This window comes from Meles meles, chromosome 5 (genome assembly GCF_922984935.1).
Source record: "Meles meles chromosome 5, mMelMel3.1 paternal haplotype, whole genome shotgun sequence".
NCBI lineage: Eukaryota > Metazoa > Chordata > Mammalia > Carnivora > Mustelidae > Meles > Meles meles.
In genome coordinates, this window is record NC_060070.1 from 122,465,693 (window position 1) to 122,537,781 (window position 72,089).

Here is a 72,089-nt window from a genome sequence, read left to right on the forward strand (position 1 = left end):
CAACAAACAAGGAATGACTAAATAAAAGAATCTGGACAGATCAGTAGGACATCATTATTTTTAGACTATTGAAGGGTCTGAAAAATGTGGAAGAATGGTTGTCTTCAGAGAGGTGAATGGTTAGAGTACTGCCAGCTTTATAAATCTTTTGAAGCACAAATTTCTTCACTGATTTCTTTAGGAAACTCCATTGCCTGTAGTAGGACACACATAGTTATTAAAGAGTTAAGATGAATATTTTACTCTTTTTCAGATTCCTTCCTCCTCTTCCTTTATACTTTGACTTTGGAAATGTCTCTAAATTCATATTATTATCTGAATTCATATATTCATCTGACCTCTGCCTAATGAATACAACCTTTCCAACATGAACTGCATCCCCTTCTCTCTAAGTGAGCATGAATGAGCAGACTATGACTTACCTTCTCTTAGAAGTTTTAATACCAATTTTCAGATTAGAGAATCAGAAACAAGCATTTGCCTTCAAGGAATTTTCATCTGATGCAGTTAATTTATTCTAAACCCCAAAAAACCAAACACTGGAAATATTTCTGAAATGAGGTACTGTTTCAGAAAATATGTACCAGAAGGTACCAAGCCTTTCCTAGATCATTGATTTAGTAGTGGTATGTGAAACAATGGTCTTAAGTAGTGGAGATAATTTCCAAGACTGAAATTGTGGTGTAGGAACACCCTGATGGGAATGAATGTGGGACGTTGAAGCTTTGGGATACCAGATGATGCTAATGTCTGATTCTGTCCTAGCAAAGATAAATCAAGAGTCATGACCTTCCTCTCACTTTCATTTAAAGACATCACACATCCTTCTTCCCACTCTGTTTCCTTCCTTTGGGTAATTCCATCCATGTTTTCCTCTGACCACATCAAACCCACCTGCAGTGCCTCACAGAGGCCCTCGGCGTTCGCCAGCATTGGCCTTGCGCATGCCCTTGATGATGAAGATGGTCCCGACAACGATACCCACCAAACCCACAACCAGGCCCAGGGCACACACCACATTCTCGGTTGTCTCTGGGAGAGGAGTTGGTGGTTCAAACTCTGGGGAAAAATAATACAGACTATAGTATGGAAGTAATGACTGTGTGTGGTATGGAGTAGCACTTAGAACCAAACATAGAGTATGTAGTCAAAAGAATAGTCATTAGTCAATTAAATAAGAGGAAGACAGAATGATGCCTTAAGGGAACACAGATTAAAAAGCAGGAGAGCTGAATAATGGGAGAAGACAAGGAATAGAAGTTATAGCAATTGTTATGGACAAGTTAGGGGACTCTGGGTCCTAAAGCATCAGACCCATGCATCACAGGAGGAAATCATAAAAGAAAGGAGAACGAAGAACGGTCCATACCCCAGTGCTTGAGAAGAGGCTCATCCAGACCCCAGTGCTCCACCTTGCAGTCATAGACATCGTTGGCTGAGGGCAGGAAGGGGAGATAGTGGAACTTGCGGAAAAGGTGGTCTTCCCTGGGCAGGAAGACTGTCTCGGACACTCCTGTGGTGACAGGGTTTCCATTTCGAAGCCATGTGACATTGATCACTGGTGGGGAGAACTTGTCGATGAAGCAGATGAGGGTGTTGGGCTCTCCCAGTTCCACAGGGGTGTTTGAGAGCACGGTCACCTCTGGAGGTACTGCGGACATAGGACAGAAATTAGCGTTCCCTGCTTAGGCTAGCCCCTCTCCCTCCCACTGAAGCAGAAAAAGCAGTGGAAACTCTGCCCTGAGAATCTGTGCCATCCATGGTCTCAGAGGCCTATCTCTGATGCTCTCTCGCATGAACTGGAGCCAGTGTTATGGCTTAAGAGATAGAAGGATATTTTAGGTACTGGAGATCATTTCATTCCTGGTTCCCCGGCATGGATTAGGGGCAATGACTCTGTGAGTGACTGTTGGTGGCAGGGACAAGATGTGAGCCCATCAGGAAAGGAACAAACTCATGTAAAGTTCTTGAGTCTGTGACATGACAAGTAGGCACTTGCTTATGGAGCGCCTAGGCCCTGGGGAGGAGTAGTCGGTTATAATAACATAACACAACCAGCTGAAGCATCTATTTCAAAGTTAGGATTCCCCAGTCTAGGAGTGCAGGAGGTACCATTGGTGTTTGGGGTGTGGTTGGAGCGCTTTATCATGATGTCCAGGTTAGCTTTGTCCACAGCTATGTTGGCCAAGGCACCCTGCGCCTCAAAACTGGCAAAGCGTCCAAATTCTTCCAGCCGCCACACTGTCTCCTTCTTTTCCATATCCACGTGGAAAATCTCATCACCATCGAAGTCAAACATAAACTCGCCTGACGGGTCAGGGGTCAGATAGAACTCAGCCTGGATGATCACATGGTCCTCTGAAAAGGCAGGAAAAAGAGTTAGGATGGGAACCAGGAGGGGGTGAGGAAGAAGAATCCAGGATGTGAGACAAACATGTGACTGGGTCTGTTCGGAGTGGAATTGTGATGGAGAGTAGGGAGAAACGGGAAGATGAGGCTCAGGTGCAGGACATCTATACTGAACAGAGCTGGGAGGGAGAAATAAAGGGACAGAGTTAGAGAGGGTGGACTGAAGGAAATGGGGCCTGAAAATCCCAGAGTCTTTTGAAGCTGTTGTTAGGTTCCATGTTACTAGCTGAGAAATGATTCCCTATCGGAATCCAGCAACAGCTCCTAAAAGAGAATTCCTCACTCACGGCATTTTCCCAGGCATTAAATATACTTTTGTCTTAATTTCAGAGGCTCTTTCAGGGTATTGAAGCTCTAAGAAGTGGGAAACACTGTTTCAACTGTGGGTCTGGACTTTGGAATCAAATGAAATCTTAAATTCTCTTCTTTTTCAGTGGAGATAAAAAGGACATACAAGATTGTATTAGTTTTACAAATATAACAGAATTTTGCTATATATACTTAAGTATACAATGCAATTCATATCAGCATAGCTGGCCTTCCCTTTCCTGGTGTAGATTGTTGCTTTGGGGGGACTTTCCTTTCTAGTGATCTTCAGTGTGTTTGTGCTCAAAATATGCTGAAAGGATTCACATGCCAAAAAGTGACTACCATGTATTCAGCTAAGAAAGGAGCAGAGAATGTTGTACTTTTTGTCATTTAATCCCCACAAAATATTTTACGTTTCTGATTACACTAATTTTCCACAACGCCAAATTGAAACCCAGTGGGTAGCTTGATAAAGCTTCTCAGAAACTATTTCCACCTCAAATTTGGCTTATTCAAAGTCAATTGTATCAATGAACTAATTTCTCACTCTTCTAAACTAAACATGACAGAACTCCTCCAGACTGCAATATTATACTTTCAGATTATAGGCCCACAATACCTGTCACACTTTTCTTTTCTCTCAACTCCAAAGATTGTTTTGCAAATGTCTACAGTTCAGCTCTCCAGTGCTCTCAGAACTTATATCCCTAGTTTTTCTTCTCTCAGCACTTACCTTTGATAGCCCAGGATTCTTGAGGACCCATCAGGAAAACCATGATAAAAAATCCTGGCACCAGGACTCCATTTACAGTCATTTTGGCGGGGCTGTGATGGGGGTCAGTAGAGCATAAGACTGGGGTAGAACTGACAAAACTAGGAGAAAAGAGAATAGAATCTGACGTTAGAATTCAAATCAGTTGAGCTCCAGCCAATCATAAAGAACTTTTGAGATGACACATCTGTTACTAAGGAAAGGATTCTTATAAATGGTTCAGGAACCGAACTACTTCAGTCATTAGATAAAGAAGTTAAGTTCTGAAACAATCAAATAAACATGTAACCAAATAAAAACACAGAAAATCATGTTTTTGAGGAGGTTGGGAAGTCACTCACCGACTCTTCCATCCCAGCCCAAGTTCTAGAAAGAAATGTACTTGAAACTTAATAGTGAGACTAGAATGAATAGAAACACTCAAAAGTGAGAGCTAATGACAGGTCATTCCTCTGTGCTATGACAGCTGTGAACTTGAAATAAAAAATAATAAATCACCTAAAGAGAAGATAAATTGTCCTGCTATGGAGAATGCCTGATTCTTGGCAGCAGTGGTTGACAGAGTTTCATGTCAGAAGCTTCTTATTGCTCTAGGTTTGTCCTCCAGTGTCCAAGACTCCCAGATGGCCAACTCGGCCCAAGGGTTGGGCGTTCCTAGCACTGTGCTATATGAGAGAACATCAGAGGAGAAATTCTGAGTGTCAACACTCCCAAAGCTGGAGAAAGATGGTAGATACACCATAGATAATGGTTATTGGAAAGAGTGGACTGTAATCCTTACCATCTTAAGTTTTACCAGAGATTGGAGGAGACTGCTGGGGACATATCTCATGTGAGGACTCAGATCAATGAATAGGGTGGACTAAACTGGGCAGAGCTCACTTTACTGGGAAGGCTAGAGATAATAACCTGCAGGAGGGCTTTATCATAACTTTCCTCATGTCATAACATTATGAAAGTCTCCTCATGTCATAAATGATTGAAGTTCTAATCCTAAGAATTCATTTGGTGTTCATTATTAAGGAAACTGAACGTTAAGATACTAGAACTTCATGTTTCTGAAGGAACAATGCAGTAAAAAGGAAAATTAAACCACACATAGAAAGCACTGGAATCCAAATAATTCCAATACAGAGAGACCTGGCAGCTAGGCAGCTGTTCAAATGGTGAGTTCACTGCTTAATATCAGTCATGACACATATGCTCAGGGTGGATTTTCTACACTGTTGTTTTGAGATTTTATCCTGCCCCACAGCTGCCCTCACAAATCACGAGGGGGAAAAATCTTACACATTATTGATTGATCACCTCCAAGGGCTTTGAAGATTCTCTGACAGTGACTTCTAGGTCACTTGGAAGAGACCCACGGTTTGGCCCAAGATTGTTAAAGAATACACTTCTTGGAGGCAAAGGAATGGGCCAGTTGAGAGCTCTACGATATCAGTCTCTGCTGAGAATCTGGTCCTACGATTCAGGCTTGTTGTTCTTATAAGGCACTCTCAGTAAATATATGGTAAACTTAGAGGTCTTTTAAAGAAAACTTTTCATATGTTGTAATAGCAGCTTCAACCCAAGGTGTTGTTTAACAACTTATGATATGGTTAGTTTTAAAGCAGTTATTGGTTCTCTTCAAAATGACTACATTTGGGAAAATAGAAAATACTTTCATTTCCCTTTCCCTGTGACAGAAAGAAGTTCCTATCCAGATACTACTCATGGTCCCCTGTCCCTATACTCTAGCTTCCTATGTCGGAGGGGATTTTTGAGGGCACCTGAGTGAGGTCTTCTCGGTGACATCAAATGGAGAGAACCCACTGTACTAGTCAGAGTTCAGTCTGAAAATAGAAGATCCTGTAAGACACTCTACATAGAATCATTTGTTATAATTCGTCTGCATTTTGGGGAATTATACCTTTAAATTGTTAAGAAGCCTGGAGGAGCACAGGTCAATGCAGACCCCCAACTCCAAGAGTTCAGGAGTGTGTGGGAAGGCACTGCCAACATCCCATCGCCTCCAGAGCCCCAGAGAAAGGACTGTGTTGGCCACACAAGGCTGCTGCCTAGATTCCTGTTGTGGTGCCCTTGTGTCCACTGCATGAGATGGCTTCAGCCTACCTGTCACTCCAAATCTCATAATACTAACTTTCACTGGCAGTGGGTAGGCCACGTCCCCACCTGGGGCAAGGAGAGCCTGGGAACTGTAATAATCTTATTTCTATTCCCTACGATACAAAGAAGACAGAGAAGCTAATAATTTTATTTACTTATAAATAAAGGAAACAGAGAGAGAGCATGTACATGAAGGGAGGAAGGGGAGTGAGAGTGGGGGAGAATCTCAAGTGGACTCCATACTGAGCGGGGAGCCAGACGTGGGCTCCCAGGGTGCTGATATCATGGCCTGAGCTGACATCAGGAGTTGGGTGCTTCACCAGCTGAGCCACACAGGCTCTTTGTTAATGGGAATTTTTAAAGTTACTAAATGAAAATATATTTATATCTTGATATCTTCTATCTATATCATCTATTTTTGTCCACCATGGTTTGCTCAGGTTCTTTTTGCAGTGGCACACCAAGACCCAGAGAGAGTATTTATTGGGGTATTTGTGAAGGCCTTAGAAATGGATAGTTCTCACATGCACCCAGGACATGTCTGGGACCTCACTTCAGGAACCTCCAGCTCTTTCCTTTTGCTTCTCTTCCCTGCCTTTCCCCCCATAGCCCTCAGAACTTCCTATCAGAGCTGCTAGGAGGTGGAGGTGGGGGAGGGGGTGGGAGGGATACTGATCCAGGTATTTCCTTCCCAAAGCTCTCTAGAAGAAACTTTACCTGTTCTGTTTCATTTCTCCTTCCCATCTTGAGAGCAGACAGAAGCTAGTCTTGTGGAAATAAATTTCTATCAGATGAAACCATCAACTGCTGATATCAAGAAATATGCTAGAGTGGTAAGGGTCATTGGCCTTCCTAACCTGTTGTGTGCAAACGAAGGGACCAGAGTGATTGGGTTCATCTCTGACTTGGAAGAGTGGCAGTTTGTGAATTTGATTTGGTCTCTCTTTACCTGGATCTGAAACCTGACCTTTGAAAGCTCTGAGGGTTTTGTCTTTTGTTTTGTTTTTACAGGCCCTGGAGTTGTGAAATCATCCTTCTCTGCTTGGGTCGTATTTGTAAACAAGAACATGCAGATACATGTGTGTGTGTGCACAAACACATACATTAGCACAACTATTGTCCTTGTTATGTAGGCAGTATAGCATACCACATGATTTATTTATTAAATTTTAATGAACAGACCATTCTAAAACTCCTGTAAGTTGCACAATCATATCTGAATTCAGCAATTAGATTGTTTGGAGCAGTATAGTCATCAATAGTCCCAATCTGATTTAAGATAAATCCTTTCTATCCCCTGCTGGAAATTTTTGCAGGCAGAGGTGAGTTTGCTTCTTCTTACTCACGTTCTAGTTGGGGTGGATTCAGAGAGAGGGAGGAAGAGGAGAAAGCAGGAGATGTCTTAGTGCAGGTAATATCTGTTCTCTGGGACTCAATGATGTTCAAAGCAGAGATTTCCTGTTGTGTGAGGTTTTTCAGGCCCTTCATATTCCCTTGTGGCCTCTGTCTGTGTGTAGGAGACACTGAAAGATCCTTTGTGCCTACACCTTGGGGAGTGCAGACCATTCCCCACATGGCCACCCTTTCCAGGATCTGCCACCAACAAACAGGTCCATCTTCCTTTCCCTCTAGGTTTCCTGCATGGGGTCAGGAACAAATTCCATTGTCCTCAGTCACCCAGCTTCCTGGCAGGTAAAGCAAAGTCTTGGTCCTCCCAGAAAATAATTTCACTACATTCCAGGCAAATAAGTTCTTCCCTTTTCCACATATCTTAGGGAGAGAGGATAGAATTCATAATTAAGCACAGATCTATCCACAGGTATCCTGAATATGCTGTCTCCTCGACTCTCTGATCACCATTTGGTCAGTGGAAAGAGAATAATAATGGAAACATATTTTTCTCACTTTAAAATTCTGCAAAACAGGTAAGGAATCATTTTATAAGTCCATAGATGTCTCTGTATTAAAGTCCCCTTAGGTGAGATTAAGGAAAGAAGATAGACATTAAATAGACATGATATGTGAACATTGTCCTCCATTAGCCACATATACCATAACTTTAATACAGTGAAAGTAATGAACATAGAACTAGCAATGTGAGCTATGTTTCTTCACCCGATTTTTCTGCCAGAGTCATAGAGTAGACTTATAACATGGCTCTTCTTAGAGCAAGCATAATGCAACGGTCTGTCTGTTAAACATGAGTTTCTTTCAAACTTTTAAGTCTCCTGCTTTGTTCCTGAGGAAATTCGGTATTCGAGGGATCCGCCAGGTCTGTGCTCTGTTGTTGTGCTCACAGTATAGTGTCCGTGTACGGCTAAGTTAACCAAGCACATCGATGCCTGGGGCGTGTACCACATAGAACCTGTTAGCACTGAAGGCTGTTCTTCCAGAGGACAGTATCCAGCTTTCTGTGGGGACCCTTCTTCTTGTCAGGAGGGAATTTAGGGTCTGGGTTTCGAGAACTGACTGAGTCCAGACAATAGTGCATTAGTTCCTGCCACCATGACTCTGGGCACGTGCAGCATTCTGTAGAAATGTGGACCCATTGAGCGTGACCTCTGCTCACATGTGCAGAGTGTTAGAATGTCTGCAGAGCACCTGTCTGACATTCACTCTTTCCTAATGGGTGTGAGTCATGGTAAGAAACTGAAACTTGAAGATGATTAATGTATTTGGTTAGCAATCATTAACCAAGGAGCTGGTTTCTAAACATGCAAAACTCTCAGAGAATTTAAGAAGAGACAGGAAGCATGAAGATGGAAATTTCAGAAAGTAAAGAATGAATCACTAGGCCTGCTGTTGGGCTAGGTTTGGGCAAGGTGCTAGAAAATGATGAAGAAAACGTACTGAGTTAAGGTCTCAAGTCTGAATGTCCTAACTGAATGAAGGAAATTTATACATGAAAATAGAAGTTGTGAGGAGGAAGTGAGTATGGCATGGGCCCAGCATGGAGTGTGAGGGGGAAATGTCCGTGAACACAGTCGGACAGGGGGGAACAGGAGTGGATAAATGGCACATCAAGGACAGATGGGATAATAATGAGGAGTCGTCAATACTGTAAAATGCTTTTGAAAAACCAGGAGTGACGATAAAGAATAAACTAACATACCTTGGATTTCTTAAAACTTTAAAAGTTTTAAGGTGGAAAGAAAAGATAGAAATAGGCCAGAAGATTGTTATTGGTTTTACTGAAAAGTTTTTTTGGTATACTCTTTTTCCCTCACCAATTAAAAATACCCACTGATAATGGGTATATTAAATTGTACCATCAATTTCTCTAAATAATAACAGTATTAACATTTTTTTTCTAGGAATCCTGGGTTTTAAAAAAGTCTTTAGGTCAAGGTCCCACGTGGGAGGTGAGTGCAGTGGTATTCTCAAACAAGTCTTGCACCCTGCAGTCAATAATATGTAGGGCCAAGAATAAGTCCATTGAAAACACTAAAATCACTCCAAAAAGAAATGCAGTCTCAGGAGGGAAATTTGTTTTCTCTTTACACTGTGATTATAGGGGGATATTTCAAATGTTCTCAAATGTCTTCCCCCAGCCCCCCCTTTTTTTCTAAAGCACAATGAAAGTGGTACTAGGCTACTCTCTTGTGGTCAATAGTATTTAAGGGAACTTTGACCAAGAAGCTTTAATTAATATTTTCCACATGTACATACTGAAAAATTCCCAGATGTACTTGATGTAATTAGGTTGTTTAAATGGTTTGCAATATAAAACCTTTAAAGTCTTTTTATAGCAAGTATCCCCATGTTTTCTGCTTTTATTTGTTTTTTTGTTTGTTTTTTGGTAAACACACAAAATGGAATGTTCTTTTAGGAAATATTCTGTTTTTTGAGGATTTTAAAATATTTTTTAATTATAAAATATTACTTGAAGTCTAGATGTAATATTATATTAGTCTCAGGTATACAACATAGTGATTTGACAATTATATAAATTAGGAAATGCTCTCTAAGAGAAGTGTAGTAACCACGTGCAACCACACAATGTTATTACAATATTATTGACTGTATTCCCTATGCTGTAATTTTCATCCTTGTGATTTATTTATTTTATAACCAGAATTTGTACCTGTTAATCCCCCTCACTTATTTCACCCACAGGTCCCCATTCCCTTCCTCTGGCAACAACTAGTTTTTCCTCTGTGTTTATGAGTCTGTTTCTCCCTTTTTTGTTACTCCTGTGTGTTCATTTGTTTTAGATTCCATGCATAAACTAAATCCTATAATTTGGGAAAAAAACACTATAAATCATTTTCATTCTTATGAGTGTATGTTTAATACCCTTTTTACTTCTCCAAGACAATTTTTTTTTAAGATTTTATTTATTTATTTGACAGACAGAGATCACAAGTAGGCTGAGAGGCAGGTAGAGAGAGAAAGGCAGAAGCAGGCTCCCCGCTGAGCAGAGAGCCAGATGCTGGGCTCTGTCCCAGGACCCTGGGATCATGACCTGAGCCGAAGGCAGAGGATTTAACCCACTGAGCCACCCAGGCGCCCCTCCAAGACAAATTTAAAGGAGGAATGTCAGGTGGATTTTTAGACAATATTGCCTGTGTTAAAAATGGCCTTTGCTTGGTCAATTGTAACATGCTGGGGAGGAATACCCGATGAACTATAGCAAATGGTGGGAACCCAGTATGGGCATCTCTGTTCCCCTGTAATCAGGTCTGGAATTTATGCCCATGGAGGTATTATCAGAGGGACTTGACTCCAAGAGAGATAAGGGTGTTAGACCAGGGAGACTTCACTCCCATAGGCGTAAATTCATCTCCTTCTACCTAAACTGTCACTTGTGAATGGGTGGGCAGACACTAGCACCTGGACTGCATTATGGACTTTTTCAAGAATATGTCCCACTGAAGAGAAATTCTTCTTCTCTTCACTGATGCCTCCCTCTTGGCATGCTTTGATTCCTGCCTGTCATCCTACTGAGTGAATCTGAGAGCCAGTGTGGCCGGGGTAATCATGTGACTCTGAATGTTCAATGTAAGTACATCCACTCGCTCTTGAACAATTTTCGTTTTATTTTTTTTATTTCTGACACATACGTGTGTACGTGAACGGTATGTGTGTGTCCATTGGGAATGTGTACGTATTACACATATAAATTGCATTATCTTATAAATAAATAAATGTATAATTTCATAAGACACTTTTCAAACAAATTTCATATTTTTACAGCTTTAATATAATCAATCTCATGCCTGCTGTTTTATTTTAGCTTTTTTTTTTTTAATTTAATTCCAGTTGGTTAGCACACAGTGTTACATTAGTTTTAGGTGTACAATGTAGGGATTCGACACTTCCATACATCACCCTGTGTTCATCACAGCATGTGCTCTCTGTAATCCCTACCACCTGTTTAACCCATTCCCAACCCCCATCTGGTAATTGCATGTGTTCTCCAAATTTAAGAGTCTGTTTCTTGGTTTGTCTCCCTTTCTCTTGTTTTCCTCTTAGCTCATCTGTTTTGTTTCTTAAATTCCACATATGAGTGAAATCACGTGCTATTTGTCTCTCTCTGACTTACTTTGCCTAGCATTATATTCTTTAGCTCCATCCATGTTGTAGTAAATGGTAAGATCTCATGCTTTTTAATGGCTGAATAATATTCCATTTTATATATACCACATCTTCTTTATTCATTTATGAGTTGGTAGGCACTTGGGCTGCTTCCATAATTTGGCTATTGTAGGTAATGCTGTATAAACCTTAGGGTGTATGTATCCCTTTGAATTAGTGTTTTTGTATTCTTTGGGTAAATACCCAGTAGTACAATTGTTGTGAGGAACAATTCCTTTGTGAGGAACCCCATACTGTTTCCCACAGTGGCTGCACCAGTTTGCTTTCTCACCAACAGTGCAAGAGGGTTCTCCATTCTCCACATCCTGTCCAACACAAGTTGTTTGTTATGTTGTTTATCTGAACCATTCTGACAGGTGTGAGGTGATATCTCTTTACAGTTTCGATTTGCGTTTCCCTGATTGTGTCCCTTTTCATGTGTCTCTCAGCCATCTGGATGTCTTACTTGGAGAACTGTCTATTCATGCCTCCTGCCCATTTTTTAAATTGGGTTATTTGGTTTTGGGGTATTGAGTTGCATAAGTTCTCTATAAATTGGGGATACTACTCCTTTATCGCATATGTCATTGGCAGATATCTTCTCCCATTCTGTAGGTTTCCTTTTAGTTTTGTTGACTGTTTCCTTCCTTGTGCAGAAGGTTTCATTTGATGTAGTCCTAATAGACTTTTGTTTTGGTTTTCGTTTGCCTTGCCTCAGGAGACGTATCGAGAAAGAAATTGCTATAGCTGATGTCAAAGAGGTTACTGCCTGTGTTTTTTTCTAGGATTTTAATGTTTTGAAGCCTCACATTTAGGTCTTTAATCCATTCTGAAATTATTTTTGAGTATGGTGTAAGAAAGTGTCCAGTTTCACTCTTTCCCATGTTGCAACATACTGTTTGAAGAATGTCTTTTTTCCCATTGGATATTCTTTCCTGCTTTGATGAAGATTAACTGGCCACATAGTTGTGGATTTATTCCTGGGTTTTCTGGGTATTTCTGCGTGTTCTGTTCTATTGATCTGTGTGTCGATGTTTGTGCCAGTGCCACAGTGTTTTGATCGCCGCAAGTTTGTAATATATCCTGCAGTCTGGCATTGCGATGCCCCCCAGCTTCGCTTTCCTCTTTTCAAGTTTGCTTTGGCAGTTTGGGACTTTTAGTGGTTCCATATACATTTAAGGAATTGCTTGCTCTAGTTCTGTGAAAAATGCTTGTAGTATTTTGTTAGGGATCACATAATATGTGTAGATTACTTTGGATAGTGTACACATTTTTAAAAAAAGAATTTATTTATTTGACACAGAGAGGCATAGAGAGAGAGGGAACACAAGGAGGGGAAGTGGGAGAAGCAGGCTTCCTGCTGAGCAGTGAGTCTGATACAGGGATCGATCCCAGGACCCAGGATCATGACCAGAGCCGAAGGCAGGTGCTTAGTAACTGAGTCACACAGGTGACTGGATAGTCTAGACATTTTAACAATATTTATCCTTCCAATTCATGAGCATGGAATGTATTTCCATTTCTTTGAGCTGTCTTTAGTTGTCTTCATCAGTGTTTTAGAGCTTTCAGAATACAGGCCTTTTACTTCTTTGGTTAGGTTTATTTCTAGGTATCTTATTGTTTTCGGTGCAACTGCAAATGGGATTGATTCTTTGATTTTATCCTTCTGCTGCTTCATTATTGGTGTATAGAAATGCAACAGATTTCTATACATTGACTTTGTATCCTGCGACTTTACTAGCAGTTTCTGTGGTGGAGTCTTTTGTTTTTTCTACATGTAGTAATACGTCACCTATAAATAGTGAAAGTTTTACTTCTTCCTTATCCATTTGGATATCTTTATTCCTTTTTGTTGTCTGATTGCTGTGGTTAGGACTTCCAGTGCTTTGTTAAACAAAACTGATGAGAGTGGCCATCCTTGGTTTGTACCTGACCTTAGGGGAAAAGGTAACAGTTTTTTCCCATTAAGGATGATGTTAGCTGTGGATTTTCATAAATGGCCTTTATTATATAGAGGTATATTCCCTCTAGAACTAGTTTGCTGAGGGTTTTTGTCAGGAATGGATATTGTGAAATGCTCTTCCTGCATCTTTTGAGATGGTTCTTATCCTTTCCATTACTGATGTGATGTATCATGTTGTTGGTTTGCAAGTAGTCAACCAACTTTGCAACTCAGAAATAGATCCCGTTTGATTGTGGCGAATAATTTTTTTTTTAAATGTGTTGTTGAATTCAATTTGCTAGTGTTTTGTCGAAAATTTTTGCATCTAAGCTCTTCAGGGATATTGGCCTGTAGTTCTTTTTCAGTGCTGTCTTCATCACTTTTTGGTGTGACAGTGATGCTGGCCTCACAGAATGAATTTGGAAGTTTTCCTGTCTTTTATATTTTGGGGAGTAACTTGTGAAGAACAGGCATTAACTCTTCTTTAGATGTTTTTAAGTGTTTGACTGTGAAGACATCTGGTCCTGAACTTTGTGCATTGCTGGTTCACCCTTCCTTTCTTCCTTCTTTCCTTCCTTTCTCTCTTTCTCTTTCTTTCAATTCAATTTCTTTGTTGGTTATCAGTCTGTTCAAATTTAGTACCTGTTTCTGTTCCAGTTTTGGTAGGTCATGTGTTTCTGTGAATTTATCCATTTCTTCTATATTGTTGAATTTGTTGGCATGTAGCTTTGCATTATATTCTAAGTGTTTGTACTTTTGCAGTGTTGATTGTTTCTTCTCTTTCATTTCTGATTTTATTTGAGTCCTTTCTCTTTTTTTCTTCATAAATCTGGCTAGAGGTTTATTAATTTTATCAACTTTGTTTTTCAAAGAACGAACTCCTGGGTTCATTTACCTGTTCTATTCTTTATTTAGATTCTGCAACACTTATCTCTACTGTAACATTTAATATTTCCTTCCTTCTGCTGGTTTTAGGTTTTCTTTGTTGTTATTGTTCCAGCTTTTTGAGGTGTAAGGTTAGGTTGTTTATTTGACATTTTTATTGCTTCTTGTGGTAGATAGGTATTGCTATAAACTTCCCTCCTAGAAGCACTGAAGTTGCATCCCATAGGATTATTGCCATTGTGATTTCATTTTCATTTGTTTCCATGTGCTTTTTAATTTGTCCTTTGATTACCTGGTTTGCCCATTTATTGTTCAGTAGTATGTTATTTAACGTCAATGTCTTTGTGGTCTTTCCTGAATTTTTTCTCATGGCTGATTTCTGATTTCATAGTGTTGTGGTCAGAAAAGATGCATAGTATTATTTGACCTTCTTGATTTTGTTGAGGCTTGTTTTATGGGCTAATACATGACCTCTTCTGGAGAATACTCCATGGCCCTTGAAAATAATGTGTATTCTGGTGTTAGGAGAGAAAGTTCTGAATAGATCTGGTGAGTCCATCTGGTCCAGTTTGTCAATCAAGGTCATCGCTTCTTTGCTGAACAATTTTCTCATTGATGTTCTGTCCATTAGTGTAAGTAGTTTGTTAAAGTTTCCTACTATATTGTGTTATTATCAGCTATTCCCTTATGTTTCTTATTAACTGTTTCATATTTTTGGGTGCTTCTATGCTGGGTGCACGAATTTTAAGAATTGATATATCTTCTTGTTGGATTGTCCTCTTTATTATTATATAATGTCCATCTTTGTCTCTTGTTAAAATCTTTGTTTTAAACTCTGTTTTGTCCAATGTAAGTATTGATTCTCTAGCTTTCTTCTGACTCTATTTGCAAGGTCGATATTTCTCTATCCTCTCAGTTTCAGTCTACAGATGTCTTTAGGTCTAAAATGCGTTTCTTGTAGGTGGTGTGTAGATGAAACTTTTTTTTTTTTATTATTCATTCTGACACCCTATGTCTTTTGATTGGAACATTTATTGTATTACATTAAAAGTTATTATTGACAAATATGTTTTTATTGTCATTTGGTTATTTGTTTTGTGGTTGTTTCTGAAGTTTTTCTCTGATCCTATCTTTCTTTTTTTCATGGCTTGTTGATTTTCTTTGGTGATATCTTTGGATTTATATCCCAGTCATGCCTACTGACTTTTAAAACTCCAGGCCTCAAGTCCCATTAGTTGTAGGATTTTAGGAGTCCCGGGAGTTCTCCCTTGCCAAGTCAATTGCTATAGGGATTTGTTTTCCTTGTGTGCTCCCCTGAGTGTTAGTCTGTCTTTAAACTGGCTCTGAGACTGGGGCTCTGTCCCCTCCACAGCAGTCGCAGCCTTTTTCTCTCCCAAGACTTGTCCCTCCACTTCCTACTTTCTTTGATGGGACCTCTTCTCTACCTTTAGTTGTGGAGTGTGTTCTGCCTCTCTTCATGCCAATTCCTGGGGTATTTAGGATGACTTGATAGCTATCTAGATTGAGGCAAGCCTAGGGATCCCCTACTCTACTACTATCTGCCCCCCTCTTTTTAGCTTTTTTTGTTACCAAATTTAATTTACATTAAGTAAACCTGTCATAAATACCCCAGGATAGGTGCCTAGTATTTTCAAATATGTCAAAGAGATATTAAAATATTATGGTGAGAGACTTCTGGTTCTAGGGAAAGATGGAGTAGATACAATTCTTTTATTCCTCCAATTGGTACAGCTAAGACAAAGAGAAGAAGACTGAAAAAGGTGGAGAAAAGAAGGCAGATTAGCTACAGACCTTGGCACTGATCAGTAACATAGTGGTGATTTCCGTGTGTGTGTGTGTGTGTGTGTGTTTTAACAAATATATCCAGGAGTGGTCCAGGAAACACCAAGAAGCACAGACTAAAATGCCCTTTAAAAAGCATGCTTTCTTTACCCAAGGAACAGTGAAGGACAGCCCTAGCAAGGCAGAACATGTAGGTATTAATCACACTACACTAGTCAAATGCACAGAGAAATCTGTGCCTACCGATTGACCTAAGCAGGAAATGCTGAGTGAGAAGCATAGACTATCATCCAGCCTGTCTGTAAGGAGGCACCCCAGAAACCCACTGGGAGTGTGTCAGAGGAAACCTACTAGGGATGCAGGTCTTTAACCACTGTCTTTTGAGAGTAGATCACATCCACATTGTGGCACTAGGGAAGTCTCTACAGAAGGCCTGAATTTCTGCCGAACAAGATCGTAATGGCACAGCCCTCTCCTCACTGCCAGGGTTGGTAAGAAGAAGCCTGATTGAAAGCTGAGAATTTCAACCCACCTAGCTATAATGAGGCACTCCTACTATACTAATGCTAGTGAAAGATATGCTTGAACAGTGAAACGGTGGCCCTCATTACCCAGCCATGGTTGTACAAGCAGAGGGCTAGTAGGGAGCCTGAATTTCTGTATCCACCCTGAGGTCCCAAGGCACTCCTCCCACATGAGCACCAATGGAGCCTGGTGGAGAACCTGGAATTTCAAACCTATCTGGCAGTAATGAGGTGGCAACATCCCACTTCCTCTCCTGGACTGGTATCAGGACATCAGGGTAAAACAATATAAATAAGATAGAGAACCCTTTAATATGAAGCTCAAAATGTCCATGTTGTAATAAGAAAATAGATACCATAACACAAACCAGAAAAATCTCAACATTAATAACAAAAGATAATCAACAGACAGCAATGCTGAGATGGCATGTGTGTCAGAATTGTCTTCCAAGGATTTTAAAGCTATCATCAAAAAATATTTGGATGAGCCTCAGCAATCAGACAACAAAAAGAAATAAAAATAATCAACATTTGAATTGGCAAAAAAGAAGTCAAACTCTCACTCTTTGCAAATGATATGGTCCTTTATGTATAATACCCAAAATGTTCCACTCCAAAACTGCTAGAACTCATTCAGGAATTCAGTAAAGTGGCAGGATATAAACACAATGCATAGAAATCAGTTGCATCTCTGTATATCAACAACAAGAAAGAAGAAAGAGAAATTAAGGAGTCGATCCCCTTTACAATAGCACCAAAAACCATAAGATACCTAGGAATAAACCTAACCAAAGAGGCAAAGAATCTATACTCAGAAAACTATAAAGTACTCATGAAAGAAATTGAGGAAGATGCAACGAAACGGAAAAATGTTCTATGCTCATGGATTGGAAGAGGAAATATTGTGAAAATGTCTATGCCACCTAAACCAATCTACATATTTAGTGCAATCCCTATCAAAATCCCATCCGTTTTTTTCAAAGAAATGGAACAAATAATCCTAAAATTTATATGGAACCAGGAAAGACCTCGAATAGCCAGAGGAATGTTAAAAAAGAAACCCAAAGTTGGTGGCACCACCATTCCAGACTTCAAGCTCTATTTCAAAGCTGTCATCATCAAGACAGTAAACTACTGGCACAAAAATAGATACATAGATCAATGGAACAGAATAAGGAGCCCAGAAATGGACCCTCAACTCTATGGTCAACTAATCTTTGACAATGCCAGAAAGAATGTCCAATGGAAAAAAGACAATCTCTTCAACAAATGGTGTTAGACAATTGGACAGCCACATGCAGAAGAATGAAACTGGACCATTTCCTCACACCACACACAAAAATAGACTCAAAATGGGTGAATGACCTCAATGTGAAAGAGGAATCCATCCAAATCCTTGAGAAGAACACAGGCAGCAACCTCCTTGACCTCAGCTGCAGCAACTTCTTCCTGGAAACATCACCAAAGACAAGGGAAGCAAGGGCAAAAATGAACTATTGGGAGTTCATCAAGATCAAAACCTTTTGCACAGCAAAGGAAACTGTCAACAAAACCAAAGGACAACTGACAGAATGGGAGAAGATATTTGCAAATGACATATCAGAAAAAGAGCTAGTATCCAAAATCTATAAAGAACTTACCAAACTCAACACCCAAAGAACAAAGAATCCAATTAAGAAATGGGCAGAAGACATGAACAGACAGTTCTGCAAAGAAGACATCCAGATGGCCAAGAGATACATGAAAAAGTGCTCCACATTACTCAGCATCAGGGAAATACAAATCAAAACCACAGTGAGATACCACCTTACACCAGTCAGAATTGCTAAAATTAACAAGTCAGGGAATGACAGATGTTGGCCAGGATGCAGAGAAAGGGGACCCCTCCTACACTGTTGGTGGGAATGCAAGCTGGTGCAGCCACTCTGGAAAACAGTAAGGAGATTCCTCAAAAAGTTGAAAATAGAACTACACTATGACCCAGCAATCACACTACTGGGTATTTACCCTAAAGATACAAATGTAGAGATCCAAAGGGGCATGTGCACTCGAATGTTTTTAAGTTCTGATTTTGAGCTCCACTGCTCTCCAGCTTGCTGGGAGCTGACCCCTCTCCCTGCGGTCTCTCTTCTCGTATATCACTTCAGATTCACTTTTGCACTTGTCCTACCTTCCAGAGAGTGGTCGATTTTCTGTTCGTAGAATTGCTGCTCTTCTTCTGTTCAATCTCCTGTAGAGTTTATAGTTGTTCAGAATGGTTTGATAACTATCTAGCTGAACTCCTGGAACCTGATGATATTTAGGTCTCCTACTCCTCCACTATCTTGCTCCTCCCTGCCTAGCACTTCTTTCTTAATGAATTTCTCTCTTTTTGACCTAAAAAAAGATTGAATTGATTTTATTCACTATGATAATAAGACTATATAGTTTAATTCTATGGCTGTTAATTTTTAACATTTTAAATATGACACTAACCCTGTTGCTCAACTGAAGGAAAAATACTATCACATACAAAAAATAGATGAGAAGTAAGTTGCTTTGTTTTGCTTTTTTCATCCACTTATAGATATTTCACTGTAATCAAGGTTCACATACTGTATTAATTAGGATGTAATCCACCTAATAAGATAATCACAGACATGGAGCCCAATCACAGTTATGTTTTAAAATTTGTATTTTACTGAAAGGTTTAGTTTTGTATCTCATTAAATTGTATGGCAATACACATGTAACATAATGTTAAAAGTAATAGAATACCTTAATAAATGTCATCCTTATAGAATAAAATTATCTCTTCATCACAGACTTGGGAAAATAGAATATGCTCTCACATATCTTCACTGAATTACATTTTCATGTCATATGCTAATCTTTTGTCATGGGCTAAAAAAGATATGACCATTGTTAAATGTTTCTATCACTTCTACAAAACAGTTGTGGGCCCTTCAATGTTCCATGTTATTCATTGTGACCATAATAAAGACCCATAAAAATTTTAATTGAAAGCAAATAAGGTATCTGTTGGATAACTAATGTGCTTTTCTTGATAAGATACAAGAAATTTCATGATCCATTATACTTTTTTCTTTTAATCAGCCCCCCAAAACTTCAGACCTAAAGGTAAGGTATACACAGTAATTCTATTATCTTTGCCTTTATTGTATTTATCAGTATTTTCTCCCAAACATTTTTTTCTTTCATCTGCTACCTTTAAAAAAAAGATTTTATTTAAATTCCAGTAAGTTAACATAGAGTGTAATATTAGTTTCAGGTGTAGAATTTATTGATTCAACACTTATATACAACAGCCAGTGCTCATCACAAGTGCCCTCCTTAATCGCCATCACCTATTCAGCCCATGCACCCAACCAGGTCCTCTCTGGTAACCATCAGTTTATTCTCTGTAGTTAAGAGTCTGTTCTTTGGTTTGTCCCTCTCTTTTTTCACCTATGATCATTTGCTTAGTTTCTTAAATTCCACATATGAATGAAATCATATGGTATTTGTCTTTCTCTGACTGACTTATTTTACTGAGCATAATATTCTCCAGCTTCATCCATGTTGTTGCAAATGGCCAGAGTTCATTCTTTTTTATGGTTGAGCCTATTCCATTATATGTATGCATGTGTATGTATATATAGTGTGATATATGGAATGTGTGATATATAATGGAATATATGTAATATATATATAGGTATGTGTATATATATGTATATACATACACACACACACACACACACACACACACACACACATATATATACACATACACACCACAAAGTATATACATACCATATCTTTATCCTTCATCAGTCAATGGGTCAATGGACATTTGGGCTCCTTCCATAGTTTAGCTATTGTTGATAATGATTAACATTGGCTTGCATGTATCCCTTTAAATTAGTATTTTCCTATTCTTTGGGTAAATACCCATTAGTGCATTTGCTGGACCATAAGGTACTTCTATTTTTCACTTTTTGAGGAAACCATATTGTTTTCTAATGTGGCTGCACCAATTTTTATTCCCATCAACAGCCTGCCTCCCTGCCAATCCCTCTTGCTTCATGTTGTTAATTTTATCCATTCTGACATGTGTGAGCTGATATCTCATTGTAGTTTTGATCTGTAATTCCCTGATGTTGAGCATCTTTTCATGTGTCCATTGGCCATCTGTATGTCTTCTTTGGAAAAATGTCTATTCATGTCTTCTGCCCATTTCTTTTCTTTTTTTTTTTTTTTTTAACAGGATTATATGTTTTTTGGGTATTGAGTGTGTATGTTCTTATATATTTTGGATACTAATCATTTATTATATATGTCACTTGCAAATATCTTCTCCCATTCCATAGGTTGCCACTGAGTTTTGCTGATTGTTTCCTCTGCTGTGCAGAAACTTTTTTCTGATGGAGTCCCAATATTATGTTTTTGTTTTTGTTTCCCTTGCTTTCAGCGATGTGTGTACTAAGAAGTTGCTACAGCCAATGTCAAACAGGTTATTGACTGTGTTCTTCTACAGGATTTTGATGGTTTCCTGTCTCACATTTAGCCTTACATCCATTTTGAATTAATTTTTGTGTATAGTGTAAGAAAGTGGTCTAGTTTCATCCTTCTGCATGTGGTTATCTAGTTTTCTCAACACCATTTCTGGTTTTGTGAAAGATTAATTGACTGTGAGTTGTGGGCTTATTTCTGCGTATTTTATTCTGTTGTATTGATCTATGTATCTGTGTTTGTGCCAGTACCATGTTGTATTGATCACTACAGTGTTGTAATATAACTTGAGGTTTGGAATTGTGATGCCTCCAGCTTTACTTTTCTTTTTCAAGGTTGCTTTGGTTATTTGAGGTCTTTTGTGGTTTAAACAGATTTGAGGATTGTTTGTTCTAGCTCTGGGAAAATGCTAGTATTATTTTGATTGGGATTGCAGTAAATGTATAGGTTGTTTTGAGTAATATAGACATTTTAATAATATTTGTTCTTCCAAACCATGAGCATGGAATGCTTTTCCATTTCTTTCTGTCATCTTCAATTTCTTTCATCCGTATTTCATAGGTTTTAGGGTACAGATCTTTTACCTCTTTGGCTAGGTTTATTCCTAGGTATCTTACAGTTTTAATGCAATTGTAAGTGGGATTGATTCCTTATATCTCTTTCTGCTGCTTCATTACCTGCAGTATATAGAAATGCAACAAATTTCTGTACTTTGATTTTGTATCCTGTGATTTTACTGAAGTCATGTATCAGTTCTAGCAATTCTTTGGTGGAGTCTTATGTATTCTATATGGAGTATCAGGTCATTTGCAAAATGTGAAAGTTTGGTTTCTTCCTTTTTGATTTGGATGTCTTATTTCTTTTGTTGTCTGGTTGCTCAGGCTAGGACTTCCAGAACTACATTAAATAAATACCCATCACCATCTAGCTCAGCTCCACCCACATCCCTCCATCAACCTTCAGTTTGCTCTCTATTGTTAAAGTCTCTTATGGCTTGTTTTCCTCTGTCCTGTTTGTCTCCCCGCCCCCTTCCCATATGTTCGTCTGTTTTCTTTCTTAAAGTCCACATATGAGTGAGATCATATAGTATTTGTGCTTCTTTGACTTATTTTACTTAGAACAATATATTTAGCTCCATCCATATTGTTGCAAAAGGCAGGATTTTATTCTTTCAAAGGCTGAGTAAAATTCCATTGTTTATATAAACCATATCTTCTTTGTCCACTCATCAGTCAATGGACATTTGTGCTTCTCCATAGTTTGGCCATTGCTAATAATGCTGCTATAAACATCACATATCCCTTTGAATTTGTATTTTTATATCCTTTGGGTAATTATCTAGTAGTTCAATTGCTGGGTCATAGGGTAGTTCTATTTTTAACATTTTGAGGAACCTCTATACTGTTCTCCAGAGTGGCTGCACCGGTTTTCATACCACCAAGAGTCCATGAGTCTTCCCCTTTCTCTGCATCCTCACCAACACCTATTTGTCATGGTAGTGACTCTGCCCATTAAGTCATAAACAGAGCAACCAGAAACACCCTACAAGCCTATCTAGGTAAATAGTCCAGTGAAATGTCTGCATAAGAACACAATAAAGAGTTTGTTTCTGAGGAGCTAAAGTGACAAGGCCATAAAAGTATCATTGAAAGGAACATGGTCAATGATATTTTTAGGATTTTTTTTCTCTTTTATAGAACCCCCTTAATATTTCCTGCAGTGTCTGCTTGGTGGTTGCATAGTCTCTTAAGCCTTGCTGGTCTTGAAAACTCTTTATCTCTCCATCCATTTTGAATGTCAGTCTTGCTGGATAAAGTATTCTTGGCTGCATGTTCTTCTCATTTAGTGCCCTGAATATATCTTGCCAGCCCTTTCTGGCTTGCCAGACTTCTGTGGACAAGTCTGACATTATTCTGATGGGCTTTCCTCTGTACGTAAGGAGCTTCTTTGTCACTGAACAGAAATGTATTGAACAGAACAGAAATCATTGAACAGAAATATAGAGACAATCTTCAGAAAGAAAGACTTCAAAGGTAACATGATGTCAATAAAAACATTTCTATCAATAATCACTCTCAATGTGAATGGCCTAAATGGGCCCATAAAACGACACAGAGTTGCAGATTGGATAAAACGACAGGATCCATCCATGTTGTCTACAAGAGACCCATTTTGAACCTAAAGATACACCCAGAATGAAAGTGAAGGGATGGAGAAGCATCTTTCATGCCAATGGGCCTCAAAGGAAACCCGAGGTAGGGATTCTCATATCAGATAAATTAGATTTTAAACTAAAGACTGTAGTCAGAGATACAGAAGGACACTACATAATTTTTTTTTAAAGATTTTATTTTATTTATTTAACAGAGAGAGAGATCACAAGGAGGCAGAGAGGCAGTCAGAGAGAGAGGAGGAAGCAGGCTTCCTGTGGAGCAGAGAGCCCGATGCGGGACTCAATCCCAGGACCCTGAGATCATGACCTGAGCCGAAGGCAGCGGCTTCATACACTGAGCCACCCAGGCGCTCCAACACTACATAATTCTTAAAGGGACTATCCATCAAGATGATCTAACAATTGTAAATATCTATGCCCCCAATATGGGAGCAGCCAATTACATAACAAAAGAGATAGAGTCAAAAGATAAAGAGTCATATTGATATGAATACATTAATAGTAGGAGATCTTAACACACCTCTCTCAGTAATAGACAGATCATCCAAGCAGAAAATAAATAAAGAAACAAGAGCATTGAATGACACATTGGACCAGATGGACCTCATAGACATATACAGAACATTCCACCATAAAACAACAGAATACTCATTCTTCTCAAGTGCACTTGGAACTTTCTCCAGAATAGACCACATACTGGGTCACAAAGCAGGACTCAACCAAAACCAAAAGACTGGCATTATTCCCTGCATATTCTCAGATCACAATGCTTTGAAACTGGAGCTCAAGCACAAGGAAAAGTTTGGAAGGAACTCAAACGCCTGGAAGCTACAGACCACCTTGCTTAAGAATGCTTGGATCAATCAGGAGATCAAAGAAGAACTTAAACAATTCATGGAAACCAAGGAGAATGAAGACACTTCAGTCCAAAACCTATGGGATACAGCAAAGGCGGTTCTAAGGGGGAAATACATAGCCATCCAAGCCTCCCTCAAAAAAATGGAAAAATCCAGAATACACCAGCTGTCTCTACACCTTAAAGAACTGGAGAATCAACAACAAATCAAACCAACTCCACACACAAGAAGGGAAATAATCAAGATTAGAGCAGAGATCAATGAGGTAGAAACCAGAGATACGGTAAATGTATCAATGAAACTAGAAGCTGGTTTTTTTAAGGAATCAATAAGATCGATAAACCATTGGCCACACTAATCCAAAAGAAAAGAGAGAAAGCCCAAATTAATAAAATTATGAATGAAAAGGGAGAGATCACAACCAACACCAAGGAAGAAGATGACATGATTCTTTATATGGAAAACCCAAAAGACCACACCCAAACTACGAGAAGTCATACAGCAATTCAGTAATGTGGCAGGATACAATGTCAGTCAATGTACGGAAATCAGTGGCTTTCTTATACACTAACAATGAAAATACAGAAAGGGAAATTAGAGAATCGATTCCATTTACTGTAACACCAAGAACAATAAGATACCTGGTAATAAACCTAACCAAAGAGGTGAAGGATCTGTACTTGAGGAACTACAGAACACTCATGAAAGAAATTGAAGAAGACACAAAAAGATGGAAGACTGTTCCATGCTCTTGGATTGGAAGAATAAACATTGTTAAAATGTCTATACTGCCTAGAGCAATCTATACCTTAAATGTCATTCCGATCAAAATTCCACCAGCATTTTTCAAAGAGCTGGAGCAAATAATCCTAATATTTGTATGGAATCAGAAGAGACCCCAAATTGCTAAGGAAATGCTGAAAAAGAAAAGCAAAACTGGGGGCATCACGTTACCTGATTTCAAGCTTTACTACAAAGCTGTGATCACCAAGACAGCGTCGTACTGGCATAAAAATAGACACATAGACCAGTGGAACAGAGTAGAGAGCCCAGATATAGACCCTCAACTCTATGGTCAAATAATCTTTGACAAAACAGGAAAGAATATACAGTGGAAAAAAGACAGTTTCTTAAATAAATGGTGCTGGGAGAACTGGACAGCTATATGTAGAAGAATGAAATTCAACCATTCTCTTACACCGTACACAAAGATAAATTCAAAATAGATAAAAGACCTCAATGTGAGACAGGAATCCATCAGAATCCTAGAGGAGAAGATAGGCAGTAACCTCTTCGATATCAGCCACAACAACTTCTTTCAAGATATGTCTCCAAAGGTCAAGGAAACAAAAGCGAAAATGAACTTTTGGGACTTCATCAAGATCAAAAGCTTCTGCATAGCAAAGGAAACAGTCAACAAAACAAAAAGGCAACCCACGGAGTGGGAGAAGATATTTGCAAATGACAGTACAGACAAAATGTTGATATTCAGGATCTATAAAGAACACCTCAAACTCAACACACACAAAACAGATAATCATGTCAAAAAATGGGCAGAAGACATGAACAGACACTTCTCCAATGAAGACATACAAATGGCTATCAGACACATGAAAAAATGTTCATCATCACTAGCCATCAGGGAGATTCAAATTAAAACCACATTGAGATACCACCTCACACCAGTTAGAATGGCCAAAATTAGCAAGACAGGAAACAACGTGTGTTGGAGAGGATGTGGAGAAAGGGGAACCCTCTTACACTGTTGGTGGGAATGCAAGTTGGTGCAGCCACTTTGGAGAACAGTGTGGAAATTCCTCAAGAAACTAAAAATAGAGCTTTCCTATGACCCTGCAATTGCACTACTGGGTATTTACCCCAAAGATACAAATGTAGTGAAAAGAAGGGCCATCTGTACCCCAGTGTTTATAGCAGCAATGTCCACGGTCGCCAAACTGTGGAAAGAACCAAGATGCCCTTCAATGGATGAATGGATAAGGAAGACGTGGTCCATATACATGATGGAGTATTATGCCTCTATCAGAAAGGATGAATACCCAACTTTTGTAGCAACATGGACGGGACTGGAAGAGATTATGCTGAGTGAAATAAGTCAAGCAGAGAGAGTCAAGTATCATATGGTTTCACTTATTTGTGGAGCATAACAAATAACGTGGAGGACATGGGGAGATGGAGAGGAGAAGGGAGTTGAGGGAAATTGGAAGGAGATGTGAAGCATGAGAGACTATGGACTCTGATAAACAACCTGAGGGTCTTGAAGGGGTGGGGGGTGGGAGGTTGGGGGAACAAGGTGGTGGGTATTAGGGAGGGTACGTGTTGCATGGAGCACTGGGTGTGGGGCAAAAACAATGAATACTGTTACACTGAAAAGAAATAAAAAATAAAAAAAAAGAAATAAAAAAAAGAAAGGAACATGATCATGTTTATGGATATTATAATTAATACCAGCAAAAGCACTGAAGGAAATTATGATGGTTAAACTAATTGAATGTTAAACTCCCATTCTGGAAAGAAATTAAATCAGCCGGTCTGTATTTTTTTTACATGGGAGAACCAATTGCCTGTAGAGATGATTCTTCTTATGCTTTTGTGTTTTTCATAGGTTAGAAATTGTGATGAACACTGGGTGTTATACACAACTAATGAATCATTGAATGTTATAACAAAAACCAATGATGTACTACATGTTGGATAATTAGATTAAATTAAAAAAATAATTTAGATAAGCAATAAGGATTCCTCACTTCTGGAGAAGCTTAGACTTTCCCTAATGTCATTGTCATTAAGGCCCTAATGTCATTTTTTGTTGTGGTTATTAGAAAGCATTTTCCTATGGTTAATAATGTAACCATGGTTTAGATATTCCTTTTTTAACTGGCCTCGTTGTTGTTTTAACCGCTGACCAGACTTCTTTTGAATTGTGGAGACACAGGTTACCTGTAGCACCCAGAACTTCTTTAGCATCTCTAGACGAATGTCTAGATTACAACTTTCACTCCTTTATCTTGCCTGTATAACCTATGAAGTAAATGTATGATCAAAACAGGAATGCTAGGGATATTAATGAGGGATGTATGCTCCAAAGTTTTCAAAATTGGTCTACATTGTTGAAATGGTTGTTTTGTTTGACAGGCACACCCTGTAGAAAAAGATGTCAAGACAAGGGTAGAGTAAATTTACTTTAATATATAGTAAGGGTACAGTAAGTTTACATATTTAGTACAAACTTAATTAACTGTAAGGGTAGATTATTAGTAAAAATAATTGTTAGCAGGTTTTATTCTTTATTTTGAACAAAACAGACAACATTCCAGCACACAGCTTGGAATGACCAGGCAGTTGTTAGTGGAAACCAAGTTGGTATTTTGAAAAAATAATCTGTCCAGTGTTTGTACTATATAAAAAAAATTACTTTCCACAGCACAATTTACACTTAGAGAAAGGGAAAGAAAATTAAAAATATTTCTTATATGTACTATTATGGAGAGACTATGAGAATTTCTATTATTCTCTCTGTAACCACTCAATGTTAAACATTTTGGTTCTTAAAAAAAGGTGGTTTTAAAGTATTATAAAACAAAGATGAGTTGAGTCAAAGAGGGACATTGGGGAGTTGTGGAAGCCATGTCAATGGACTTGGTAGACATGGTAGAACAATGGTGGAACCATGGTGAAGTCTGACTCCATCCACACTTCGTCATTGGAGGACATCACCTAGATTTCACTGGAAAATGTCCTATCAAATCAGTTCTGTGCTAATAAGGCCTGTAAGTAGCACAGTCCTCTGAAAAAATACATGTATTCCATGGTAAAAAGAAATCAATACTATTTATTTATTTATTTATTTATTTATTTACATACTTATAGTTTTCCTTGGGTAAAGGGACAACTGACCTGCTTTTCCTTTCAGTTCCATATTAGTGGTGGTAGATTTCTGAGAACTACAGAGATTTTGAGAGTGCTTGGACAAATGACAGGCACTATGCTAACTATGACTTACCGATAGTGAGGAACCCATTTTTCCCAGATGTACTGCAACATTTCAGGCTTACTACACATGAGTTCCATTGTGTGAAAATTGGTAGGAGTCATTCCATAATGCTACAAATTTCAACTTGTTTGTTGTTCAACAAAAGTCCTTACTTCCGATGTCACTTGCTTATTGTCGAGAGTGTTTTGATTTCATTCCATAAAAACAAATCTGTGGTCTTATATGTCAAGAGCAGAGACTGTTGAAGTTCTGTATGATAAACATATTCTTCTAGAAACTAATTTAACTGTCTTTTCCCAAGGAAATAAGACCTTCCTTGACACAGCAGAAGTTGAGCAGGATTGCTTCTGCTCTTGCGTTTGGTGAAGAGGTTCAGCCTCAAGATCACCTGCAGGATTGCCGGCTGGGTGACAGTTGTTACCTTGTTTTACCTTAGCTCTCTCTATATGGTAGTAATATTCGCAAAAAAGTGCGAGATACGTAATATGTCCAGCAACACATTTTTGTTACTCATACCTGTATACAACAGGTAGAATTTAGGTCATAGGCATTGTCTCATTCTTTTTAAAACTAATTTGTATGATTTGTAAGTTGTATGTCAAATTTATATGAAAATTTTGATAGCGTTCTTTTTATATTTCAGAAAGTTCTTGACATAGAATAACTTTCTTTTCATCCTGTAATCTAAGGTGAACCAGAGTCTGGTTTTCCCAGAATATCACACACCACAATCAGTTTCTGAGTAAATTATGATTTACTGTTTCTCAAATTAAACATCAGTTCTACTGGTTGCAATCTCACAACTTCCCATGGCACTGAATTATAACTGGATCTAGGACATAGTTTCTTCTCAGATACAGAGACTACAATGACTTCTACCCCAACTCTACCAGAAAATTTTAAACTTCTGTTTAGTTGAAATGTTTTTCCAACGTGAGATACTATGTTTGTGCTATTCTGAAATGTTCAAACATGTACCGCTTTATGTTAAGGAATGTAAGATAAATATTGAATACATAATTTGGATTTAGGAATTTGGAACCACTGTTATTTGTAATAGGAAGGAGATTTGTGTGGGAACTGTGGGAGCCATTACATCAGACAAATGCAAAGTTTTTCCAGATGAATTTGAATTCCAGATGAAATTGAGGATGGTGATGAAAGGCATCTTCTAGAGGATCTAGAATTTTTACACAGCAGATGTCACAAATTATGTAAAATGCTGTCATTTCTTAAAAGTAGTCTCACTGTTATGCATGTTTATGCATAAGCTTCTAAAAACAGTTCCATGATAATGGCATTATTTTCTTCAGAACCTGAATGTGAGGTGTAATGTAAGGACTAACTTCTGGAGTTTGGGCTTCCATATAACTTGGCTCAACCTGGAGGGCATCATCTACTCACCTTGCATCCTTGCCCAAGTTGTTTAACTTCCATTCGTCATTTCATTCCCTGCATTGGTAGGAATGAAAAGGGTACTCAAATCACAGAGATAATGTGAGAATTAAATAAAATTAGGATATATAAAAGCCCTTGTGTAATCCTAGGTACAAACTCAAATACTCAAGAATTGCCCAATAAATTTTAGTCATTTCATTGCAGCATGGTGAGTACTCTCTCAGTAGAAATATTAAGGCATATAAAGAAAGGCTGCTTATCAGCAAGGCGTGGGTGTGAATTAATACAGAACTTTAGACAGTTGTGCTTTAAGATCTATTCTGAACCTGAGATACTATAGTCATATCAATATAATGTGCAATAATTATCTAAAAGTGGGATTATATGATTAAAATTATATGGTTACATGAAAGGATGTAACTCATGGTTTTACTACAGTGTGTCTTTCCTGGACACCTCTGATGTATTCATTAGCCAAGTTTTCTCATATCTCCTCTTAGGATAAAGCAGGAGAAGATGAATAATAAAGGGCTATCTCTTGAATAAAATAAGGAAATCAGATAGAGTACCAAAAGTAAGTGACTGAACACCATTTCACATAAAATATGAATTTTTCTAAAGCAGAGTGGTTGTTCCAAGGCTGACTTTGCATCCTTAATCAATCTCTCAGCTCCGTGAATGTTTTGATTTTGACAGTTGGCCCTATCACATTTTTAGGTTAAGTGTTATGCAAAGGGAATTTTCAAGACCATCCATGCACATAGATCATGTCCTCTAAGTCCCTTTCTCTATGTGTATTCTGGAGATGCCACTAGATTTAGGTGCGAAATCCAGAAAACCTTTTCATTCAGGTTAAGTTAATTAAATTCTAAATTTAATAAAATTTAAATTACAATTTCCTTGACTTTATCAGAGGCATCTCTAGTTATAAGACTATGCAGACTATCTTCTCCAATCAACAGCTGTATTTCTAGCCTATCATCAGTTACCAGGAGATGCCGCTGCCTGAGCTGTCCATAGAATGACAGCATCGTCCAGTCTTAAAATAGCTGTAAGATCACAGAGCCTTCATTTCAGTGGTGAGAGGTAAAGGAATTCCTTTAAATCTACAACAAGTTGCTATGTAATAAGGACCAGATTAATTTTTTTTATTAAATATTTTATTTATTTGACAGAGAGAAATCACAACTAGGCAGAGAGGCAGGCAGAGAGAGAGGAGGAAGCCGGCTCTCCGCAGAGTAGAGAGCCTGATGCGGGGCTCGATCCCAGGACCCTGGGATCATGACCTGAGCCGAAGGCAGAGGCTTTAACCCACTGAGCCACCCAGGTGCCCCAAGGACCAGATTAATTTATAATCATCTTCCCTCTACTCCCTCAGCTCCTAAACACACTCAGACACACATTTGTCCCCAAAGTCTAAGAGGTATGTGCACATCATGCCCAATATGGAGCTGCCTCACAATACAGGTGTTATAAAGTGTTTCACAAACAACTTTAAACCTTTAAAGTACTCAACTTAAAACAGTTCAAATGAAGGCAATCTGTTATGAAAGAGGATCTTCATACTGAATCTCTGATTGACAACTAATGATGCTGTTCATATCTGGTGCTGATTGGTTCTCAACTTGTAGATCATCCAATCCAAGAACAGAAACAAGAGTTCCTTGGTTAGTATTATTTGGGATGTGCCTGGAGAATGGTGCTAGTTGGTCCTCACTGATTTAGATTTGCCTACCTCCACGCACCCTATCCTCTGTATTTTCCAGTATGGCATGTCTGTGGTTCCCTAGAGGCTTCTGGATGGCAGCTTTGACCGTGATACTGATGGTGCTGAGCCCTCCCATGGCTTGGGCCAGGGACACCCCACGTAAGTGTGCAAATTGGGTGCTGAGCTATTATGGGATGAGGGAAGGAAGGGAGTTAATTCTGTCACTGTGTTAAGACTGTATCCATTAGAAAGTTGTAAAATTTCCTTCAGTGCCCACTGATCTTTATAATTTGGCTTTTCATTTGTTTTCACAACAAAAGGAACTTCTATGCTTGTCCTTTCTACAAGAGAGGGTAAGGAATCTCCATATATATCCATCATTCAGTCTCAACTCTTCTCCAATGAAACATCTCCAGGCTTACATCCCATTTCCTCGAGGTCTGTGGGAATAATGATTTCAATATAATTTTTTGTTGAGTTGTTTTCTTTATTATGCTGAGTTATACCTGGTAAAGGGGAAATCTCTGGGGTCTGAAAAGGACCTAGAAAGGTCTCTTCTAGAGGAGCCTGTGTGATATCCTCAACAGGATCTGCGACTCTGGTGTCTCTCCCTGATAAGTGAGGATGTATCAAGAGGTCTCCGTCATTATTTCCTTTTCTTTCTCCTGAACTCCAATGTTTATAGAACTTTTATTCCAATATTGTAGGTTTTTGACAGAAGTTAGGATTTGTTTTCTATTTCTACCATAGAAAACAACCTGGAGCTGAAGCAGAGATCCTTATTACTTGAAATAATGCTGTAGATAAGGAACATTATGGGGTGTTCTTTGATGCCTTAAAGAAACTAAGGCATCTTCTGAAAACCTCACAGGGTATAGTGTTTATTATGAATTTATTTTGAACTTTTCTGTACTATTGGTTTTTCCCACATGTCTCCTTTCTCTGACCCACAGAAGGTCTTCAAGTAGTATAAGTTTTATGAAATTCTGGTCTTACAAATTTATGGTCAAAAATATTCAAATATCAAGAATTTCATATGTTTCAAACTAAACACACTGAGCAGGGTATAGAATGTGTGAAGGTTGTTTACATCCATCTTATTGGACTAAACGTCTAGAGAATTCATTGGTTTCCTTTGGTCTTGGCCTTCAAATCATGGACTAATTTATCATGGCCTCTGTTTTCCTCAGTTAGCCAGTTTGGGGAAGGCTAATTAGCCCTATTCTTTTCCTTCTATGTCATCACCATTACGGAGAATCACCAATGTTTGCATAAAACTTTAGCACTATAATAGATCCATTAGATGAATTGAAACTTAACGACATTTTTCTTTGTAAAATCATCTTTCCCTTACCTGTGAATATTTCTTCCAACAGAAAAAAAAGAGGAAATTTGTCTGAATTTCTCAGAGGATGCGGAAGGGATTTAATGTGTTATCAGAGTAAAAGAGTGTTGGAGCTTGAGCCCCTTCTTGCTTTCCAGGATCTCTACAATGATCCAAGTCCCAGAACCCTGGGTTTATTCATTTAAACTATAAATACTTTTCTTAGCAAATATTATTATTTCTGGGCTCTGTTTGAGGATCAGAGAATACTATTTGGATAAGATAGAAAAGTCCTATGGCTAGAATCAAAAGGTAAGAAATACTAAGTGTTGGCAAGGACGTAGGAAAAAAAGAAGCCCAATGCCTGTTGGTGGGAAAGCAAATTGGTGTAGCAACTATGGAAAACTGTATGGAACTTCATCAAAAAATTAAATATAGAGTCACATAAGATCCAGTGATCCCACTGCTGGGTATTTACCCAAAGTAAATGAAACACTAATTTAAAGATACATGCAACCTCATATATATTGCAGCATTTGTATACAGTGCAAACCTAGTGTTCATCAATAGATGAATGGATAAAGAAGATGTGGCATATATATACAATAGAGTATTCCTCAGCCATAAAAATGAGATCTTTCCATTTGCAAGAACATGGATGGACCTAGAGGGTATAATGCTCAGTGAAGTAAGTCAGACAGCAAAAGACAAATACCAAAAGATTTCACCAAATGTGAAGTTAAGAAACAAAACAAATCAACAACAACAAAAAAAGACTAACAAAAAGTCAGACTTTTAAATACAGAGAACAAGCTGGTGGTTGCCAGAGTAGAGAGAGTGGGGGATGGGTAAATGGATGAAAGAGGTTGAAGAGCACACTTATTGTGATGAGCTTGAGCAGTGTATAGGATGGTGGAACCATTATGCTGTACAATAGAAACTAATATAACACAGTATGTTAATTATACTTCAATGAAAAAATGTCCACGACTATCAAAGTCATTAAAAACTTACCTAACAACAGTGTAGAAAGCCCAATAAACATTTAACAAAGAAATTTCAGAGAGCAGTAAGTGCAGTATAAACACAACAGTCCAGAGTATTGTGACAGAGATTTGGATTCACCTGACTTCAGTTCCAGTGGCTAGGGAGCTCTCCCTGAGAAAGTGACATTTAGCTGGGACGTGACTGATGAGAAGAAACCAGCCATGCATAGGATCTGAGGGACAGGTATTCTGGGGAGAGAGAACAGGATAAAGACCAAAGTGTGGGAAGATGTTTGCTGAGTTTAAGGGACAGAAGAGAGACTGGAGTGGTTGGAGTGTGGGGAGTAAGCTGAGGAGTGCTCTCTGGGTTGCCACTACCATGTTTCTTCCACAAGGGGAATGCCCACCATGACCTCATTGTTGGTGCCTTTTTTTTTTTTTAATATTATTTAGATTTTTATAAGATTAACTTTAGTTTATACTGAAGTTTGATATGATTTTCTTTTACTAATGACATACTAGTTTTCAAAATCTTTGTCTGCTAGTTCATGTAAACATGAACACAGCCCAGAGTCTGTGCCAAACACTTGTTCAAGTTCTTTTATTAATTTTTAGCTTCATTATAGGCACTAGTAACTGATTCTTTCAGAAACCTGTGGATTTGTAGGCTTCTCTCAGTAAACAGTAACAAGAATGGAATTTAAAAACTATTTATACCTGCTCTTGATGAGACAAAAATTCTTCGGTAGTAAGATTTCAACACAGACATCACACTGTGGGAAATTCAAAGCCAAAACCTTTAGTTTTTACAAGAAGCTCAGAGGAGCATTATGTGGAACAATTACCCAGGGACAGTGACACTATAGGCTTCTCACAGTCCACCCTGGCTCTCAGGAACATGTCACTGATCCAAAGTGGTGATTGAGTCAGTTAGGAAATATATACCTGGTTATGCATATTTTTTTTTTGGTTTGAAAAATAATGCACAGGGAAAATCATTACATCTTTCAGACATCCTGGATTTTAGTCTTTCCAGTCACTGTTCACTTTGTTTTGGGTGAGCCTGAAGCCTTAGCACAGCCAAGAACAGTCACTTTTTGGTTAGAATTTTTAGTATCTTTTGATACTCTCTTATTAGGCACTATGAATGTCTTTCAGGAATCTGATGCCAGTACTGAGCTATTTTCCAGCAAAATTCATTTCCTCAGGATAAGGTTTTTTTTTTTTATCAGATATGATATTGGCAAATTTTTCAATGCAATACTCAGCTTTCTCATAAACAACAGAAGCTTTTTCATCACATATATTTCAGATAGTCTAACAGTGGTTCTTACCCAGGGACATTTTTGCCAGCACCCCCTGCCCCGGGGTATAGAGCAATGTCTGGAGACATTCTCTGGTTTTCAAAACTGGGGTTTCCTCTGACATCTAATCGTAGAGGCTAGTGATGCTGAAGACATCCTAAAATGCACAGAACAGCCTTCACACAACAATTATCTTGTCCAAAATGTCAACAGCTGTGGTTATCAACTGTATTGTTTGCTCTTCCCCATTTCTCATTTTGAGTTTTGAGTCTTCTGTCTTTTGTTTTTGTTTTTTTCTTAGTTAATGTAGTTAAAGAATTGTCAATTTTGGTTATTTATTTATTGATTGAAAACTGCGTCATTACTTTCAATGTTATGTGATTGTTTTTTCTGGTATCTATTTTATTTCTGATTTTTCTTTGTTATTTCCTTCCTCTACTGAATTTTCCCCAAGTTTCTTTTTCTAGTTCCCTCAGGTGTCATGTGTTTGTTTGAACTTTTTTTTCCTTTTTCTTTTTTTTTTTTCCCTGACACTGGCTGAAAGAGAGCTCTTTATTGCTTTTACGTACAGAAAATTCAATAGTGTACACTTAGGCCAGTTTCGTGGTCAGTTCTTTAGGCTTTGCCTTTTCCAACTTGGCAATGTGAACCACCGACTTTAGACCCAGGACATTGTCTCAGAGACAGTGGATCTTACCACATCTGTCACTGTAATTTCTCTTGATAGCCTCCAACAGTTTAAGAAGAGCTCATTTGTCTTCTGAATTAACTTGTATGAAGGCAACTATGGTGCAGATCTTCCCGTGGACCAGACACCCTAGCCTGGCCTTCCCCTTGATTACGTGGGGGAATCTCCATGTTAGGATACAGGGTAGGCAGGAAGACATCCAGCTCAATGGGATCCACGTCATATGAAATCACTACCAGCTGAGCCTTCTTGTTTTCCACCAAGGTGGTGACAGGATGAACCTAGCTCAGACGACAGTTGGCCTCTTAGGGGGACATCCCTTTACTAGCAGCTTTCGTCTCAGCCAAGCCAACAACCTCTCCTTCTCTTGCTTTGCCTCTGGTCTGAACCTGTGGGCCAGCTTAAGCTATTGAGTAGCTGTGTGACTGTCAAAGGCTTAGGAACTTCTCGACGTTTCTATAGAATAACCTTTGATGCTGTAGCAGGAATAGCGGGGGCATTTGACAAAGTGGGTGAGGTCCCTTTTGGGCTGGATATCCTTCCTGTCCATTGACAAAATTCTTGGGTCTTTTATCAGACAAGGGATTGACCACCTTCTTGGCTTCCTGCTTCTTCACCAGGGTCCAGAGCCACCTCAGCCTCCTTTCCTTTTAGCATCTTGGTGGAGAGAGCTGAACTTTTCCTCTTAATACAAGAATTTACAGCATAAATTTCACTTGTGTTTTCTTTTTCTTTTGTTTTGAGACATATTTTGATTTGCCATTTCATTTCCTATTTGTCCCGTTGCTTGTGCAGTAGTGTGTGGTTTAATATTTACATATAAATATTTAACATTTATACTGTAGATTTTCCAGCTTTGTTTTACTGCTGATTTTTAGTTTTGTACCATCGTAGTTGGAAAATATATGGGGTATCATTTCACACAAATGAACAGGACCCCAAAATGTTAACAGTGCTGAGGTTGAAAATACTGATTTATACTGTGCTGCTTCTCAAAACTGTAGACTCACACTTGATACACACACTCACCTTCCAATTCAGGCCTTTGTGGTTTATTTCAGTTTGTTTAAATAAGAAAATAATAAACTATAAAGTTGTATACCTTCACCAATTTCTTGTAGAGCCCACTGAATCAATGCAAGCCAAGATCTTTATTTTTACTTTTTGCCTTATACAATGTTTCTCAATATTCTGTGATTTCTGGACAATCACCATCTCTGTTAACTTTCAACAGCGTGCCTTTATAAGACATAAATTGTGACTGCCACAAGTATTTTTCAGTAAAATATATCAAAATGTTATAGTAATTCTACATTCTATTATACTGATGTCAAATGCTCCCATTTTTTGGTCTCCCTTTTAAATACAGAGGTATTTTTCTCCTATTTTTAAATTTTTCATGTTAACCAGACTTGAATTAAAAATGTTTCTTGGGGTGCCTGGGTGACTCAGTGGGTTAAAGCCTCTGCCTTTGGCTCAGGTCATGATCCCAGAGTCCTGGGATTGAGCCCCACATTGGGCTCTCTGCTCAGCAGGAAAACTGCTTCCCCCTCTCTCTTCTTGCCTCTCTGCCTACTTGTGATCTCTGTCAAATAAATAAATAAAATCTTAAATTTTTTTTTTCTTAGTTTGATTAAAAGTGAAACAGAAATATCAATATATACATACATCTATGCATATATGTGTGTATGTATATGCATATATTTGCATACATATATTATGATGTGTGTATGTTTACATATATTGAAACTTTCAGGAGCACATGTGACCACATTGACCAATTGACCAATTAGACCAATTAGACATATTTGACCCTTTACCTCATCAGACTAGATTTGCCAAATGGATTCTGCATCAAAATTTTTAATGCAATCTGGTTTTCTGAGACTTCTGAATTTGGAAATGTAAGTAAAAATTGAGGAACTGTATTACAACCATGGTTTTAATCTCCTTAAAATTCCTCACTCATATACCTTTGAATTCAGTATACAAGTCAAATACTACCACCACCCATAGGCTTTTAGAAACCACTGCATGTGATGTCTCTAAAGGTCCTTCTCCTTCCTCTCACTGTCTGCTTCAGTGAACTCTTTTCTCTGGTTTCTTAAGGAAGTTTCTCAATTCTTTCAAGCTTTTGCACTCTTGCATGACCTTGACCTGAACTGTGACTCCCTCTTCCCCAACATGCACACACACACACACACACACACACACACACACACACCCTCCAGCTCGCATCTACTTAATCTTTCATGTCACATCTGGAATGTCACCCTTGAGACCACCTCTCTGGCACTCCAAGGTAACTGAGATCATCCAATTATTCTCTGCTCTAGAACTGCACAGTCTCCCGGGACATATCTCACCCCTACAAAGTCTTTCCTGGTTGGTTTTGTGCCTCACTTTCCCTGCATTTTCAGCTCTGGGAGTGGAGGGGACGCGTCTGTTTCCTTCTCTGGATTCGCAGGGGCGGCAGGGGCCTGAGCCAGCTCAGGCTAAACCGAGTGTTCAGGGGGCGGGGAAGCAGGTGGGACGTGTTTAAGGCGGGGGAAAGGGCTGTGGGAGGCGAGGAGGGAGGCGGGTGTCTGTCAGCCGCAGGCGTCCAGGAGGAGGAGGTGAGGGGCAAATGCCCGCGCTGCTCAGGCTGGGGGTCTGCTACTGAGCCCGGGACCCAGGGGCCGCCTCTCCCGCCGCCCGCAGAGGGAAGACGGGTGGTGTGTGCTGGTGGTTTGGGGGCGCGGGGGGAGCCAGCGAGGGAGCAGCCCTCAGTGTCTTCCAGGAGCCTGCAAGTGACCGGATCCTCTTTGTCCCCACAGCACATTTCCTGTTCCTGACGACGTCGGAGTGCCACTTCACCAACGGCACGGAGCGGGTGCGGTTCCTGGATAGGTATTTCTATAACGGCGAGGAGTACGTGCGCTTCGACAGCGACGTGGGGGAGTACCGGCCGGTGACCGAGCTGGGGCGGCCCATCGCTCAGGGCTGGAACAGCCAGAAGGACATCATGGAGCAGAAGCGCGCCAACGTGGACACATACTGCAGGCACAACTACGGGGTGGGTGAGAGCTTCACGGTGCAGCGGCGAGGTGAGCGCGGCAGGGGCGGAGATTGGGGGAAGGGGTGTGTGTGTGTGTGTGTGTGTGTGTGTGTGTGTGTGTGTGTGAGAGAGAGAGAGAGAGAGAGAGAGACAGACAGACAGACAGACAGACACTGTGAGACAGACTCGTTGTGGTGAGCGCACAGGGTCTTGGGCAAGTACAGGTTAGAAAGATCCCTGTGAGAGTGCCCTGTCAGGGACACTGTGGTCTGTTTATGTCACTGTGCAGAGTGTGTGGTAGTGATTCTATGGTTGTGTCCCTGTGTGGCTGTGGGGACAGTGTGTGAGGGGTGTGCTCTGGAGTGAGGGGGCAGAGAATGAGTGTGAGCTGGGCTGTGGGACTGGATGTGGGGATGGGCTGGGAGAGTGGGTGTGAGGGGAGGACACAGGAGGGGACATCTGACATCCTTGGTGGCCCCTGAGGGAGAGGTGAGGGGGGCTCAGGAGCTGCAGGTGGAGGGAACACTAGGCAGGTGGTGGAGACCTGAGGAGGGAAGTGGAGGGTGTCCTGGTTGGGGTGAAGGTTTAGGGGAAGGGAGGGGAGGATTAAAAGATTATGGAGAATGTGAGGAGGCCAGTCACCCTCTGTTCTTGGCATCACCCTTCTTAATCCTGAACCCCTGAAGGAAGTGTGCGGGTCTGTGTGTGGGACCATTTCACTGAGAAAAAGTGTCAGACTAATTTTTAATGAGTTCAGGGACCTCTGAGACCCTTCTGATCTGAAGCTGCTTTTAGGTCTCAACTTCTTGTTTTCTTAAAAAATGTTTAAGATTTATTTATTTATTTTAGAGAGAGACAGACCACAGGCAGGGGGAGGGGCAGAGGGAGAGGGAGAAAGAGCTTCTGAAAAGGACTACCTGCTTAGCTGGAACCTGAAAAAGGGGTGGGGAGAAGGGGCAAGCTCCATCTCAGGACCCCAAGATCATGACCTAAGCGAAAACCAAAAGTGTAATGTGCCACCCAGAAGCTCCTTGCTTTGTTTCTTAGCATATGTATTCTTACATACTTGAAATGGTTTTGAAACTGCACTTTTTAATTACATTTTTGTTACAAAACATATTGATACTGTTGTTTTTATAATGATAAAAGTATTTAAAGAGTTGCATATGATTTTTTTATATAGTTGTAACAATTCACCTCACATTCCCCTTTGCTAGACCTTTTTCAATACTGCCACATGCTCAGTTGAGAATTTATCTTGTTAATTTTTAATCTCTATTCCTTTGATTCTAAGATTATTGAACATTTTTTCATGTATTATTTGGGTAATGATTTTTACCATTTTAAAAATTATCTACTGTCTATTAACTCTGGGGTTTTGGTGTTTTCTCAGTGATTATATGCATGCTCTATAAATAAGATTATTAACCTTTGTTGACTTTTGATCTAGCATTTTCCCTAGTTTGTGGTTTGTATTTTGGTTCTGTTTATTACTTATTCTGCTAGGGATGTAAACATTTTTATTTAAGGAAATATACTACAAAATTTTTAGCAGTGGTTTCTCATCAATCTTGAATCTACCATTTTATGGTATTTTATATATATATATATATATATATATATATATATATATATATATCTTGTATTTCTCCTTTTACCAAAAGAGAAATTATATTTATTCACGCTGTAGTGTCAGGGATGGTCTCAGGCACTAAGGATACCTATTAGTGAGTCTCAGACCCTGCCCTGAATTCAAACGTTATTTGTAAAAGGGAGACAGTTATAAAACGGTAACAATTCTAATAATAGATATTTAAAAAAAAATTTTTTTTTTAAGATTTTATTTTATTTATTTGACAGATAGAGATCACAAGTAGGGAGAGAGGCAGGCAGAGAGAGAGAGAGGAGGAAGCAGGCTCCCCGTCAAGCAGAGAGCCCGATGCGGGGCTCGATCCCAGGACCCTGGGATCATGACCTGAGCGAAAGGCAGAGGCTTTAACCCACTGAGCCACCCAGGCGCCCCTAATAATAGATATTTTTATATTGCAAAAAAGAAGGACTGATCAGCCAGTGGAATTATGAGAACTTTTAAAAATAGGTGAGTTTCCTTGCTCTTTTTCCTCTTTTAGGACTCTCGCTATTCTTGGACTCAGCATCCAGAGCTAGAGAACCAGCTCTGTCTTTCCTGCTTCCTAGGGTAGAACCATGTCTGGGTTGTTCTAAGGTGTGAGCGTAGCATTCCCAGGATTTCATAGTCTCTTTCCCCATCTACCTCAAGCTGTTCCCCAATTTACCCACTCTGTTTTGAGCAAAAAAACAAAGATAATAAGTAGCTAACACATACTGAAGGCTAAATTCCAGTTATGTTTTACATACTTTGGTGCATTACTCTTCACATAACTCTAACAGCTAAGTTGATATCACTATTTCCCTTGATACCTTAGAATGCTGGGGCACAGAAGAATGTCAAAATTCTCCCAGGATGAATCAGTGAAGTAGCAGAGTCTGGATTTGAACCCAGTCAGCCTGCTCCAGAAATTGTGCTTTGAAGACTCTTTATGCCTTACAAAACTTGGAAACACTTCTACAAGGAATAACTGCTTCATACTATGAAAAATAAATTCAACAAATTTCCCCAATATCTCTCAAATCTAATGGACCTATGCTGTCAGGATTAAACTCAAGGCTCACGATACTGGTCTTATTGGACTACGTGGTCAGCTCTGGGGGAAGCCTGCTTGAGACTCAGCCTGGGACCAGAGACCAGAGGCAGCCAACATGGGAGACTGAGTCCATCTTCTTCACTGAGTCCCTCTACCTCTTCTCTTCCAGTGGAGCCTACAGTGACTGTGTATCCCGCGAAGAACCAGCCCCTGCAGCACCACAGCCTCCTGGTCTGCTCTGTGAATGGTTTCTATCCAGGCCACATTGAGGTCAGGTGGTACCAGAATGGCCAGGAAGAGGAGTCTGGGGTCGTGTCCACAGGCCTGATCCATAATGGAGACTGGACCTTCCAGACCCTGGTGATGCTGGAGACTGTTCCTCAGAGTGGAGAGGTCTACACCTGCCAAGTGGAGCACCCCAGTTTGACGAGCCCTGTCACCGTGGAATGGAGTGAGAAGCTTTCTGACCTCCTAAGTTCCTCACGCACTAAGGAGGGGACTTTGCTTTTCCTGAGTGTCAGGGTTCTCTCTTCTTACACCATGTTTTCATTTGGTGCATGATCTCTTCTCTTCAGCACAGATCACTGGGGGTATCCATGTGATATCCCGTGATAGAAATCCTCTGATAGTTTCTTGATATCCTATGATCATTTCTACAGATCCCGTATTCCCTGGTGAGGCAATTATGCCTGGCCGGCAGAACAGAGGTTGTCCATGTTTTGACATTTTCCATGGCTCACAGGTCATGGTTCCCTCTTCACACTGGGCACCAGTCCCCTACCTTGGGCTAGGCCTGTGCTTCAGGCACTGTTGCTCTGAGCTGTTCACTGTGGTGTCAGAAGAAGCACATCCTCCATAATGTAGGGACCTTCCTGACTTGAGCAGAATCCAGTCTTGATTCATTAGCTGTGGCGCCCTGCACAATCTGTTGAACTCCATGGACTCCAGGGTCCTCATCCATTGATGCTGAAGTAGCGGATTTGTCAGAGCTGTGGTATTTAAAAAGTTCAGTGACTAAACATTGCATTTTTGCAATGTGATTTTTAAATTTCTTTTCCAGAATTTGCCAATAATTGGTATCTTCAAGGCAGCCTGCTTTCCTCATTCTCAGAGTTCTCAATCCCAGAGTGTCCACTGAAATTGAATTTGGTGTAAAAATCACTAAAACTGTTTCTTCTCTCAGGGGCACAGTCTGGGTCTGCACAGAGCAAGATTCTTAGTGGAACTGGAGGCTTTGTTCTGGGTCTGCTCTTCCTCGTGGTGGGGCTGTTCATCTACTTCAGGAATCAGAAGGGTAAGGCACCTGTTGGTGAGACTCCTCAGAGACCCTGTGGGGGAGAAATACAGCTTTGATCAGATAAGGTCTCTGTGTACCAGTGGCCCCGTATGAGCCTTTCTTTCCCAATTGGACCTCATATTTCTTTTTTTTTTTTTTAATATTTTATTTATTTGACAGAGAGAAATCACAAGTAGGCAGAGAGGCAGGCAGAGAGAGAGGAGGAAGCAGGCTCCCCGCGGAGCAGAGAGCCTGATGTGGGCCTCGATCCCAGGACCCTGGGATCATGACCTGAGCCGAAGGCAGAGGCTTTAACCCATGAGCCCCCCAGGCGCCCCAGACCTCAGATTTCTTAGAAATCTAGAAAGCAGCAGCCCATGGTACTGGGTTGCAGCATAAGAGGTTATGGCCTGTAGAGATAAGAGAAATGTTGACAAGCGTGGGGATCTTCGTTTGGGATCCTGGGCCAAATGCAGGAAGAGCCACTAAAGCTAGTGAAATCCCACTGTATTTGTGTGACGGAAGCTTCATGGGTCACATCTTTCACTTTTTTCTCCACTCTGACATCATGTCACGTGGGTTGTGCTGTTAGAGAAATCTAAGGAGGCGGGTCTGGGGCTGGGACCTTATGTGTGGGGACAGATTTGCCTCCTTATCTGTTAAGTATACATCTTCCCTTCTCTTTCCCAGGACACTCTGGACTTCAGCCAACAGGTAATGCTCTGTCATCCTCTTTAGTGATAGATTTGGTTATTCCGGAACAGGTGGTAAAGGTGAAAGAAAAAATGGGAAAGACTTTGGATCCGACATCTGATCAGGCAGTTTACACTGAAGCTTCCTCTCTCCATTTAGTTAAAGTCCCGTGTTGTAGAATAGTTTTGTCTCATGGAGACCTAAGAATATGCTCTTCTTACTGTATTGCTTTAACTCGAGGCTCTGGGAGAAGAGGCTGCTTGGAGAGGTGGGTCTGGAAACAACACTCTGCTCTGTTTCTGCAGGTCTCCTGAGCTGACGTGGAGATGGTGACACTCCAGGAAGAACCTTCCTTCCCAGCTTCTTTGCAGAGGGAAATACTTCCCGTTCTCATTCCTCCAGAACTACAGTGCTTTCTCAGATCTGGTTGGCCCGGCTTCAGTGACCTTGAAGCACCTGTCCTCCCTGTGGCTCTGTCTGCCCCGTCTTTGACCTGGAAGCCCCAGTGTGACTGCAGGACCTCACCTGTTTTCTCTCCTGGTCCCCTTCTGTGTGGCCCTTCCTGCCTCCCTTGCATGGGAACTCACCTTCTGCTCACGTGTCTTCATAAGCTTTTCTTGAATAAACATGGAGTGAAAATCATCTGCTTCATATAGTTTGAAGGAAAAGATGCATAGAAAAAGACAAAGGGAGGACTCCCTTAAAATAAAATAATGGTTTTTCATTTATGTTCTAGAATTTTGCTCAGGATTTGGATCATGGAAGGTATCTTTGTTTCATTCCCCGTTTATTCTTCTGCTTTATGCATTCTTTAATTAAACATGTTTTCTGGATGTAGGAGGAAGCTCTTAATGATCGATATGTTGTCCTACATTCTGTGTTCTCAAACACAAACACACAAGTCCCTTTGCACCATGGGATAAGGAAGGGGGACAAAAAATATGAGAAATGCAGGTAAGTTTGTTTTTTTTAAGATATTTTTATCTATTTATTTGTCAGAGGGGGGGGGGAGTGGCAGTCAGAGGGAGAAGCAGGCTCCCTGCTGAGTAGGGAGCCTGATGTGGGACTCAGTCCCAGGACCCTGGGATCATGACCTGAGCCAAAGGCAGATGACTCAGTTAAATGCCTGAGACACCCAGATGTCCCAGAAATGGAAGTAAGTTCCAAGGATATGATGCCCTCAGGATTTTTGTAATCACATTCTTTTGTCTCTTTTTCTTTGATTTCTTATTTCATTTTTAATATTTGAATTCCATTTTATTTTTTAAGTACACTCCACGCCCAATGTGGGGCCTAAGCTCATAACCCTGAGATCAGGAGTTGAATATTCCATTGACTAAGCCAGCCAGGTGCCCCTTTCCCTGATTTTTTATAGGAAACTAAAGCTGAGTAAACCCCTTTCATTATACTGATGGTGAGTTCTATCTATACTTCCGTCTTTATCTGTCTCTCAGATAACTCGGTGGCATGCTGACATTTGGGCTTGGGATACAGCCTTCCCCATAACTAAGTCTCAGATCATCTGGACAAAGCCACGACTCTAGGGTAAAAGATGCATTTCTGACCCTTCCAGATTGTGTGTAAACTTACTGTCTACAGGAACATCCCAGAGAGATATTATCTTAGCAGAAATCAGAAGCAGTGCTGGGAAAGAAAGGGGAAGTTATGAATCTGATGTCCATACAAACAATGAAATACTATGCAATTGGAAGGAAAAATAACACACTGCTATAAAATAATCTCTAAAAAGCATTTTTATAGGTATAGAAAAGTTTATACAGCACACGACACTTTGTTTAATAAGATAGAGGAAGAGAATAGGAATATATAGCTGTATCAATTCATTTTGTATATATCACATCTATCGTTATCTCTATCTGATCTACATAATTCTCCATCTATGACAATAGAAGTATTTTTTTTTAGAAAAAATGGTTATGTCTTGGGCAAAATGAATGAATAGGTTGAAGGGAATGGAGATGAAGGCTGGACTTTTCTGAATATGTCTTCTTTATAATTTTAATTTGAGGAAATTTCAAATATTTTATATAATAAAAACTTTAATTAAAAAGTTTAGAAACACAGTACATAAAAACTAAAACCAAACTGCAATGATGAAACAGATGTGACAAAAATTATACGGTGGGAGACAAACTAGAATGTAAACCAAATATTTTTGGCCCTTTGATAAAACACTGTGGAACTGTAATTGTAAATCAGTACATAGTTTTAAATTCCTTAGACTTCAATGGTATGAGTTGGAAAGGTTTCAGAGGAATGCACCTAAATTGGTTAAGGGGATGATGAGTTCTGCTATCATATTCTGTCTGAAGAGTCACTTTGAAATGTAAATCAAATCTAAAGAACAGGCAGTAGATTCAGAAGTTCATGATTATAGTGATTTCAACACGATTTCTCCACTATTAGAGACAACTGTAATTACCAAGCCAATTCAAAGTTTATTTTATGCATATTTTAGTTCTATCATGCATTATTGATGTGAAGCAGTTTATCATCCTGTGGGAGTTTAATAAGGTAACAGTCATGTACTCAAAAAAAAAAATTTTATATGATCTCATCAAACCCTGTTTGATTCCAGGGTTGCAATGTTACTTTTGTTGTGTTCTCTAAGACGAACATGTGAGTGAGTCTTATTTATCTTGTATCTGTGGTGTGACATTATAATGTAGGATTAAAATGCATGGCAGAAATATTTCAGTGGAGATACTTTCTGTTGCTAGTGGAGAAAAACCAATCTAATTTGCTTTATTTTTCTTTAACTCCTTGTCTCACATGGCAGACAGACCCAGTGTAGCTCATCTCCAGAACTGGTCAAGTTATCAGGCCAGGGATGTTGCCAGTGATCGTGGGATTTTGTATCTCATTTCTCTATCATACACCACATGTCAAGTGTTCTGGAAATGGTAGTAGGCTGCCTGCCTAGTGCAGCTTCAAGATTCATTTTCTCTTACAATTTCCAAAGGTGGGAAAAGGAACTGTTTCTCCTCATATGCTTTTATAAGAGGCAACTAAACATTTTCAAGTGTTCCCAGTAGATCTACTTCCCCACACATTAGGAGGACCATGGGGTTACCGTGGTATTCTCAGGCAAACCATGCTCCACCGTTTGTGGGTTGGGCCTGCCTCACCTGATGGACTGGAAAGATGGGAGCAAATAATCTTGTTTAGGAAGAAAGAAACGTTAGATGGGGTAGAGGAGAACAATTTTAGATGAGGATACTATAGTATCTGGTACTATTAGAGTGTTAGTATTTTTTGTTATCTCTTCATGAAAGATGCTAGATTGTTGAGGGGCAGCATCAATTCAAGGTTCTGAGGGTTTTTTTCTTTTTTAATGTGGAGTATTACATGGCAGCTATAAACCCAATTACAATGAAAGACAACAACTAAGCAAGAGGATTATTTGTTTGTTCTTAGAAGTTAACATGCTGATACTTAATTTTGTAAGGAAAAATATATTTCTCAGAAAATTTCTAAGAACAGTTAATGTGTGTTAAGTTTGATAAAATGCTAAAACCTGTTATATATCAATTTTGATAGGCAATCTTATAGGAATTGATTTCTTATTGATTAAATATGCCAGTACATCAGAGTCCAGAATTAGATTGAAGAGTTGAGGTTTATTTTAAAATAGAGCATTTCAAGCATATACAATGGGGAATGAAGAGTCTCTTCAAAAAATGGTGCTGGGAAACTGGACAGCAACATTCAAATAAATGAAAATGGATCATTATCTTACATTACAAAAAGTTAACCCAAATGGATTTAAGATTTAAATGTGAGACCTGTAACCATATAACTCCTGGAAGAAAACATAAGCAGTCTGCTCCCCAACACCTATCCTGGTGATGATATTTTGGATTGGACACCAAAGGCAAAGACCACAAATAAAACTGAAAAGTTGAATTATATTAAAAAGCTTTTGCACAGTAAAAGAAACTATCACTAAAATGAAAGGGCAACCTATGAGATGGGAGAAAATATTTACAAATCATATATCTGGTCAAGGGTTAATATCCAAAATACATAAAGAACCAACTTATTCAACTTAATAGCGACAGAACAAAACCAAACAACAACAACAAAACAAAAAAAACAATCTAATTAAAAATTGGGCAAACTGTCTGAATAGATGTTTTCCCCAAGAAGACAACAGATGGCCAACAGACACAAGCAGAGATGCTCAACATCATTAATCATCAGGAAAAAACAAATCAAATCCACAAGAGATATCACTTCACACTTGTTGAATGGCTTTCATCAAAAAGAACAGAAATAGCAGGGGTCATTGGCATGGATGTGGAGAAAATGAAACCTTGTGCACTGTTGGTGTGAATATAAGTTACTGCAGCCCCTATGGGAAACAGTGTGGAATTTCCTCATAAATATTTTAAAAAGACCTATGATCCAGCAATTCCACTTCTGGATACTTAACCAAAGCAAATTAAATCACTAACTTGAAAATATATTTGCATCCCCCTATTTATTGCAGCATTATTTCTAATAGTGATAATATGGAAATAACCTAAGTCTCCATCTAGGGATGAATGGATAAAGCAAATATAGTATACATACACCAACAAATATTATTCAGCCATAAGAAAGAATGAAGTTTTTTCTTTTGTGACAACATGAATGGACCTTGACAACATCATAGGAAGTGAAATACATCGCACAGAGTAAGGCAAATGAGAGTGATCTCATCTATATGTTGAACCAAAAGGTTAAAAAAAAAACAAACCCCGAAATAGAAAAAGCCAATCTCACCAATACAGAGAAGAGAGGTTGATGCCAAAGGTGGGAAGCTGGGGGTGGTAAAATAAGTCCGATGTGTGTAGTAGGTAGCTATTCTTTCTTAGATCAAGAAAATTCACTTTTAACAGAATTTTTAAAATCTAGATATAGAAAAATTAGGTATAGGATTTAAATCCTGTCAGATGATATTTTATGATTCTACGAAGATGGTCATATTTTTTTGTCTCCTTCTTTAACTTAATGTGATAAATTGCATTAATTGATTCTCAAATTTTAAAACAATCCTGCAGTCCTGGAGTAAAATCCACATAGCCGTGATGTATTGTGTGCAGCTTCCAGTCGTGGAACGGGAGAAGAATGAGGCACAAACAAGTCAGCTGCAAGAGAAAGGGAGCCACAACAGTCGAAAAGACTGCTGCCCAGAGTAACTCCTCAGTCTCGCTTGTGTTAGCTAGAAACAATGATCAACAGAAGAGACAATGAAGGGGCGCCTGGGTGGCTCAGTGGGTTAAGCTGCTGCTTTCGGCCCGGGTCATGATCTCAGGGTCCTGGGATCAAGTCCCGCATCGGGCTCTCTGTTCAGCAGGGAGTCTGCTTCCCTCTCTCTCTGCCTACCTCTCTGCCTACTTGTGATCTCTGTCAAATAAATAAATAAAAATCTTAAAAAAAAAAAAAAAGAAGAGCCGATGAAGGTCAAACATTAGTCGTATGCCTTGTAGATAAACAAGAAGAAGGGCAAAGTTTATAGTTAAACAAGTGCATTCAAAGGACTTATCCAATTAGCCACAGGCACTTTTGGGAAGAGAAAGGGGAGATAACGGAAAAATGAAGCAGTTGGCTTTCTGCCAACTGAGAGAGCCGGGCATTCCCAACTGCTCAGCTTCAAGGCCATATATCATCCTCTCCCCAAAGGCCTGTTGCCAGTATGTGTTTTTCTTAAGGCTATATCTAAATGTGCTTGGTAACTAGTAAAATCTCCAAGGGGTTATATTTTAAGTAATAGATTGTTCTGAGGGGCAGTTGCAATTGTGCTTTTTGAATATCACTGGATTCAATTTGATAATTTTTTCATAAGAATTTTGCATTTGTCTTTATAAGAGTGATGAGTCTGTGTATTTCTCTTGGTTACAATGCCCTTGTCAGATTTTCAAATAAAGGTTATCTTGGTCTCACAGAAAGTATTTGCAAATGTTTTCTTTCTTGTTACTTTTTTGAAAGTTTGTATAAATTGGTTTCTTTCTTAAATATTTTGAATAATTTACTGGAGAGCTAAATTTGGGGTTCAATTGTGGAAAAGTTTTGCATAATGGACTTATTTTCTTTATTAGATATAGGGTTCTTAGGGCACCTGGGTGGCTCAGTCATTAAGCATCTGCCTTCGCCTCAGGTCATGATCCCAGGGTTCTGGGTCCTGGCCCAGCATCCGACTCCCTGCTTGGCAGGAAACCTGCTTCTCTCACTTCCACTTCCCCTGCTTGTATTCCCTCTCTCACTGTCTTTTTCTCTGTCAAATTAAATAATAAATAAAATCTTAAAAAAAGACAAAAACAATTGATAAAACAAAGTAGAGATGACTGTATGAGTTAAATTAGGACTCCAATCAAAGTATATGGCCAACTTTTGCATCAGCATAGTTGGGACTGGAAGAGATTATGCTGAGTGAAATAAGTCAAGCAGAGAAAGTCAATTATCATATGGCTCCACTTACTTGAGGAACATAAGGAATAACATGGAGGACATTAGGAGAAGAAAGGAAACATGAAGTGGGGGAAATCAGAGGGGGAGACAAACCATGAGAGATGGTAGACTCCGAAAAACAAACAGGATTTTGGGGGAGCGTATGGGGGATTTGTTGGCCTGGTGATGAATATTGAGGAGGGCATGTATTGCATGGAGCACTGGGTGTTATGTGTAAACAATGAATCTTGGAACACTGCATTAAAAGCTAATGATGTACTATATGGTGACTAATGACATAACATAATAAAAAGAAAGAAAGAAAATGATATGGAAAATACAAAAAAAAAAAAATCCACAACAAAATATATGGTCAGGGATTCAGAGAGACAATATGTAATAATCATAGTGATAATCTTCCAAGAAGACAAAGCTATTTGAAATGTATATGCACTAAAAAAATAGAGCTGCAAAGGAAGTGAAACAAAAACTGATAGAACTGAAAGAAGAAATATACATATATTTCTTCAAGTATATATACTTGTATATATACTTCAAGTATATATACTTCTTTCAAGTATATATACATATATACTTGAAGGCTTTCATAGTCTTCTCTGAACAGTTAACGAAACCACTAGACTGAAATTCAGCAAGACTATAGAACTCAACACCATCAACCAACATGATCTAATTGACACTTATAGACCATTCCACCAAATAAGAAGAGATTACACATTCCTTTTAAGTGGCCATGGAATCTTTGAGAAGACAGATGGTCTCATGGGTCATATAAAGAACTGCAACAAATGCTAGACAACTGAAATCCTATAGATTGTGTTCTTTGGATACAATGGAATTAAGATAAAAATTGATAATAGTGGGGTGCCTGGGTGTCTCAGTCATTTAAACATCAGAGTCTTGATTTCAGGGTTTTGAGTTCAAGACCCATATTGGGCTCCACTCTGGGTGTGGAGAGTGAAAAAGAAAAAAAATCAGTAGTAGAAAGATAACCAGCACAACTCCTAACTCTTGAAAATTAAACAACATACTTCTGGGTCAGAAAGAATGTCTTTTTTTAAAAAAATATTTTATTTATTTGACAGAGAGAAATCACAACTAGGCAGAGAGGCAGGCAGAGAGAGAGAGAGGAGGAAGCAGGCGCCCTGCGGAGCAGAGAGCCCGATGCGGGGCTCGATCCCAGGACCCTGAGATCATGACCTGAGCCGCAGGCAGAGGCTTTAACCCACTGAGCCACCCAGGCGCCCCAGAAAGAATGTCTTAAGGAAAATGCAAAATATATTGAACCAAATAAAAGTGAAAACACAACAACACATCTTAAAAATATACCTAAATTTGTGACACACAATTAAAGCAATAATCAGAAAAAAATAGTATTAAATGCATAATCTATGTTCCCACTTCAATAACATAGAAAAAGTAGCTGTAAAATAACCTAAAGCAAGCTGAAGAAATGAAATAGTACATATGGCAGGAATGAACAAGATTGGAAAAAGAAAACAATAGAAAAAATCAATGACACATCAAGCTTGTTGCTTGTAAAGATTGATGGAATTGACAAACTTCTAGGAAGACTGAGAAGGAAAGGAGAGATGATACAAACTAACAATTTCAGGAATGTTAGAGGGTGGAGAGACTGTGAAATATTCTGCAAAGTGTGAAGGCGCTTTGAGATTTAAAAAAAAAAAGCAAGCAATTCCATATAGTTTATAACATTTTATTCAGGGTACTTTACAGGCAAGGAGGATTGGGCAGGTGGTGATACAGACAGTTAGGCAGCCAGTCTTTCCAAGGTCTGGAACTTAATATACAGATTTTATAGGTGGGACAGAATATGCAGGAGGGCATTGTAGTGAGATCAAGCGGCTTAATAAAGGTAACTAAGAGTCAATATTTAATAAACCTTGTGACACCATGTGTGCAAGAAGAGGAGGAGCTGTTATTTCTAACAGTTATCTAAACAGATATATGGAAGACTGGAATAAGCCTCCCTGCATTCTGCTCATGGCCTACAATTCCAAGGACTATTAACCTCCAAGGGGCCTGGGACATGGAGCCCTGAGGGAGTCGTTAAGACGACATGGACAGGATAGCAGGCCAAAGAAGGATCAGTACCGTCAGCACTCCTGCCCTCCACCCCAGCACCCTTACAACCTGGACAATCTTTTACATGCCATTCTTCCATGATGGCCCTAGAGCCAGATATTAGGAAGACACTTGCATCCTTATATCCCAGAAACAATATAAATAGCAACATGAAATTGGTATAGGACAAAATAAAATACTTAAAAGTATCGTTTCCCAGCAAACTGGAGAAGACATAAGCAATGTACTGAGGACATCAGCAAAAGAGATCTTCTCTAAATGATTAATAACCTTTTGCGTATGAGACATTACATTCAGTATTCCACAGACCTGGCAGTTGGAACAAATGTGAATTTCAGCATCACTGGTGACCTATGACAGGCAGATGCTTCCTGAGGGAACAGGGAGGGACATCAACAGTGAGGCCAGGGATGATAAGACAAATGTTTTAAAGAGAATCCATATGGCAAATCTTCATGTAGCAACAGCACAGTAGTTATTTCATCCCCAAGAGCCAATATCCTGGCTTAGGTACATTTCCTGGGGGAATAATAGCAGATATGTTGTCCCTGGTATTATCAGAGACTGTGTCTCTATTAAACATGGGCATTGGAGTGGGAACCATAATAATCATCACATCTCAGTACCGAGCATCAGAGGTTCAGAATCAGTTATTTCTGTGCACGTTGGGCTCTGACCAAGATAAAACAAGAGATCAAAGGCAGAACTGGAGTGAGCCCTTGTTCCCAAGGATTAGGACATCAGGTCACCAGGGGTGGGGGAAAGGGGGTATTTTGAGCCAATTTTAAATGAGCTAAAGTCTTACTGTTGCAGGATTGCAGGGTTCTTGTGCCAAGGCGTTGAAGAATGAATCTTGCATACAAAAGGGCAAAGTGAAGTGAAAGTTTATTAAAGGAAGGTGAGAGCATAAAGGAAAGAAAAAAGCTCTCTAGAGTGAGCGGACTCCCAAGTGGATTGACACTGAGGGCTTTTACGGACAGTCTTTTTTTTTTTTTTTTTTTTAAAGATTTTTATTTATTTATTTGACAGAGCGAGATCACAAATAGAGAGGCAGGCAGAGAGAGAGAGAAGGAAGCAGGCTCCCGCTGACGTGGGACTCGATCCCAGGACCCTGAGATCATGACCTGAGCTGAAGGCAGCGGCTTAACCCACTGAGCCACCCAGGCGCCCCGGACAGTCTTTTATAGAAAACTGAGCACGGAATGTAAACTTCTTGGCATCACCACTGAAAATGCCATGATTACTTCTCCTCTGAAGTTTGGTAACTTTCAGTGAGTATCAGAGGTCCAGAGGCAGTTATTTGTGTGCATGTTGGGTTCTGATAAATATAAATTCAGAGATCAAAGGCAGAACTGGATGTGAGCCCTTGGCCCTGATGGATTAGGATACCAAGCTACCAGGGTGGGAGGGAGGGCATTGTGAGCCAATTTCCAATGAACTATAGTCTTACCATGTGGGAGGTCCTGTGGCAAACGCAAAATGAGTCCTGCTACACTGGAAATGCCTCTAGCCTCCTGACAGTACCCATATCCACTGTGCCCAACTATGATGTGTTGTTAGATGTTCATTTTGTTAATGTTTTTACTGCTCTTGATGTGGTCAGAAGGAGTCAAATTACCTCTCTTACATGTGGAAACCATCCCTGGAGGAAAATAGCTGATGAGAAAGTCTTTAATATATTCTTTATTTTAAGTTAAGGGGGTTACATCGAATGATTAATCTCTAGCATAGTGCTGGTGAACTATGTGTTTTACAGGTCCCTTTGAATGATAAGCAAGCATTCCTACCCCTTGAGTCTAGGTCTTTATGTTTCCCGGCTGGTAGCCATGCCTGAGGGAGGATATGACTTCTAGTTTTCATTCTTCTATTTCAACTGACAAGATGGATTCTGGCTTCAAATCCCTATTCTCTTCTCATTGTTCTTTCTTGAGGGATAGGATAATGATCACTCTAGCTACTTCCTGTTGAAAAAGGGCATAGATCAGGATTTCTGGAATGAAAGCCTTGCCTTGCACCCAGTTGCAGATATTCCTTAGTACCAACACAGCCCCCATCCTTCCTAGAGCCATTATTTTGGAATTCTCATGTAGAGTCTTAACATCTTATTCTACATTTTATAATGAGGTAAGTTAGATCAGTTCAGATACACAGTTTTCTCATTTGAGGAGGTAGTCCTGCAGGTGGGCTTTCAAAGTTAGGCCTATATCAGCTGGAAAATTATCCATTATTCAGGAAACCAGAAGAATTCAGAATCCAACCCAGTTGTATAGATAAATGGCAAACTCTCAAAGACAATTCACCAGAACTAGAATTTGGAGTGCCTGGGTGGCTCAGTTTTTAGGTGTCTGCCTTCCACTTGGGTCATGATCTCAGGGTCTTGGGACTGAGCTCCACATCGAGCCCTGCCTTGGGCTCCCTGCTCTGCAGGAAGCCTGCTTCTCCCTCTCCCGCCCCCCCTGCTTGTATTCCCTCTCTCACTGTATCTCTCTCTTTTGAATAAATAAATAAAATCTTTTTTTAAAAAACCTAGAATTTAAGACCCATGAAAGTATGTTACTGAACCATAGTTTTGTTCTCACTAAAATCACCTTCATTTCCATAAAAGGTAGCCAAATTAAGATGCATTTTTATGTAAAATAAGGCCAGTTATAACAAACATGTCCTATTTACATTAAGTACAGTAAGAATAGTGACTGGTCCTATAAGCTTTTTGTAAATCTGCATTGCCAGAACTTTTCACAAGGAATTTCAAGGAATTTCAGGTTGCCATTTCAATAGCCTTTTTAGTTTGAGTCAAGCCAAATACTTACCATCAGAGTCACCTGCATTACCTATAGATTTGAGTGAGTTCCTATGTTCTGCAGGTCCCTCAAATATCCCAATTTCCTGGGTAGCTAGACAATGACCTTCTTTATGTAACTCTTAAGTCTACAGGGGTCACTGGAAGGAGATTTTTCCAAGGGGCTTCACTGAGTCTAAAAAGTCAACATTAGTTCCTCAAAGCTATTTGGTCATATCTGAGTTTGTGTATGTCTTTCTTAAATATGACATTCTAGTCAAAGCTGTAGCGATATGAGCAATGTTTCCTGGTGTTCTGTTACAAGCGAATAAGTTCTTGTGGAGCCTCTGCAAATAAATATAATTGCTATGAAATTAAGAATAGTCACTGAGAGTTTCCAAATTCTGGAGAAATCAGGTTGGGGGGAAAAGGTGAATGTTTGTTTATGAAGGAGTATTTTACCACATTTTTTTTTACAAGTCATAGATTATATAACTATTATCTTATAGTCAAGTAAACCTGCGTGGTATTGGCAGAGAGATGGACATGTGGACCAAGGGACAGAATCTTATTGCAGAGGATATATAGATGACAAGAAAACATGTGAAAAGCTGTTCATATCACAAATATTAGGGACTTGCAAATTAAGACCACAGTACATAATCACTATATCTATTTAAACAGTTAAAAAAATAGTGAAAATACAAAATACTGGTAAGGATGTGGTGTAACAAAGTCTCTTGTAGGAATTCAAAACTATATAGCTACTCTATAAATAGACTGCCTGTTTGTTTTAAATGGAATGTTGCCTTTTTAACAAAACAGAAAGCAACCTATGGAATGAGAGAAGATATTTGCAAATGACATATCTGATAAAGGGTTAGTACACAAAATTTGTAAAGAAATACAAAACTCAACACCCAAAATTCAAATAATCCAATTAAAAAATGGGCAGAAGACATGAATAGACATTTTTCCAAAGGAGAAAAACACATGGCCAACTGACATATGAAAACATGCTCAGCATCATTCACCATCAGGAAATACAAATCTAAACCACAATTGGATATCACCTCAAACCTGTCAGAATGGCTGAAGTCAACAACACAAGGAACAATAGGCATTGGCAAGGATATGGAGGAAGGGAAGCACTACTACACTGCTGGTGGGGATGCAAACTGGTGCAGCCAGTAAGGAAAACAGTATAGAGGGAAACAAGTTCTCAAAAAGTTAAAAATAAAACTATCCTGCAATCCAGCAATTTCACAACTAAGCATTTCTCCAAAGGATAGAGAAATACTGATTTGAACGGATACATGTACCCCAATGTTTACAGCAGCATTATCTACAATAGCGCAATCATGAAAACATCTCAAATTTCCCTCAACTGATGAACAGATAAGAGAGAAGTGGCAAATATATATATATATGTATTTCAGAAATATATATTCTTCCACATTGCAATGACGTGAATAGGTAGAGAGTATTATGTTAAGTGAAATAAGTTAATCACAGAAAGACAAATACCATATCATTTTACTCTTATGTGGTATTTAAGAAACAAAACAGATCAGCATAGGGAAAAAGAAAAAGAAAGAAGCAAAACAAGAAACAGACTCTTAACTATAGAGAACAAGCTGATGGTTACCAGAGGGCAGGTGGGTGAGGGGGGAATGTGTGAAATATGTAGTGGGGATTAAGGGGTATGCTTCTTGTGATGAGCAATGGGTATTGTATGTAAGTGTTGAATCAATAAATTTGCAAACTTGAAACTAATATACTGTATGTTAACTGGATTTTAAATAAAAATTTGAAAAAAAAAAAACCTAAACAACAACAACAAAAACCTTAAAAACAAAACAAAACAAAACAAAACAAAACCCAAAATGAATACTTACACATGATCCAGAGACTGCAGTACTGGGCACTTATGGAAGAAAAGTGAACGTTTACATTCATACAAAAACCTATACGTGCTCTCCCGCAGCACCCCAGGTGGTGTGGCACTGTGCTCTCACCCCTTGTTCAGGAGACAAAGCCGTGAACTCAATCTCCTAGAGCCCAAGTTCTAGGACCCCTGGCTGTAAGCCTCACTGGCCACCAGAGCTGTGGTATTCCCTGGTGGCACCCACAGAAACTGGGACTTTAAAGGTGTGCCCAGGCTTCTTTCCAGGAGACCACAGAGACCCTGATCAAGGCAGAGGGAATAGCATGAAGATGGTACCTGCTGGGCTCCACAGTCTTTGTGTTACTGAGCGATCTGTCACAGCCACTGATTCAGGAAATGAACGAAGCTGTTCAATCATCCTTCAGTTCTTCAGGAGGAAGTGATGTATAAATAGATAGAGATCTAGTCTGTCTGTGGAGGAGTCTTTTTGTTTGTCTGTTTTTGTTTGTATACTTCATAAATCTTACCTTGGGGGCCATTTGGGCTGAATCTTCTCTTTTATCTTCCTTTTTTTTCCCTGTCTCTCTCTCTCTCTTTTTTTTTCTTTTTCCTTTATTTTTTCTCCCATTTGGGTGGGGAATCCTGATTGCACAGAAGCGTTCCAGGGTGCACCTTGACTGCACCATGGTCGATACATCCAGCTACATCCATTCAGTCATCTCTCACCAAAATGACTAGGAGGAGGAATCCCAACAGAAGAAAAATACAGAGGATGGGCCTTCTGCAACAGAGCTAATGGCTATCGACATAGACAATATGTCGGAAAGAGAATTCAGGCTAACAATTATCCAGGCAATAGCTAGGTTGGAGAAAGCATGGATGACCAAACGGAATTGATTAGGACAGAACTGAGAGCCACCAGGGATGATGTTCACAATGCTCTCAATGAGTTCCAATCTAATCTAAATTCTCTAAAAGCTAGGGTAACTGAGATAGAAGATAGAATTAGTGATCTGGAGGGCAAACAGATAGAAAGGATCAGGAGGAAGCCTGGAACAAACAACTTAGAAGCCACGAAAACAGAATCAGGGAAATAAATGATGCTATGAAATGTTCCAATGTCAGAATTAGTGGAATCCCTGAAGGGGAGGAGAAAGAAAGAAGACTAGAAGATACAGTTTAACAAGATCAAAAGCTTCTGCAAAGCAAAGGAAACAATCAACAAAACTAAGAGGTGACCCATGGAATGGAAGAAGATATTTGCAAATGACAGTGCAGACAAAATGTTGATATTCAGGATCTATAAAGAACTCCTCAAATTCAACACATTCAAAACAGATAATCATATAAAAAATGGGCAGAAGATATGAACAGACACTTCTGCAATGAAGACATACAAATGGCTATCAGACACATTAAAAAAATGCTCATCATCACTAGCCATCAGGGAGATTCAAATTAAAACCACATTGAGATACCACCTGACACCAGTTAGAATGGACAAATAATTAACAAGACAGGAAACAACATGTGTTGGAGAGGATGTGGAGAAAGGGGAACCTTCTGACACTGTTGGTGGGAATGCAAGTTGGTGAAGCCACTTTGGAGAACAGTGTGGAGATTCCTCAAGAAATTAAGAATAGAACTTCCATATGATCCTGCAATTGCACTACTGGGTATTTACCCCAAAGATACAGATGTAGTGAAAAGAAGCAGCAATGTCCACGGTCGCCAAACTGTGGAAAGAACCAAGATGCCCTTCAACGGACGAATGGATAAGGAAGATGTGGTCCGTATACATGATGGAGTATTATGCCTCCATCAGAAAGGATGAATACCCAACTTTTGTAGCAACATGGACGGGACTGGAAGAGATTATGCTGAGTGAAATAAGTCAAGCAGAGAGAGTCAAGTATCATATGGTTTCACTTATTTGTGGAGCATAACAAATAACATGGAGGACAAGGGGAGATGGAGAGGAGAAGGGAGTTGAGGGAAATTGGAAGGGGATGTGAATCATGAGAGACTATGGACTCTGAAAAACAACCTGAGGGTTTTGAAGGGGTGGGGTGTGGGAGGTTGGGGGAACCAGGTGGTGGGTAATAGGGAGGGCACGTATTGCATGGAGCACTGGGTGTGGTGCAAAAGCAATGAATACTGTTACACTGAAAAGAAACAAAAAAATTAAAAAAAAAAAAAGAAATACAAAAATAAAAAAAAAGAAATAAAAAAAGAAATACCAAAAAAAAAAAAAAACCTATGCGTAAATGTTTATAGTAACTTTACTTGTAATAATTAAAAACTCTGAATAGCCTTAATTTTCTCAATAAGTGATTCCTACATCAATAAGTGAATAAGTATAGCCACCTCATGAAATAGGACAAACAATTGATTGATGTGGAAAACTAGATGGATCCCCAAAATATGCTGAGCACAAAAAGCTTCTATTTGATACCTCTTTTTTTTTTTTTTAAGGTTTTTATTTATCTGAGAGAGAGAGAGAGAAACAGAAAGAGAGAGAGAGAGAGCATGATCAGGGTGAAAGGCAGAGGGAGAGGGAGAAGCACACTTTCCACTGAGCAGGGAGCCCAATGCAGAGCTTGATCACAGGATCCTGGGATCACAATTGAGCTGAAGGCTGAAGGTTAAATAACTGAGCCACCCAGGTGCCCCTATTTGGTACTTTCTTATATCTTCTAACTTCTTGTTGAAATTCTGTGTTTGCCCATCCTTCAGCTCAGTTAAATGATCATCTGTACCACCAACAAGCCCCTTCCCTCAGAAGACCAGCAAGAACATCCAGCCAAGACCAAGTTTACTGATCAATCAGAACTGCAAAACACCAGTGCTAATGGAATATTATAGAATATAGAATTCATGGATTTTTTTCCCCATGATTCTTTAGTCTTTCAACTGTAATTTTTTAAAATTTTCATTTTTAAAAATTTTTCTTTTTTCAACCAACTTAATTATTAATTCCTCTTTAAAAATCATTTTAATTTTCATTTTTACTATCATACTCCATCCCTTTATTGTCTTTAACCTTATTTTTGTATATGTATAAGTTTTTCATTCTTTAAAATTTTTGGGATACAGTTTCTACTAACAGACCAAAATACAGCCCAAATCTAATGTATGGCTCTGTTCTGTTCACAAGCCTGAACATATTTTGCCCTGCCTCACCCCCCTCCCCCAAGTTTTGGGTCTCTTCTGACTTGTTTAGTGTATCATTCTTTGGGGTCATGGTTGGCCTTTAGTATTTTGTTCTCTTGTTCATTATTCTTCTCTGGACAGAGTGACAAGATGGAAAAACTCACCTCAAAAAAAAAAAAAATGAACAGGAGGCAGTATTGACTGCCAGGGACATAGTCAATACTGACATTAGTAAGATATCAGAACTAGAGTTCATAATAAGGATTATAAACATATTAGCTGGGCTTGAGAAGAGCATAGAAGACACTAGAGAAACCCTTTCTGGATAACTAAAATATAACAGTCAAAATCAAAAAGGCTACTAATGAGGTGCAATAAAAAATGGAGGTTCTAACTTCTAGGATGAATTAAGCAGAAGAGAGAATTAGTGATATAGAAGAGCAAATGATGGAGAATAAGGAAGTTGAGAAAAAGAGAGATAAACAACTACTGGATTATAAGGGGAGAACTCAAGAGGTATGTAATACCATAAAGCAAAAGAATATTAGAATATTTGGTATCCAGAAAAAGAGGAAAGAGAGAGAGGGGCAGAAAGTATTTTAGAGAAAATTATAGTGGAGAACTTCCTTAATTTGGGGAAGGAAACAATCAAAATCCAAGAGTTACAGAGAATCCCATCAAAGTCAATATAATTAGGTCAACACTCCTACATCTAATAGTAAAACTTACAAATCTCAGAGAGTAAGAGAAAACCCTGAAAGCAGCTCAGGAAAAGAGGTATGTAATATATAAGGGGGCATTAGATTGGAAGCAGACCTATCCACAGGAATCTGGCGGGCCAGAAAGGACGGAAATGATATAGTCAGGGTACTAAGTGAAAAAAATATGTAGCTAAGAATACTTTATCCAGCTAAACTGTCATTGAAAATAGGAATCCTAAAAACCTTCTAAGATAAACAGAATCTAAAAGAATTTGCAACCACCGAACGAGGAAAAGGGATCCTCTAAAGACAGAGTGTCCAAATTAACATAGACTGGAAAGGAACAGAGACAATATAGAGAACCAGTCACCTTACATACAATACAATGACAATAAATTTATATCTTTCAATAGTTACTCTGAATATAAATGGGCTAAATGCCCCCAATCAAAAGACACAGTGTGTGAGATTGGATTAAAAATGTAGGACCAATCTGCTGTCTGCAAGAGACTCACTTTAGACCCAAAGACACCTCCAGATTTAAAGTGAAGGGGTGGAAAACCATTTATCATGCTAATGGACATCAAAAGAAAGCTCAGGTGGCAATCCTTATATAAGAAAAATTAGATTTTAAACCAAAGACTGTAATAAGAGATGAGGAAGGACTCTATATCATACAATCATATAATTAAAGGGTCAATCCAACCAGAAGATCTAACAACTGTAAATATTTATGCCTCTAACATGGGAGCAGCCAATAATATAAGCCAAGCAATAACAAAATCAAAGAAACACATCAACAATAATACAATTATAGTAGGGGACTTTAATACCCCCCTCACAGAAATGGACAGATCATTTAAGCAAAAGATCATCAAGAAAATAAGAGCTTTAAATGACACAGTAGACCAGATGGACATCACAGATATATTCAGAACATTCCATCCCAAAGCAAGAGAATACACATTCTTCTCTAGTTCACATGGAACATTCTTCAGAATAGATCACATCTTGGGTCACAAATTGGGTCTCAACTGGTACCAAAAGTTTGGGATCATTCTCTGCATATTTTTGGACCACAATGCTTTGAAACTGGAGCTCAGTCACAAGAAGAAATTTGGAAAAAACTCAAATACATGGAGGCTGAAGAGCATCCTACTATAGAATGAATGGAGCCAACCAGGAAATTAAAAAAGAATTAAAAAAAATCATGGAAACAAGTGAAAATGAAAACACAACTGTTCAAAATCTTTGGGATGAAGAAAAGGGGGTCCTGGGAGGAAAGTATATAACAACACAAGCCTTTCTTAAGAGACAAGAAAATTCTCAAATACACAACCTAACCCTATACCTAAAGGAGCTGGAGAAAGAACAGCAAAGAAAGCCTAAACCCAGCAAAAGAAGAGAAAAAATAAATTATAAATAAAGCAGAAATCAATGAAATAGAAACCAAAAGAACAGTAGAATAGATCAATGAAAACAGGAATTTTTCATTGAAAGAATTAAAAAGATTGATAAACCCCTGGCTGGACTTATCAAAAAGAAAAGAGAAAGGGCTCAAATAAATAAAATCATGAATGAAAGAGGAGAAATCACAAACAACACTGAAGAAATACAATTATGAGCAACTATATGCCAACAAATTAGACAATCTAGAAGAAATGGATGTATTCCTAAAGATATATAAACTATAAAAACTGAAATAGGGAGAAATAGATAACCTGAACAGACCCATAACCAGCAAGGAAATTGAAGCAGTAATTAAAAATCTCTGAACATCTTTAGGGTAAATACCCAGTAGTGCAATTGCTGGGTCGTAAGGTAGTTCTATTTTCAACTTTTTGAGGAATCCTAAAGATACAAATGTAGTGATCCAAAGGGGCACATGCACCCAAATGTTTATAGCAGCAATGTCCACAATAGCCAAACTATGGAAAGAATCTAGATGTCCATCAACAGATGAATGGATAAAGAAGATGTGGTATATATATATAAAGGAATACTGTGCAGCCATCAAAAGAAATGAAATCTTGCCATTTGTGATGACGTGGATGGAACTAGAGGGTATTATGCTTAGCGAAATAAGTTAATCAGAGAAAGGCAAGTATCATATGATCTCCCTGATATGAGGAAGTGGAGATGCAATTGGGGGGTTGTTAGGGGGGTAGGAAAAGAATAAATGAAACAAGATGGGATCAGGAAGGAGACAAACCAAGAGAGACTCTTAATATCACAAAACAAACTGAGGGGAGATGGGTGGAGGGGTGTAGGGAGAGGGTGGTGGGGTTATGGACATTGGGGAGGATATGTGCTATGCTGAGTGCTCTGGAGTGTGTAAACCTGGCGATTCACAGACCTGTACCTCTGGGGCTAATAATACACTATATGTTTATAAAAATTTTTTAAAAAAGTAAAAAAGAAAAAAACCAACTCCCAACAAACAAGAGCCCAGAGCCAGATGGATTCCCAGGGGAATTCTACCAAACATCTAAAGAAGAATTAATACTTATTCTTCTGAAATGGTTCCAGAACATAGAAATGGAAGGATAACTTCCAAATTCGCTTTGTGAAGCCAGCATTACCTTGATCCCAAAACCAGACAAAGACCCCACCAAAAAGGAGAATTACAGGCCAATATCCCTGATGAACATGGATGCGAATATTTCCACCAACATAGTAGCTAATAGGATCCAACAGTACATTAAAAGAATTATTCACCACGACCAAGTGGGATTTATTCCTAGGCTACAAGGTTGGTTCAAAACCCGCAAATCAATCATTGTGATACACAACATTTAATAAAAGAAAGGACGAGGACCATATGATCCTCTCAATAGATGCAGAAAAAACATTTGACAAAGTACATCATCCTTTCTTGATTAAAACTCTTCACAGTGTAGGGATAGGGTACATACCTTAATATCATAAAAGGCATCTATGACAAACCCACAGTGAACTGCTGTATGAGTTCCAGTAATTTGGGGGTGGAGTCTTTTAGGTTCTCCACATAAAGTATCATGTCATCTGTGAAGAGGGAGGGTTTGATTTCTTCTTTGCCAATTTGGATGCCTTTTATTTCTTATCTTTGTCTGATTGCTGAGGTTAGGACTTCTAGTACTTTTTTTTTTTTTTTTTTTTTTAGTACTATGTTGAGCAGTTGTGGTGAGAGTGGGCATCCCTGTCATGTTCTTGATCTTAAGGGAATCTCCAGCTTTTCCCCATTGATAATGATATTTGCTGTGGGTTTTTCATAGGAGTCACAATGAGCCTAAATAGGCAGAACAACCTTAAGAAGAACATAATGGGAGGCATCATACTTCCTGATATATAGACAAATGGAACAGATTAGAAAATCTAGAAATAAACTGACACAGATGTCTTTATTAGAGTGAGGAAGTCACCTTCTACTTTTGGTTGCTGGTAATTCTTTTATTTTTATTTTTTAAAAGGCTTTATTTATTTATTTGACAGAGAGAGAGAGAGAGAGAGAGAGAGAGAGACAGTGAGAGAGGGAACACAAGCAGGGGGAGTGGGAGAGGGAGGAAGCAGGCTTCCTGCTGAACAGGGAGCCCGATGCAGGGCTTGATTCCAGGACCCTGGGATCATGACCTAAACCAAAGGCAGACACCTAATGACTAAGTCACCCAGGTGTCCCACTGGTTGTTCTTTCAAAAATGAATTTTGAGAAATTCATTTTCTGCCTGTATTGACATGACTATATTGTTTTTATCTTTATATATATTTTTAAAATTATTTTTATTGACATATAATGTATTATTTGCCCTAGGGGTACAGGTCTGTGAATCATCAGGCTTCATCTTTATATTCTTAATATGTCAAACTATATCAGATTTTCATATGTTGAATCAATGTTGCATTCATGGCATAAAGCCTATTTTGTCATGATGTACTTACTATTCTTTTCTATGTATTATAGATTTAATTTGCTAATATTTTATGAAATATTGTTGTATATATGCTCAGTAAGGAAAAAAAAGGTGTTTGCGCCTCATTGTTCATGTCATCTTTACCTCTCCAAGTTCAGTGAGACCATCTGATATACTGCTAATGGCTGTGAGGGTTTGTTTGAGACCCTTAAGTGAACACTATCAGGAGAATGCTGGTGCAGAAGTATGCTTCTTAGTCAGGACTCCTATGAACCAGACCAGTTCTTATTAGTGTGTTTGAGCCAACAGGTTTGTTTGTTAATTTCTTGTATCTGAGTCTCTATAATAATGTTTTAAAGAGAATCCATATGGCAAATCTTCATGTAGCAACAGCACAGTAGATCCAGGAGCAACAAGAGGTATGGGTATGGCATAGACTCCTTCTTTGGCCAACAAGCGATCTACAGCAATTTTATTATCTGAGACCACCTTATCCACTCAAAACAATCCTTATACCAGAATGGTATACTTTGGGATGGCATATTCTGTTATCCTTCAAAGTCCTCTTGCTTTGGTTTGTGCCTTTCTGAGATTATTTTTATTATCCAGGAGTAAAAATTTTGAGAAAAAATAATGGAATTTATAAATATTTTTGTTCACTAAGCATGGTACTTAATTACTCTTCTTGCATTTGTCCTTTAATTCTTATAGTAATTCAGTGCGGTAAAAACTACAATCAGTATTTTCATGAAAGGAATCAGACAGGTTAAGTTAGGTATTACTGAATACACAGCTAGTAAATGTAGAGTAAGATGAAGCCCAATCTGACGTCCATTCAACAGCCCTTATTTGCCACTCTACAAAACTGTCAGAATAATTGATCTTCAAGGTTTGGGTTAAGCTCTGGTAATCAGTTAAAAATAGATACCAAGTGGGGCGCCTGGGTGGCTCAGTGGGTTAAGCCACTGCCTTCGGCTCAGGTCATGATCCCAGGGTGCTGGGATCGAGTCCCGCATCGGGCTCTCTGCTCAGCAGGGAGCCTGCTTCCCTCTCTCTCTCTCTCTATGCCTGCCTCTCTATCTACTTGTGATCTCTCTCTCTGTCAAATAAATAAATAAAATCTTTAAAAAAAATAGATACCAAGTAATAGTTTCACAGAAAAATGGACAACAGCCCACTATGTTGCAAACATTTTTTCATTCAATTTTAATGTTATATTCCACCCAACTTCCCACATTTTACTTGATTTTTCTTCTCAGGGATACACATTCAATTCAAGGTTATTTCAGGAATAAGTCAGACCATTCTTCTGTTAACGAAACAGGTATCAAAGACCATGCTAATAAAATGGGTGATGATGATCCATAGTGTCCAATCCTATTTTTCAATAAACCTGGAGTGGGTGCCACTGATATGTAAATCCTATAACATATATGAATCCTCCTCTCTTCTGCTCCCCTCTCCACCCCCATTAGTTCCCCATTATTGGTTTCATTCAGTATTTTAGGCTAAACACCAGGCTTTGTCATTCATTCTATCAAATATCCAGATATATCATTGACTTGAAGATCAAGATCCTAAACCAGATTCTGAAACAATTCCTAAGTAGAGCTCTCTCAAAAAACAAACTCCACTCTAGGGTTTTAGGGTTTTCCAAAGTGGGGCTGGACCAAAACAAGTCTGTTACTTGCAGATGCTCTGAATGAGGCATGGCCTTAATGAACGTAGATATTTCTTGGGGGAGGGGGGGAGTATTTATTTATTTATTTATTTATTTATTTATTTATTTGTTATTTAGAAAGCATGAGCAGGAGGAGGGTAGAGGGAGAAAATTTCAAGCAGACTCAGATCTGAGTGCAGAATCTGCATGGGGCTTGATCTTACTATGCTGAGATCATGACCTGAACCAAAATCAGGAGTCAAACATTTAACTGACTAAGCCCCTCCAGGTGCCCCAAACCTAGATATTTCTGATTGCTTACTGAACTTATTGCATACATTCAACATTCACATATTTCAGGATGAAAGAATCACATATATGCCCTAGTCCCTGTGAAGAACTGGCTTAGACATCAAAACTTCATCTCAGACCCATCAAATAGTTTATTGTTTTCAAAAAAATCACAATCACAGTTTGAAGAAACCCAAGCAATAAGTGTAAAATGGATGTCTGTATTGAATATTCACAAGGTTCCATAGCAGAGACAGGATCCTATTGGGGGGAGGTGGTCTATTCCAGAAGCATTACCTGGTGATATTAAAATGATGGTAGAAAATGGAGGCAAACAGACCCAAGAAGGGACAACAAACAAGGAATAACTAGATATCAGAATCTGGACAGAGAAGGAAGACATCATTATTCTTAGAATAGCTAATGGTCTGGACAATATGGAAGAATGGTTGTCTTCAGCGAGGTAAATTGTTGGAATATTGCCAGGTTTACAAAGCTATTGGTGCACAGATTTCTTCTTTGATCTTCTCTCTAGGAAACATCATTGCCTGTAGTGGGAAACAAATAGATACTAAAGAGTTAAGACGATTATTTTAAGACTTGGGAAAAGTCTCTAAATATTCATCTGACCTCTATCTAGAAAATACAACCTTTCCACATGAATTGCATCCCCTACTCTCTATGTGAGTATGAATGAGCAGACCATGACTTACCTTCTTTTAGAAGTTTTAACCACTTTTCAGATTGGAGAAGCAAAAAGCAGGACTTGACCTTCAAGGGATTTTCATTTCACGCACTGAATCTGCCCTAAACCCAAGTGAGTCAAATTCTGGTAATATTTTGGAACTGAAGGCCTGCCTCTGGAATTATAAACTGGAAAGTGCCCAAATCTTTCGTAGACCATCTGGTTCAATAGTCTGATGTGAAACAATGAACTTAGGTAGTGGATATAATTTCCAAGAATGAAGTTGTGGTGTAAATTCACATGTATGGGAAAGAATATGGGACCTAAAAGCTTTGGGATACCAGATGACTCCAGTCTGATTCTGTCCTAGCAAAGATAAATCAAGTGTCATGACCTTCCTATCACTTTCCTTTAAAGACATCACACATCCTTCTTCCCACTCTGTTTCCTTCCTTTGGGTAATTCCATCCATGTTTTCCTCTGACCACATCAAACCCACCTGCAGTGTCTCACAGAGGCCCTCGGCGTTCGCCAGCATTGGCCTTGCGCATGCCCTTGATGATGAAGATGGTCCCGACAACGATACCCACCAAACCCACAACCAGGCCCAGGGCACACACCACATTCTCGGTTGTCTCTGGGAGAGGAGTTGGTGGTTCAAACTCTGGGGAAAAATAATACAGACTATAGTATGGAAGTAATGACTGTGTGTGTATGGAGAAGCACTTAGAACCAAACGTAGAGTATGTAGTCAAAAGAATAGTCATTAGTCAATTAAATAAGAGGAAGACAGAATGATGCCTTAAAGGAACACAGATTAAATAGCAGGAGAATTGAATAATGGGAGAAGACAAGGAATAGAAGTTATAGCAATTGTTATGGACAAGTTAGGGGACTCTGGGTCCTAAAGCATCAGACCCATGTGTCACAGGAGGAAATTATAAAAGAAAGGAGAACGAAGAACAGTCCATACCCCAGTGCTTGAGAAGAGGCTCATCCAGACCCCAGTGCTCCACCTTGCAGTCATAGACATCGTTGGCTGAGGGCAGGAAGGGGAGATAGTGGAACTTGCGGAAAAGGTGGTCTTCCCTGGGCAGGAAGACTGTCTCGGACACTCCTGTGGTGACAGGGTTTCCATTTCGAAGCCACGTGACATTGATCACTGGTGGGGAGAACTTGTCGATGAAGCAGATGAGGGTGTTGGGCTCTCCCAGTTCCACAGGGGTGTTTGAGAGCACGGTCACCTCTGGAGGTACTGCGGACATAGGACAGAAATTAGCGTTCCCTGCTTAGGCTAGTCCCTCTCCCTCCCACTGAAGCAGAAAAATCAGTGGAAACTCTGCCCTGAGAATCTGTGCCATCCATGGTCTCAGAGGCCTATCTCTGATGCTCTCTCGCATGAACTGGAGCCAGTGTTATGGTTTAAGAGATAGAAGGATATTTTAGGTACTGGAGATCATTTCATTCCTGGTTCCCCCGGCATGGATTAGGGGCAATGACTCTGTGAATGACTGTTGGTGGCAGGGACAAGATGTGAGCCCATCAGGAAAGGAACAAACTCATGTAAAGTTCTTGAGTCTGTGACATGACAAGTAGGCACTTGCTTATGGAGCACCTAGGCCCTGGGGAGGAGTAGTCGGTTATAATAACGTAACACAACCAGCTGAAGCATCTATTTCAAAGTTAGGATTCCCCAGTCTAGGAGTGCAGGAGGTACCATTGGTGTTTGGGGTGTGGTTGGAGCGCTTTATCATGATGTCCAGGTTAGCTTTGTCCACAGCTATGTTGGCCAAGGCACCCTGTGCCTCAAAGCTGGCAAAGCGTCCAAATTCTTCCAGCCGCCACACTGTCTCCTTCTTTTCCATATCCACGTGGAAAATCTCATCACCATCGAAGTCAAACATAAACTCGCCTGACGGGTCAGGGGTCAGATAAAACTCAGCCTGGATGATCACATGGTCCTCTGAAAAGGCCAGAAAGAGAGTTAGGATGGAAACCAGGAAGGGAGAGGAAGAAGAATCCAGGATGTGAGACAAACATGTGGATGGGGGCAGTGGAAGGGGATTGCCCGTATGGAGTGGAAGAGTGATGGAGAGCAGGGATAAGCTGGAAGACGAGGCTCAGGTGCAGGATATCCAGTTGAACAGAGCTGGGAGGTGGGGAAGAAGTAAAGGGGTAGAGTTAGGGTGCACTGAAGGAAATGGGGTCTGAAAAATCCCAGAGACTTTTGAAGCTGTTGTTAGGTTCCATGTTACTAGCTGAGAAATGCTTTCCTCTTGGAAATCCAGCAGCAGCTCCTAAAAGAGTATTGCTCACTCACTGTATTTTCCCAGGTATTAAATACAGTTAATGAAGATTTCTAGGGCATCTCTCAGAGCACTGTAATATTAAGAGGCAGGAATCACTGTTTAAAAGTCTGGGTTCTATATGATGATATATGTGGAAAACCCAAAAGACTCCACTCCAAAACTGCTAGAAGTTGTACAGGAATTCAGTAAAGTGTCAGGATATAAAATCAATGCACAGAAATCAGTTGCATTTAAAGAGAAATTAAGGAGTCAATCCCATTAACAATTGCACCCAAAACTATAAGATACCTAGGAATAAACCTACCCAAAGAGGCTAAGAATCTATATGCAGAAAACTATAAAGTACTCAGGAAAGAAATTGAGGAAGACACAAAGAAATGGAAAAATGTTCCATGCTCCTGGATTGGAAGAATAAATATTGCAAAAATGTTTATGCTACCTAAAGCAATCTACACATTTAATGCAATCTGTATCAAAATACTGTCTATTTTATTCAAAGAAATGGAACAAATAATCCTAAAATTTATATGGAACCAGAAAAGACCTCGAATAGCCAAAGGAATATTGAAAAAGAAAGCCAAAGTTGGTGGCATCACAATTTCAGACTTCAAGCTCTATTACAAAGCTGTCATCATCAAGACAGCATGGTACTGGCACAAAAACAGACACATAGATCAATGGAACAGAATAGAGAGCCCAGAAATAGACCCTCAACTCTATGGTCAACTAATCTTTGACAAAGCAGGAAACAATGTCCAATGGAAAAAAGACAGCCTCTTCAATAAATGGTGCTGGGAAAATTGGACAGCCACATGCAGAAAAATGAAATTGGACCACTTTCTTACACCACACACGAAAATAGACTCCAAATGGATGAAGGACCTCAATGTGAGAAAGGAATCCATCCAAATCCTTGAGGAGAACACAGGCAGCAACCTCTTCGACCTCAGCTGCAGCAACATCTTCCTAGGAACATCGGCAAAGGCAACGGAAGCAAGGGCAAAGGTGAACTATTGGGATTTCATCAAGATCAAAAGCTTTTGCACAGCAAAGGAAACAGTTAACAAAACCAAAAGACAACTGACAGAATGGCAGAAGATATTTGCAAATGACATATCAGATAAAGGGCTAGTATCCAAAATCTATAAGGAACTTAGCAAACTCAACACCCAAAGAACAAACAATCCAATCAAGAAATGGGCAGAGGACATGAACAGACATTTCTGCAAAGAAGACATCCAGATGGGCAACAGACACATGAAAAAATGCTCCACATCACTTGGCATCAGGGAAATACAAATCAAAACCACCATGAGATATCACCTCACACCAGTCAGAATGGCTAAAATTAACAAATCAGGAAATGAGAAATGCTGGCGAGGATGCGGAGAAAGGGGAAACCTCCCTACACTGTTGGTGGGAATGCAAGCTGGTGCAACCACTCTGGAAAACAGCATGGAGGTTCCTCAAAGTTGAAAATAGAACTACCCTATAATCCAGCAATTGCACTACTGGGCATTTACCCTAAAGATACAAACATAGTGCTCCAAAGGGGCACGTGCACCCGAACCTGTTTATAGCAGCAATGTCTACAATAGCCAAACTGTGGAAAGAACGTAGATGTCCATCAACAGATGAATGGATCAAGAAGAAGTGGTATATAAACACAACGGAATACTATGCAGCCATCAAAAGAAATGAAATCTTGCCATTTGCGACAACGTGGATGGGACTAGAGGGTATCGTGCTTAGTGAAATAAGTCAATCGGAGAAAGACAACTATCATATGATCTCCCTGATATGAGGACATGGAGATGCAACATGGGGGCTTAGGGGGATAGGAGAAGAATAAATGAAACAAGATGGGATTGGGAGGGAGACAAACCATAAGTGACTCTTAATCTCACAAAACAAACTGGGGGTTGCTTGGGGGAGGTGGTGTTGGTAGAGGGGGAGGGGGGTTATGGACATTGGGGAGGGTATGTGCTATGGTGAGTGCTGTGAAGTGTGTAAACCTGGCGATTCACAGACCTGTACCCCTGGGGATAAAAATACATTATATGTTTATAAAAAAAATAAAAAATAAAGTCTGGTTTCTGAGCTCTGGATCTACTCAAATCTTTAATTCTTACTTAGGTTTTTATTTACTTACCTAGTGCTCTTGAATTGATTATTTTATCTTCTTACATTGTTTTCCTGTTATATTCTTATATTTCCTATTATATGCTTTTGTGGTTTTGCTTCTACCTTGGATTTATCTTTAGAATTAAATGAGGGGTACCTGTGTGGCTCAGTCAATTAAGTGTCCAACTCTTGATTTCAGCTAAGGTCATAATCTGAGTGTACTGAGATCAAGCCCCAAGTTAGTCTCCACCCTGAGTGTTTAGCCTGCCCGATTTCCTCTCTCCTTCTTTCTTTGCCCCTCCCCACCCAGCTTGTACATTCATGCTGTCTCTTAAAAAGAATTAAATGAGATGAGGGAAGTAATTTCCTAGTATATCACTAGGCTTATAATCAGCATTTTATGTTCAAAACTGCTTTGTATTTAAGGAACAGAGCCATCTCTAGCTTCCCCTTCTACCCCAAGGGAATAGCCCCTGTTTTTTCAGGTATGCGTTCCCATTTGTAGCTCTTTCTAGGCAACAGAAACCTACAATTGCTATCATGGGTTTTGGAGCTGGATTATTACATTACCTATTTTCAGTGTACCTGACAACTTTGTGGGGTTCAGTCTGGTCTAGGTAAAGATACTTTTTCACAATATATCTTCACAGCAGTAAACAGTTGCTCTGAAGATAGCAGAGAATAATAATAGAATCTCCATCCTTACTCACAGTTCTACTTTTTTGAGAAAATCTTTAAGTAGCAGTGACCATAGATCATAGATTCACTGAAGTGGTGAAGGAGATATTCTCCCTTGGGGCGCCTGGGTGGCTCAGTGGGTTAAAGCCTCTGCCTTCGGCTCAAGTCATGATCTCAGGTCCTGGGATTGAGCCCCACATCGGGCTCTCTGCTCAGCAGGGAGCCTGCTTCCCCCTCTCTCCCTGCCTACCTCTTTGCCTACTTGTGATTTCTCTCTCTGTGTCAAATAAATAAATAAAATCTTAAAAAAAAAAGGAGATATTCTCCCAAGAGGAAGTAAATTAAATGCGATTGGTATCAGCATACCTGCCCTTGCCCTTGGGTAGAATGTTGCTTTTGGTAATTTCCCTTTCT

General features: G+C 39.3%; 3 protein-coding genes and 1 long non-coding RNA gene across 4 annotated transcripts in view; 1 reads left to right on the forward strand and 3 right to left on the reverse strand.

The window, feature by feature from the left end:
* The window catches only part of LOC123941712 (HLA class II histocompatibility antigen, DR alpha chain-like), a 3,794-nt gene extending 198 nt beyond the window's left edge, over nucleotides 1-3,596 (reverse strand). Inside the window, exons 1-5 of the mRNA XM_046005209.1 lie at nucleotides 3,452-3,596; nucleotides 2,113-2,358; nucleotides 1,370-1,651; nucleotides 895-1,059; nucleotides 1-194 (exon numbers count right to left, since the gene is read on the reverse strand). The exon at nucleotides 1-194 is cut by the window's left edge and continues 198 nt beyond it. Coding sequence (XP_045861165.1) covers nucleotides 905-1,059; nucleotides 1,370-1,651; nucleotides 2,113-2,358; nucleotides 3,452-3,533 — 765 coding nt within the window. The 5' untranslated portion in view covers nucleotides 3,534-3,596 and the 3' untranslated portion in view covers nucleotides 1-194; nucleotides 895-904. The remainder of the gene's footprint in view (nucleotides 195-894; nucleotides 1,060-1,369; nucleotides 1,652-2,112; nucleotides 2,359-3,451) is intronic.
* Nucleotides 3,597-30,965: 27,369 nt separating this feature from the next.
* On the forward strand, nucleotides 30,966-43,582 carry LOC123941711 (DLA class II histocompatibility antigen, DR-1 beta chain-like). Its single transcript, XM_046005208.1, has 6 exons — nucleotides 30,966-31,128; nucleotides 38,088-38,357; nucleotides 41,141-41,422; nucleotides 42,155-42,265; nucleotides 42,938-42,961; nucleotides 43,246-43,582. Exons 1-6 carry the CDS (start codon nucleotides 31,029-31,031, stop codon nucleotides 43,257-43,259), a joined length of 801 nt encoding a protein of 266 aa, XP_045861164.1. The 5' UTR covers nucleotides 30,966-31,028; the 3' UTR covers nucleotides 43,260-43,582.
* On the reverse strand, nucleotides 42,213-42,928 carry LOC123941713. Its single transcript, XR_006818337.1, has 2 exons — nucleotides 42,590-42,928; nucleotides 42,213-42,382 (listed from the first exon to the last, which is right to left on the reverse strand). It is a non-coding gene; the product is annotated as an uncharacterized LOC123941713 (long non-coding RNA).
* Nucleotides 43,583-66,007: 22,425 nt separating the features above from the next.
* Nucleotides 66,008-72,089, reverse strand: part of LOC123942539 (HLA class II histocompatibility antigen, DR alpha chain) — a 6,722-nt gene continuing 640 nt past the window's right edge. The window contains exons 2-5 of the mRNA XM_046006521.1: nucleotides 68,282-68,527; nucleotides 67,538-67,819; nucleotides 67,064-67,228; nucleotides 66,008-66,427 (exon numbers count right to left, since the gene is read on the reverse strand). Coding sequence (XP_045862477.1) covers nucleotides 67,074-67,228; nucleotides 67,538-67,819; nucleotides 68,282-68,527 — 683 coding nt within the window. The 3' untranslated portion in view covers nucleotides 66,008-66,427; nucleotides 67,064-67,073. The remainder of the gene's footprint in view (nucleotides 66,428-67,063; nucleotides 67,229-67,537; nucleotides 67,820-68,281; nucleotides 68,528-72,089) is intronic.

Bases quoted from the DNA above. Each gene is read 5' to 3' on its own strand.
- LOC123941711 (XM_046005208.1), top strand. From the start codon at position 31,029: ATGGCATGTCTGTGGTTCCCTAGAGGCTTCTGGATGGCAGCTTTGACC. The intron at 31,129-38,087 runs GTAAGTGTGCAA...TTGTCCCCACAG, and splicing joins TTGGGCCAGGGACACCCCAC to CACATTTCCTGTTCCTGACG. The intron at 38,358-41,140 runs GTGAGCGCGGCA...CTTCTCTTCCAG, and splicing joins CTTCACGGTGCAGCGGCGAG to TGGAGCCTACAGTGACTGTG.